This window comes from Engystomops pustulosus, chromosome 9 (genome assembly GCF_040894005.1).
Source record: "Engystomops pustulosus chromosome 9, aEngPut4.maternal, whole genome shotgun sequence".
NCBI classification, from domain to species: domain Eukaryota; kingdom Metazoa; phylum Chordata; class Amphibia; order Anura; family Leptodactylidae; genus Engystomops; species Engystomops pustulosus.
Genome location: NC_092419.1, coordinates 44,747,867 through 44,819,955, shown reverse-complemented (window position 1 = coordinate 44,819,955; position 72,089 = coordinate 44,747,867). Strand labels below are relative to the sequence as shown.

Below are 72,089 nucleotides of genomic sequence, written 5' to 3'. Positions count from 1 at the left end.
AGCAATAGAAATGTAGCACAGTGACCAGATCTGTAATTTTGTGTTCTCTCCGCTGTGTAAAATAATGAATGTCTAAAATGTAATTGGAACAGATGGAGAGAAATGCCACAATATAAACCTATGCTCGAAAGAAAAATTCTTCGGAAAATAAGAAATGGTATTTGTAGATATGTTTTATTTTGACCTCCCCTTCATATTTCTGAAAATATTTGTTTTGTATGTGGAAATTTTTACCTGTTGGATGCTGAATTCCTTGAATCCTGAATTGGAGTTTCAAGGTTGCTTCATAATCAGCCTGAGAGTAACCTATAGACAGCCGAAGGGCACCAACAAAACCCATTGAATACAATGGGGCACATTTACTCCACAAGATACTTACATTTACTTACCCGGTCCCACAGAGTACACGAAAGTGCATTGTGCGCCTGATATTCTGCATGTGTCGCCCCCCGATTTCTGTCACATGAAAGCCAGCACAGCTGCGCCAAAATCCGACACTCCGACACCACATTTTTCACTAATACAGCTTGTGGCAAGATCCTATAGCTAAATTACACTAATTGTTCTCCTCAGATTCCCATATATTCAACTTCAGAATTTTACTTGGTGTCCAAGCATGTCTACAGCAAGTCGAGTTGGGCGTGGCCTTCTCAGGCTGAATCCAGCAGCATCCTCCCTTTGGTGTCTCTGCATGCAGCAGGGGGACATCATTGCAGGTCCTTTAGCCTCCTAACACTTGCAAACTGTACACCAAGCATATATCTCATGAAATCACAGCATATCATATTATATGAAATCACAGCAACCTGCATGGAGAGGAGTAGAAGTCCATGCAAGCATGCTGTGATTTTTTGTGGTCAAATATGTGCATGGAGCACAGTTTGCTAAGATTAACATGACATAAGGTCACGCCCTTGATTCACTCAAAAGATGAATAGATAACAGGCAAGTTTATAATTCTGATTTTATGGGGATCTGAGGAAACTATTTTTAGCTAAAAGCAGGGGTCAGATAGTTACTAGGGCTCTATAGGAACCTGCCTCTAGCTGTATTTGTGAAAAATTTGGACATTTACTCATAGATCCAGACACTTTGACTGTGATAGTCTTCTAATATTTATTATCCATTGCCTCCTTCATTCTAAAATTACCTTTTAAAATTATGCTAATGATCCAGAAAGGCTCTGGAGAAAGGCCCTCCATGCTGCAGCTTCACAGGCTGTTACACTGTCTCCCTCTATAAGCACTTCCCCCCTCCCTCTGGCTCACAGCAGCAGAGGAAGTTTCAGCACACAGTTGTAGAGAGGAAGAGCTGAATGAGCAGGGGGGAGGGTGAGACGGTGTAATAGCCTGTTAAGTATGGAAGGCCTATGGCAACGCTCCCTAGAGCCTTATTGCCTCATTAGCATAATATTAATGGTTGATTATGGAAGGAAGGAAGCAATGCATAACAAATATAAGAAGATTAACACAGTCCTAGTGCCTGGATCTATGAGTGGCCCTGGTTTATCATGATGGATTTTGATTGTAGATTTCCTTTAAAAATTGCAAACTTAAAATCATTTTATTCTTTTAATACAGGTGCTATAATTGTTAGATGTCTTACTTTAAAACCCCAGGTTGTTTTTGTCTACCTTTTAAATCTTTTCATTTTAAAGAATTTTAATTACACAATTTTAATCTATATGCAGTTAGATCCCCCCCCCCCCATATTGTCTGTTACATTTCTTCCCTACTTTTAATATATATTCTCTTGTGTAGTTTTCTTCATTCTAGAGGCTTTTCTCCTTACATGTTATATACAGTATGTCAAGGCACAGGGATAAGATTCTTGTTTCAGCCACAAGTTTCTTAAGGCTATAAATCCCTTTGTGATGCAAAGTACTGTAATACAGTATTTTCTGAATTTGGGCATAGTAATTCATCAATCTCCCAATACAGAAACAGAATTTTTTTTTAGATCTTAGGTACATGTGTATCTGACAGTTCTTTCCATGGATGGATGTATTGCCCTGAAGCAAGTGTTTTACTGTGGTCTTAATCATATTTTTGTGTATCCTTTGGCAATTATTTTAGCTTTGTAACAATTGTCTTCTCGTTTTGCATTGTATTTGATTTAAATCATCAATTTCTACGCAATCGCTTTTTACCTGGGGTAATTGAGTCAAGGTCCTTGTTTCATTTGTACGGCCATAATCAATTTCCTCCTGTGCTGCCATTTCCCATTTCATGTCTTTTTCATCTTATAACTGATACATCTCAATGAAGAAGATTAAATATTTTCATAGGGTTATAGATTGTTAGCCAGTAATTTTTATTGTTTGCCTTGGATATACCTTAAATTTATTTGAGGTTTGATATTGGAATATTGCTCTATAGAAGTGATGGCGAATTTTTTAGAGACCGGGTGCCCAAGCTACAACCAAATCCCACTTATTTACCATAAATTGCCAACATGACGATTTAAAGAGTAACTTATTGCTCCCTGTTCTTCAACAACATTCGATCGTATCGGCCCCCTGAGTACACCAATATAGTTGAAAGTCCTGCTCATGGCTGATACCGCTCATCCTTCTCACTAGGTAACAAGATGGGATTGGGAGAAGGTTATACAGAGCAAAGTATAAGAAACATATAGTGTATGCACTGGGTGGATTCATGAATGTGGGCACTAATTGGTAGGGCGCAGATTTCATGTGGGCAGACTGGACCTTTTAATATCAAGAACTGACCACCCACTTTAGGACCCAGGTAATATAACAAGGCCAGGGTAAAATGTTAAAATAATTTGTAATAGATTCTATCAGTTCCTAATGGTTTTGGTTACGTATAAGTCAATGGAGTTATTAAGTTGACTTAGTTGATACTATATTATACTAGTGAAAGGATTGTTATACAATGATCAGCATTGAAGTTGAACACTAAAGTTTCAAGACCATATTACTAAAGTGGTCACAGAGAACTTCCATTGGTACAAAAATGAAACTTACTGTGGATTGTGCATCAATACTACACCTGCTAATGGCCAAACCTAAGACCTCAAACGTTGTAAAGTTATAGGTTAGTAGCCTTTATGCATTCTGTTTATAATCGGTGGGAATCTGTACTATGGGACCTTATCCATAACCTGCTAATTCACAGAATACCTGAGTGGCAAAGAGTGCCTTTGCATAGAGAAACACTGTAGAGCCATATATTTGTAGCCCCTGAGTCACCTGAGCCCAGGTGCAATTGCAACCTCTGCTCCCACTTCAAGTAACCCTACAAAGTAGATTGTTGTACGCCCGTGAGCCTGCGTGCACCACAAAGAAAACAGTAATATTTACATACAAGACAGGAAAAGAAATTCAGTTTGTATCTTTGCCGTCAGCATCTCCGGCCCAAGGAGCACATGATCTGCAGGCTGAATATGCATGACTTATTTAATTAGATTACGCAGCTTTCAGCCTTGATTGCCTGTGTTCTCCTCCTTGTAATTGTCAACATGTCTTCTGCTTTGAAGGAACATTAGCTTCTTAAACAAGTAGGTGCCAGTGAAATGTAGCTCGATAAATAGGTAATAAGTGGATCTGCCCAGTGCAATCAATACTGTGATGCTTCATTGTACTTTGAATGATGGGTCACTTGGGATGAAAGGCTTCAAAACATCTCCATGCTGGCTCATATGGTTATAACTGCAGCACATATAGTGTATATAAGTGGATATTACTGATGATTCATAGTGTTCACAATTTATTTTATTCCATGTACTTTTAAAAAGCTTTATATACTTTGTCTAAGATATGGGACCTGATTCAGGAATATTTTTGTATTGTAAATAGCTGTGATATTTAATATCTGCTTACTGCGTTTCCGTATTATTTTACCAAAACTAAAAAAGTGATTTATGTCACATAGAACTAGCACAATTTACTGCCGTAGACCACCAAGGATCACAAAGTACTTTTCCTTCTTTGTTACTCTAGATTGGCGGTACCAAACCACTGGGCCATGCAAAACCAGGTCGCAGGCCATGGCCAAAAATAAAAAACTGTATACTCTCCTCCAATGCTCCTCTCCTCCCTTGTGCTCCAGGTTCTTCTTCGCCCTGCCAGTGCCCACACACTATGACGTGCCGATTACATCATAGTGTGTGCGCACTGGCAGCGCACATAGGAGTGCCTCTGCCAGGAAGCCACGCGGAGGAAGCAGGAGCCATAAGGAGAAGAGTCTGAGGTGAGTTTTATTTTTAAGGAGCCAAGGCAGGGTGCATTACCATGGGGGCTGTGATGGGGACACTACTATAGGGGCTGTGATGGGGACATTACTATGAGGGCTATGATGGGGACATTACTATGGGGGCTGCAATGGGGACATTAATATGGGGGCTGGGCAGGTGACTTTACTATGGGGACTGGTCAGGGGACATTCCTATGTGGGCTGGGCAGGGGACATTACTATAAAGGTTGGGCAGGGGACATTACTATGGGGGTTGAGCAGGGGATATTACTAAGGGGGATGTGCATTTTTGAGGCGGCCTTGCTTTGGATTTCTTGTTAATTAGGGGAGGCTGCTGGAAATTTCGTTAATGAGTAGTGGCTGCATTTCCCACACTAAATTTATACTCAAGTCAATAAGTTTCCCAGTTTATTTTGTGGTAAAATTAGGTGTATCGGCTTACATAAAAGGGAGAACTATGAAAGGGGGGGGGGCTACAAAAAGGGGCACTATAAAGGGAGCTACAGTAACTAGAGAGGGTTGCATAAAAGAGAGTACTTTAAAGCGGGCTACAGAAAAGGGGGGCTCTATAAAGGAGTCTACAGAAAAGGGGGCATTTTAGATCGGGGGCTGCAGGAAATGACATATTGGGGCACATTTACTTACCCGGCCCATTCGCGTTCCAGCGGCGGCTTCTCTGACGAGCGTTCGGGTCTTCCGGCGATTCATGAAGGTCCTGCGCCCGATGTCCACCAGGTGTCGCTGCTGCGCCGAAGTCCGCCGAGGTGCCCCGGAGTTCATCGTCTTCATCGTGGTGCATGTGAGTATGGCCCGTGCGACCATTTTTTTTTAAAAAATGCAGTGGTTTTTCCGAATCCGTCGGGTTACCGTTTGGCCACGCCCCCCGATTTCCGTCGCGTGCATGCCAGCGCCGATGCGCCACAAACCCATCGCGTGCGCCAAAATCCCGCGGCAATTCAGAGAAAATCGGCGCAAATCGGAAATATTCGGGTAGCACGTCGGGAAAACGCGAATCGGGCCCTTAGTAAATGACCCCCATTATATGGATTGGGGTTAGACATGGGGTATTTGCTGGGCACAAAATTTTTTGAGTGCAGCCGGTCCCCGAATACAGAAAGTTTAGGGACCGCTGCTCCAGACCACCAAGAATGATAAAGTAGCTCATACATTGCTCTAAACCACCAAGCATGATAAGTTAACCCCTCCATTGACCTGGACCAATAGTAATATAAACATACACTTATAAGCTATTCTAAATCACTAGGGTTGAAACAGCTTTCATATCCTAGAATACTAATATCCCCTCCTAAACCATAGACCACAAGAGATAGTAATTTCACATCATCATATCAGTAGGGGCAACATTTTGTTTTATCAAGGGGCCTGGAAATCCTAATGCCAGTTCAGATCTGTTAGATCTTCAGTGCCGGGGTCCAGAGCTGCTGGGGGGACCACATAAGACTGTACCTAAGGAATCCATGGGGCTGAGGGTGGCTTAGATAAAATAACAATAAAGGGGGTGTTTTTAATGCCGCCATCTGAATTTACTGCAAAGGGGCCTGCTGAGGCTCTGTCGCCCAGGACCTACTGAAACCTGGAGCCGACCTTGATCCTACTTTACAATGCACTTTTTCTGTGGTAAACTGCTCATAACATTTGCTTATTTTACATTATTAAACAGCTACAGCAGAACAGTTCTTGTTGTTGGATAAAGTCTTCATATCCTGATCCTGGAGAGTACAAGTCCCCACGTCTCACTGCACCTTTCACAAGTTCCAGGGCTTAAATAAAACAATGAAACTGACTGTCACGGGTGCTCCCGCGATCTCTGTCTCCGATCGCGGGCGCACCCGTGCCCCTCAGCGTCCCTCCGGAGCTCAACTCTGCTTACCTCCCCCTACTCCAGCGATGTCCTCTCCTGCGGCTCATGCTTCCTACGGCCCTGTGATTCCTGCGTCCCTGTGGTTCCTGTGTGCCAGTCCGTTCCTGTGTCCTGCGTTCCTGTGTGCCAGTCCGTCCCTGTGGTCCTGCGTTCCTGTGTGCCAGCTCCTGCAATTCCTGACGTGAGTGGTGTCTCATGTATTGCTACCTTGGCAGCCACCACGGGCTAGTCGCACCTGTGGAACGACCTGCTGGTATCCCGCCGCAAAGCGGGATGGACTTGCTGCGTCAAGCTCTGGTGAACACCGGGTTTCCACTTAGACTCCGGTCCCAGGTCGGCTAGTACCACCTCCCGCAGTGGTCCAGAGGGTCCACATACTCCCTGTCCTGTCACTGACAACACTGCAAACAAAAGGCCCTGAGTTTTGAAAGTTTGCTGTGCATATTTTCTAAGAGTTCGGACTTCATACTTGCAGATTATCTTTAGAGTGCAGCTTGGGTGGAGCCTGTCAGCAATAGCACTGGCTCTCATCACAGGAAGCCAACTAGGTGCCCTTGAAAGATATCTCCTCAAAGACGGTGAGAGGAAGCGGAGGTCCCTGCAGCGGTCTGAAGCCACCACCACAGATGCCGGTTACTCTGGATAGGCCATTAATATTAGATGGATTAATGACCTGCTGCTTATGAATATCCTATAGCTTAAAGACCTTTATGGAATAATAATCAGGACCTGTAGGACCTTACACATAATATATACATGTATACAATTAAAGATCCATAAGTTAATCTATATACACATGCATCTTGTTCTGCAGAGAACATTATTCATGCTACAATCATTATTTGCATTTACCTCTGTTTGATAATGACTTAATTCCCATTTATTATTCCGAGGCAGATCTGTTCTATTTTTTAGCTCTACAATAAATTGTACTTGTAGCAGTAACTAGTAGATCTCCGTGTTCCATCCACCACTGTACCAACATACCATTTATGCTTCTGTTCACGTACTGATTACAGGAACAATCTTCTCTTTGACCTTCAGCAGCTAGAAGGTGAACAAACATATTTCTTGGCTATGTTTGATATTCTTTTTTTATAACGCTTTTTTTTAACAAACCTAAAAAAGATAAATTCAAACAGACTTTAAGAAATGGATGTTTTAATTTAAAGCTTAGGATAACTTATGATCCTAAATCTAAACATGCAAGTTTAATAGAGAAGTGATGGGGTGCCAGTTTGGGCACCATACTTTTCATACCGTATGTACTAGACCAGGCAAAACTAGGGTAACTAGGGTAACTAGGTGGGTAAGTATTCCTTACTTTGGGATACTGTGTGGGGATTTAGGGGGTTATATTTTTATGTATGATTGATAATGGGGAGATTCAAAATTTTATTGGCAGTGGACATAATACAAGGACCATAATTACTCAGGGTTCACAGTATTTGGGGAGCATATCTTAATCAGATGATACAGCATGGGACGTTTTTAAATTGCATTTTAGATGTAGAGTAAATTCTCTACATTTAGGTTACAGACACCTCTGGGTTTCCTGAAAGGTGTAAACTTTCTTTTTAAAGAAATGCATATGTTTTGTTTTATGCATGTGTAGTTATACACTATTATAGCAGTACTGGCAGTGCTTCTCTGCAGGGTGCTATGTCATGGGTGAATAAAGGCGTACAAACACTATGTTAAGTAAGGAAGGGTCAGCTTATATAAGCCAGTGGAGCAGATTAAAACGCTTTTTGCACCAAATGAGTTTGCAGCTGTGTATCGGTGGTTGACCACCATGGCACAATGGAGAACCTGCAGATTGGAGATGGGGACAAAGTTGGACAGCCAGATGATATTGAGTGTTTCTAGCTCAGGAGCTGAAGAAGAAGATTAACTTCAAGCATACCTTAGGGTACTCCTGCCAAATACCAGACCACAATATACCCATGTTCCTGGTTGTCCTCGCAGCACTTTAAATTATTTATATAAGGTGCTCATTTGTGAATTCCCATGGAAAGTTTTCCTGGAGCTTCCCTAAGGGCTGCTTATAAACTGCTCATAGACTTATGTGCCTACATATAGGATTGCAATGATCTACTTGACATTTTGAGCATCGAAAAAAATAGTTGCAGAGTCTAGAAATTGCATTATGATTTACGATCAGTACATTGAGTTTTTTTTTCCAGGCTATGCTACATGAAGAAATTCATTCAACTTTCTTATGCAGTTTTCCTGCATCAAGAAGTTGCAAATTTCAGCCCACCTGATTCTTGAAGTTTTTGCTACTCTCTTGCCACTTTTCTATCGAGGAGTTTAAACATGTCCAGATATGTGTCAGAGCGTGATTTACTTTTAGAGACAATGAGGCACATTTATTAAGATGCTTGCGCCAGTTTTCTGCCGGACTTTGCACGTTCTTTCTAGTGCACTCTGCTTGCACAGGTATTTAAGAAGTGTCTGCGCCGCAGTGCAACACAAATTTCTGCACTGAAGGAGGCGTTTAGGTGCTCAGTCGGATGGTGCTCAAGATTTAACATATAGGGGCAGATTTACTTACCAGGTCCTGTCGCGATCCAGCAGCGCGTTCTCTGTGGAGGTTTCGGGTCCACTAAGGTAGTGCACCCGATGTCCACCAGGTGTCGCTGCTGCGCTGAAGTCCGTCGTAGTTCACGATACATTGCTAGGTGCAGGTAAGCGCATGTCAAGCAACACTTTTTTTTTTTAATACAGCAGTTTTTCCAAATCCATCGGGTTTTCTGACGGCCACGCTCCCCCCCCCCAATTCCCCCCCCCCCCATTTCCGTTGTGTGCATGCCAGCACAGATGCGCCACAATCCGATGGCAACCCGTGGCAATTCAGGGAAAATCATCGCAAAGCGGTAATATTCGGGTAATCTGACGGATAAACGCGATTCGGACCCTTAGTAAATGACCCCCATAAAGTCCATCAGAATTGTGTTGCAAGCCCTATGTTAAAGGTGCACCAAAAAAGGTTGGTGAAATCTATCGGGGCAGTGCAGGGGGTGCCAGAAATCCTGAATAATAATAATAAGAATTCCTTTATATATAGTGCACACAGATTACGCAGCGCTGCACAGAGCTTGACAAATCGGCCCTGTCTCCAATGGGGCTCACAATTTAATCAACCAGTATGTTTTTTGGAGTGTGGAAGGAAACTGGAGGACCCAGAGGAAACCCACACAAACACGGAGAGAACATACAAATTCTTTGCAGATGTTGACCCTGGGACATGAACGAAGATCCCCATCACTGCAAGGCTGTAGTACTAACCACTAAGCCACTGTGTCGCCCCATCTGCTGCCCTCTGCACACAGACAAACTGCACACACTTTCTTAGTAAATGTGCCTCAATATAATCCCTATATTGTTTTGTGAGTTTGTGTACTGTATTATAGGATATGATATCCTATATGTGTCTACATGTCACCTACAATGTAAAAAAAACATGTTTTATGAGTTATAATATAATAAAAAGTAAGGAAGGTGAACAGCAAAGTGTATACTTTTGGTTTAAAACATGATCTAAAAACTTTGTTTAAAGGACCAGGATGAAAGATTGTATGCAAATTAGCCTGATGGGCTCCAGGCTTCATTAACACCTATGGATCCTGGAGCCCCTCAGGCTCATTTGCATACCACCATTCATCCTAATTGAAGATGCCCTGTAAACATGCAAATAAATTCAAAATTCAAAATAAAATATTCCGGCCTATTCACTTTTTTATCTTGTTTTTAACTTTTATAATATCTCCATAGCTTTTCCTTTTATGAAACTCTGTTATTCCTTCTTGGATGTCTTGCTACTGTATAACATTACTTTGCAATAACCTTGTCTAAAATGATTTTGACAATAAGGATTTCCAAGGGCACAGATTGTTTGTCAAAACATATGACCTGCACAAATGATCTGCATGTAAATGAAGTATAATACGGTATAGGTCATACAATGATCATGTTTATTGTAATCATTATATGACTTTGTTATATTAACACACTTGCTATTTAGTTACAGAAAATGTACAACCTTAGTAATACTAGATATCATATTTGCCAACATTTTGCAATAACAATGAATTGAAGGCCAACACAAACATTGCACCATGAAATTTGGAGGGTGGGGCGGCATGAACAGGCTTGTAACATGGGCACTGTACATATCAGCCCCTCTTTTTTAGTATGTGATGAATTAAAATGTCAAACATATAACAGATGCAGGAGCTTAGGATATTTGTTCACTCTTGCAGGACACATTTACTAGTTTTCTATTGGACTTTGCACATTCTTTTTAGTACAGACTGCTTGCACAGGTACTTGTCAGGCTCCAGGGGCAGTGGACCCACTGGACCACCGCGGACAATGATGTAAGCCAACACCTGGGACCAGAATCTAAGTGGCACCGGGTTCGGGTTTTCACCAGCGCCTGCCGCAAAGCGGGTTGGACTTGCTGTGGCGTAGTACCACCAAGTCGTTCCACAGGTGACAGGCAGGAGGTTGAGACAGGCAGCACAGGATCAACGTCAGAAAAAAAGCAGGAGGTCAGGACAGGCAGCACGGAGTCAAGGTCAGGAGCAAAACCGGGGTCACAATGGGAAATCATCAAACAGGCACTAGGCAACGACACAGGCTTTCTCCCAGGCATATTGCACAAAGATCCGGCAGGGTGTGCAGGGATAGGCTGGTTTATATAGCATTCTGGGAAAATGGTCAGCGCCAATTAACAGCGCGTTGGCCTTTTGAATCCTCTGAAGCCAGCGCACGGCCAATGGAGCGGAGACAGGAGCAGGGAAAAGTAATATGCACAGGCACCATGCTAGCGAGGGGAAAGTGGTACGGGGAGCACCCATGACAGTATTTAAGAAGGGTCCGCGCCACATTTGTGTCGCCCACAACCCTTTTGTGCTGAAGCTGCACTATACCTGATGAAACACAAATTTCTACACTGAAGGAGGCTTTTTGGTGCTCAGTCAGACCGTGTGCCAGATTTAACATGCAAAGTCTCTCAGAGATGTGTCGCACGGCCCACACTCCATATGCCCCTATGTGTTCAGCTTTGCATAATTTTCCCTATGGCCCTAGGATTTATTTCTGGAATGTTGTTATAGCAGGTGTTTTGCATAGAGAAGGTTTTTAATGTCTGTGATCTAGAAAAACACAATTCTGAAGAATATGACCCATGTAGAAGGAGTTGTATCATCAGACAATTCTTCTTTATGTAGGGGCAACAGTAATGGGAAAAGCCAATTAGCACATAAATACTTTGGCTAATTGGAGCAAGTAATCTAAGAAAATAAGGAGCAAAAACTGGGGCATTTATTATGGTCTTTTCGACAGGATTTTGCGGTCTTGGGTCCATAGTTAGAGTTTGGTAAAATCCCGATACTTTTTCTGCACTTCTAGTTTCCCAAAACATGGTCTACCAAGTTCTATTTCACTATTACGCATGTGGAATTAGTTCAGACAATCTAACATCCCAGTTTAATTTCTGCAAAAAAGCAGTGACTCCACAATACTATTTCTAAATGCCCCCACCACAGTCTTACAATTTTTTTTGTTGTTGATGTGCCTTGTGCGCCATATTTGTGATGTGTTGGTGTCATCATTTAGCCTCTTTTCTGACACTCACTCCTTTTTTTTGGTTGCTCACTTTCAGTGCAGCTTTTGAATCCCAATACTTTTTACTGTGCATTTTTTGGCGTATTATTAGACCCACAAAAAGAAGGCCTACCAAGTTTTATTTGCCCTTCATGAATATGGATTCTTGCAGCACAATCTAAAATCACATTCTAATAAACCACACAAAGAAAACAGATCTTCCCACAAAAATAATAAATGACCCTCATAAACTCTAGGATTATTAACTAAGTAGCACTGTATTTTAGTACAATTTGAGGAAAAATTTACCTGTAGTTTTAACACATTCATGGACGGACAAACAGATTATAAAAGTTTTCTGACTTCTGAATGAATCATAAAAAAAAACAATGGCAAATGATTATTCAAATGAAGATGAAAATTACCATTAACTTTAGAACAGTTATTCAAGGAACCATAACAACAAAATTGTTTTGTTCAGTTTTCAATATTAACCCTCAGTTATCTGTAAGCTGACAATATTAACATCACACTGGAAGCCACATGCGTTTTATGCTGTATTTTATGGGAGGATTACCAGCCATGTCCTTATCAATTCAAGGTTATACTATTGAGACATACTGTATAATGTGCTGGTAATAAATTAACAAACACAATACATGAGCATCTAGTGAAAGATATCAGCTGAACAATGCTTTGCCCTTGTAAGTGGCTTAGAAGTCTGTTTCATCAGACGTGCAGGACAGCTGGGCAGGAATACAATAAGCTATTAGGACATCTGTGGTTTGTAACGCAGAGACTGAACTAGAATATACTTCTAGAAGGAGATGAATTCTAATTGGGATTTAAATGGATAGAAGTTGCTTTGGGAGATGAGAACCTCAATGCTGAACAACCAGCACGAAAGATTATGCCAAATGTGAATAAAAGTGATCACATAAAATGAAACGGCACAAAACTAAGACCTAGAAACCCTCGTGGGAACTGCTAATAGTCAGTACATACTGATTAGTAATGGATGTTTCTAGATATTTCTCAGCTTCAGTACAAATGTATGAGTAGTTTGTTAGATCATGATGTAATTGATTCTATCCATTCAATTCTGTGACGTCCCAACATAAATAAGATTTTAAGCAGATTACAAACAATTGTCCAGTAAGAACGGGGAGAGCTTTGTAAATGATAGCTTTTGCAATATAAACACTTTTCTAATATAAAGGGAGACATCATATATATGTTGACATCTAACCAGCAAAGAAGGAAATACTCTCCTCGCTTCAGTGTTGGGGAAAGCCATCTCCTGGCACTCCTACCCTGCTCCTGAGATGCCTGTAAATATTAAAGTCAATTTTTATAGTATGCTTCAGATTGGATTTAGGCTCAGGACCCTTAGTGTCAAGGACAACAGCATAAAAGGGTTAACCGAAAGCTTCAACAGCAATTGTCTTGTTTAAATCAAATCAATATATCTTCATATTTTTCTATGAATGTGTCTATGCAGATAAATTGTGGTCAACCAGGATTTGCACCTGTAATATAGAAGATTGTTATTGAGACCACTGATGCAATGTTTCATAGTGATGTGGCTAAAATAACATAAAGGGAACTCGTCACCAGGGACCTCATTTTCAGATTGGATTTGTTTTGGATTGGATGTAGAGCGAGCACTAAAATGCTTGGTGCTAGTTACTCGAGTCGAACTTTTCCGATGCTCGAGTGCTCGTATCGAATAACGAGCCCCATTGAAGTCAATGGGAGACTCGAGCATTTTTCAAGGGGACCAAGGCTCTGCAATAAAATGTGTCATTTTATTGAGAAATAAGGAAGTCTGTCCTGTTTCTTCGTTTTTTTTTATTCAATGGAATATTTGTGGAACAAAAAGGAGAATGACCCGTGTTAAACATCTGCAATTTGTTCTTCACACATATTGATCTTCACATACTATTGTGAATAACTCAGTTTGGCACGCGTGTCTTCCGATAAGTTAGCAGATGTCGGAAACATCTGCAATGTGTTCTTCACACATATTGATCTTTACATACTATTGTGAAGAACACTGTTCGGCACGAGTGTCTTTGGATAAGTTAGCAGATGTATGGAAACATCTGCAATGTGTTCTTCACTTAAATGATCCTGTGTTCACTGTGTTCACTGTTTTCATTGTATTCTTGACTGTTCTTCACTGTGTTTCCTTAAGTAAATGCTCGATCTCGAGCAGGCGAAATACTCATCCGAGCAAAGAGCCGTTTTGAGTACGCTAATACTCGAACGAGCATCAAGCTCAGACGAGTATACTCGCTCATCTCTAGTTGGATGCATTTAAATTTTAAAAAGTGATTTGTCGGTGCTGCTCAATCACTCCTCATTCCTCACCTTTCTGCTCCTGTACAAATCTTCCCTCCTGCTCCTTTACTCGCACAGGAACAGAGCCCACAGCCTGGTGAGCTACCATTAGTGGTGGAGGGAGGAGATGTACAGGAGCAGAAAGGAGGCAGCTGAGGGCTAAGGAGTGAGCAGCACAAATCAGTTTTCTTTTTTATTAAAATGCATCCAAACCAAAATATACCCTGGTACTCACCAGAGGATTTTTTCAGGAACCCAGGTAGGTAAAAACACACAATTACATTGTAATGCAAATGCTCCGAAAAGGCATCTTTGCCAAGCAGGTGTAATGGGCTTCTGAAACCTTTTCTTTAGTGAAAATAAGGTCCCTGGTGACAGGTTCCCTTTAAAACTATGGGGCACATTAACTTACCCATCCGACGGAGTTTGCCGAAAGTGCATTTTCCGACAATAATGCACTAAGATTGTGCGCCCGATATCCTGCATGTGCCGTTCATGTCCGACGCATGCAGTAGTGCATGTAAGTGCATTGGATTGCGACATAATTTGAAATTTAAATCCCACACTCAGTCCAAATCAGTCGGATCGTCCGACGGCACGCCCCCCAATTCGTGTTGCATGAAAGCCAGCGCAGCTGCACAAAAAAATGATTGTGTGCAAAGCAATCTCGTGCGATCTGACTGATTCGGACTGAGCGCTGGATTTAATATTCAAATTGTGTCGAATGATCAAGCACTTACTACACCATAAAGAAGAAGGTGAACAATCTTAATGAACTCCTCCGGACAGGTAAGTAAATGTGCCCCATAACATCTAGTCTATTTACATATGCTTTTGTAATAACTATTAATGGCCACATGAGGGCAGTGTTTTTTGTTTTGTGTTATTCCATCATTACAGACTGTACTGTTCCTGAAAAAGATGACTTATTCTTACTTACTGTACATATCCATACTTTTAACCATCTGTTATCATCTCTACTTCAAAGTGTGAATGAATAGAGTTAGCTGTGAGAATGAAAAGCATTTACTGAAGCAGAGTAAATACACAAGTATAAATGATTTTTAAATTATTTTTAACCTTCTATTTGTTAGAAAGTGTCAGGGTACAATTCCAAGTGAGAGGTCAGTTTTAGAGTTTTATATTGGAACTTGGTGGAGTTTGGAGAAGTACTCACCAGGGCGCCCATGGCTGTGTAATCTGTGTGCGCTATATTATCAATTATTATCAATTATTATTATGTGCCACCAACAGTATTTTCTTAGTCTCAGACTCTGAGAACTGTGTCTGAAGGTCTGATTCCCATTGGTTAAGAAACACTGGCAGACTCTCTTCTTGCAGGGACAAAAGTTTGTTATACTGTAGATACTGGAGTGTAGGCTCTCTGCTGCCTTAGGTGTCCTAACCAGGAGTCGCCTGGAGACTGGGTAAACTTTTTTATACAAACTCACCGCACAATGTGGGGCATTTATCAATTGTGTCTGTGTTTTTTTTTTATTGCAGAGATGTGTGTATCAATTATTTTATTTTTTTTATGCATTATTCCTAAACTTGGACTTCATAGTGGATTATGATAGAGGTGGTTTGGGTAGTAGCTCAGGGCCGTAGCCTTCTAGGCCACCCAAGCCACCCCCAAATATAATACTCAGAAGGACCATCACCCATGAAATCCTTGTATGTCTGTAACTGCTCTCAATACACATATACAAAACAGCCATTCACATCCTTCACTCCCCAAGAAGCTTACTTCTACTACAAGATGTAGGAAGGGAATTCCAAGCTTGTAGGGGCTATAATATTCACAAAGCCCAGTTTTGCCAGTTTTAATCAGACCCTGGGGTACGGTGGTATGGCTGTTATAACTGCAACCTTAGTGAGAAGATTATCATTGCACTGTGACATTTTTTTTTAACATCTTTGAACTGCAAAATAACTGTGTGCATTAATCTTGTAAGTGTAATATCATTATATATTTTATCCCTATAAGGTAGCATCACTGTATATATTAAAGGGGTTATCCGGGTTTAAAAATTTTTCATGGCCGGGCTGGGGAGGGCTAGTTAAACATAATAAACATGGACTTACCTCCTCCGGCGCCGCCGATGTCCCGCGCCGCGGTCACTTCGATCCGTGCCCCTGTGAACAAACAGGGGCACGGAAGCCGCGCACAGGGAGCTTCCAGTCCGCGTTGTGGACGGCTCCTCCCATCCGTCCCTATCACTCAGCGTTGTAAGCGCTGGGAGATGGTGCGCATGGGAGCTTCCGGCCGGCCGGAAGCTCCCTGTGTGCCCTTGTACTGAAACCGACGCACGGAGAAGACGGGCCGCAGCACGGGACATCGGCAGCACCGGAGGAGGTAAGTACATGTTTATTATGTTTAAATAGCCCTCCCCAGCCCGGCCATAAAAAAATGTTTAAACCCGGATAACCCCTTTAACCCAGTACCATGACATCATTATCCGCATTATGTGACACTAATGGTAAATCTCCCCCACTCTGTCTATAATACCAGTGATGTACAGTATAATGACATCACTGTGTGTATTATTCCTGTAGTATGACATGATTGTTTATCAATATCAACACTTTCTAAATGTTATAAGTGTCATTTGTAGCTGAGACCCCATTACAGGTTTTGTTATGGCACCTATGGTGACTAGTTAGAGTCCTCTGACAGAATACGGCCTGTATGATCTACCATTGCTGAAGCTTTGGATGTTTTACTTCTTTCAACATTATGATTTTCAGGCTCCAGGGGTAGTGGACCCACTGGACCAATGCGGACGATGACAAGAGCCAACACCTGGGACCAGAATCTAAGAGCCCATCACGAAGCAGGCTGGACTTGCTGTGGCGTGGTACCACCAGGTCCTTCCACAGGTGTGACTTTGTCTGCGGTGGAAGACAAGTCGAGGTACAGAGACGTTGAGCAGGATCATGGTCGGGGACAGGCAGGAGATCAGGACAGGCAGCACAGGATCAGGGACGTAGTGGAAGGTAGCAGACGATTGAAGTCAATAGTGGAACCGGGGTCACAACAGGAAATCACAATAACTGTGCAGGGCATAGGAACAAAGCTTTCTCTAAGTCACAAAGCACGAAGATCAGGGAGTGCAAGGAGAGGCTGGTTTATATGGAATTCTGGGAAATGGCCAGTGCCAATTAACCATGTGCTGGCCCTTTTAATCTTCTGAAGCCAGCCCGCACAAGCCCTAGGAGACAAGCCCTAGGGACAGGAACGGGGATAGGTAAGAGGCACAGGCACCGCACTTGCTGACAAGGAGGGGCATGGGGGAGCCCACGACCCAAGAGATGGACAAGTGTCTTTTTTCAGCCATATAAACTATGATACTGTGATATGGGTCACGGGAGCACTTGTGCCAATGATCTGTCACATTCAACCTTCTTTGCAGCAGCAAATGGTAGGAAATTATTGTATAAAGATTAGTTTGAAAACTGCTTAATTTTTGCTCTTAGGCAGTTTATCATTGTTAGTCAAGGATTTTAAAAGGTGCAAAATAATTTTTTATTTCCAGGAAATATGAACATGTGTAAAAAATGTGAGCTCACATTTCATCCATTGGTCTAACCAATAACTGGAAATATAGTTTTCTATCATACAGAAATGCGCCTATGACTGCAAAGGAAGATTTGTCTGTGTTCGTCTCACATATTTAGTAATGGTGCTCTGCATTGTCCACTCTAAGATGAATCAGTAAAACAGATGGTTTTAGAATGAGCAAGGATATTATATCAGAATATGCCATAATTGTAGAATATAAACCATGGCCAAAAGAATTAAACTTTATGTAAGAAGAAAGATGTTTTACCTACTAAAACAGCATTCCCTGCTGTACTGGATGGATGGATTCAGATGCATTTAGTTCCCCCTTGTGGTTGTGACTTGCAACAAGAATTATTCATTATATAAACACATCTCCACTATATAGTAATACATTTAATGGAGAGTTGTGTACAAAAGTCATTACAGCAGAGTCCTATGTCCTCCACTATAACAACTGTTTTTAGATTTCAAGGTGAAAGGTAGAATGTCTATGATGACATGTTGTGGCCAATCTTTCTCCGGAATACTGTGCCGCGCGCAATGTTCCTCTATGGAGAGGGGCGAAGGTGAGTAGAGCCCCTCCTCCTCTCCCGAGCGCTGACGTGTGCCCACTGTGCTACGGTATGGCGGGCACACGTCAATGTGAATGTAGCCTAGGACTGTATTGTCAGTGTGTGTCTAAGACTGTATTCTGTGAGAGGGAAGGGAGTGCACCTCCATGGGAGCATATAATACAGTCTTATATCTTACTTGGAAGAACTATCTATTCTGGAAGCACAGATATAGAAACCAAAAAAGGGAGTTTAAAAAGAGCCACATGTAGGTTACCACAATTTTTTCAACATCTAACACTTTATTAAAGAGGGATTGGGGAAAAGTCATCCATCCTGATTATATACCATTACTTGGCTTCCTTCTTGCATAGCACTGAGATCATCGCTTTCATTTATCCTCTTGTCAGTCTTCAGCAATGCACATTTTATATAGATCCTTTATGTATAATTTATTCACAGCTTCTCCCTGTTAGTGAGGTTGTAGTGTCCTCTGCTATCTGTATTTACTATCCATTTTAGTTATGAGAAGTCATAGCCCAGTGTCAATAAGGAGTTGGCTTACTCTTCTTTCCAGCAAAACATGACAGCCACGTGCAGATGAGCATAGCCACTGCTGCTCCTCCACCAGTGCAGTAATAAGCCCAGCCGATCCTGCAGGTTCCTAGCACAAGAGGAGAAGAAATATTAATTCCTTGGCAGTATTATCAGTAAGCAGGACCACCACTAGGAAGTTTGGGGGCCCTCCACAGAATGATCATCCACCTCTGTGTACACCGTGAGTACCCTGCACCCCCCCCCCCCCCCTGATGGCTGCCCTGTCAATAAGTATGGCTATGAAATGTCTAGTGTATGTAGTTCAAACTGCTAGTAGACTATAATCCCAGGATATACCGCCTCCAACCTGGTACGTGGCAGACCCTCAAATCTGAAACATCAGGGTCAGACCTGGACAGTTTTTTGCCAGAATTCTTAGCCCCTTCAAACATAACAATAGCCCCTTTAACAGCCAAAGGATACATTTACAGATTACTTTAACCAAATAAAGCAACAGAAGAGGTCTGTACTTTTGCCAAAATGAACTTGCCATGTTGGGTATTTAGTATACTTAATTTATTTTTATTTTTACGCGTTCTCACATCAGACAGAATATAATCTTTATTTAGTATACTTCCTAGGTAGGTATTACGACTTCAGTGTTTAGCAGCTTGATTATAAGAGCCGACCTCACGACAATCTGATTTAACCATGATGTACTTGATGAGTACAGTAACCTAGGGAAACTAGAAGACCAGGAGCGTGGAATTACATTAGTACATCATCCCTGCGGGGTCCAGAGTGTTCCAGGCTCCTCAGTCATTATGCAGATGAGGTTTAATGTGTTCCAGGGGATGGGAATAATGTACCTGCTTGGTAACAGAACAATTAATTTTTAATGTTTTCCAATTGTCTTCTGCTTCACCTGTGATTCTGTGTTGGGCCTGCATATATTACAGCATTTAACACTTATTCTGCATGTAAGAACTGTCTGGATACATAGAAATCCCTGAGAACAGATTTTTTTTTATTCATCCTTATACTTCTCTGTAGAAGAAGAACTGCTAAAGTATTGGTAAAATCACATTTTATTTTAAAGAAAGTAATGCACCAGATTATCCAATCAGAGTATATCTGATGGGTCCAGGTTCTGACACAGTAGTGGACCCCAAAGTTGCTGTAGATCGCTTGCCACCGGCATTAAAAGGGTTAACACCGGAGATTGGTGCTTGCACAAATCATGGGTGTTCGCGTCCAACTACACAAAACCAGTGGGGAGCTCTGAAGCAAGAAGACTGGCACTGCTTTGGGGAACAAAGAAAAGTGAGTAAACTGCAGGGAAAGGCAAGGACTGCTGGGAGCGCTGTGACTGCTGGGGGTGGCGTTATGGCTACTGGGGGGGCACTGTGACTGCTGGAGGGTAGTGTAGCTACTGGGGGGCATTGTGGCTACCAGGGGGTACTGTGACTGCCGGGAGGCGATGTGGCTACTGAGGGTATTGTGACTGCTGGGGGGCAGTGTGATTGCTGGGGGTAGTGTAACTGCTGGGGGGTAGTGTAACTGCTGGATGACCAGTATGACTGCTGGGAGCACTGTGACTGCTAGTTGATACTGTGACTGCTGGGGTGGCAAATTGGCTGCTTGGGGTGCAATGCGGCTTCTGGGGGGGGGCATTGTGACTGCGGGTGGCAGTGTGGCTACTGGGGGGGGACTGTGACTGCTGTTGGTGCAGTGTAGCTTCTGGAGGCACTGTAACTGCTGGGGACAGTGTGGTCGTGACTGGACTATGGCGGTGGCGGGGCATTGTGGCTACTGGGGGGACTGTGGATGCTGGGGGAGGCATTGGGGAACTGGGGTGGGTCAGTGATAATGGGTCAGTATCCATATATGGAAGGTCATTGTACAGGGAATGGGAAGCTGTGACATCATCCATAGTGATGATGCTTTCTACAGCATAAAGGATGAGATTTTACCTAATTCTTCAGTAATAACCTGAAGCACACATTCACCTGGGTTTTAAACATGCATTTGGTAAATTTATGCAGCAGTTTTCTCTGCAACTTTTGCAATGAAAATTGTCATTATTCACTGAATGAGTTAACAGTCAGTTTCCAATACCAATGCTATACTATATCCAGCCTTGTGTACATGGAAAGACCGCTGTATTGATTTCAATCCTTTCTGACCATAATGAGTTTTATGCAGATAAACAGCTTGTGCCTCTCATCCACTTTCTACCAGGCCACGATCCGCGATTGTGAGTCACTTGTTACCTAATTGGAACTGACTGGACGCATTGCCACATGCTTGCTGGATTTCAGGGCTGTTCCACCCCAGTGGATACAGGGCACATCCGGAGCTAATGAGGAGTCCTGCAGAGATGCACATAGAGACAAAAAGGACATGTTTGTTTACTAAGCGTGATCCACACAGCAGTCTGCACCATTCATTACAACCAATTACACAGTTACACTGGATGGTTGCTAAGAAATATGAATTCACAAGCAATGAGAAAAAGAAAAATACTCATATTACATGGGGATTCTAAACCAGGTGTAGGTCTTGAGTTGGTATTGATCTGTACAATACCAACTCAAGATCTACACCTGCAGCTTGAACCAATTTTTAAAGAAAAAAATGTTAGGTAAGTTGCTTCCTGGATAAAAAGAAGTACACACATCTGCAACACCCTCGCCGATGCAAGGCAGAGGAGTGGTTGCGAATATGTCCCACCATGTAGCTTGCAGCCTGTGTAGGGTCTGATTAGCCTCACAGCATGTCACTACATAACACAGATGAACATTGCAGTGGTAGATCCTGCCTGGTAAGGCAGGAGTTAATTGTTTTATGTGATGTCATATGTGTCAGCCAATCACAGGTGTTATACTCTCTGTGAGCTGAGATGTGAGCTGAGATGTAATTGAAGGAGTAGCCACCACCTGACCAGGGGGAGTAACAAGACCCTGTCAGGAAACTTCCAGAAGAAGTGAGTTCTCTCAAGAAGAGAGTAGAGAGCAGTCAGACCTAGGAGTCTGCAGAAGCAGACTGGAGTTACTCCAGTACAGACTCTGTACAGCTAGCACACCAGACCAGAGCAGGAAGAGCCTAGCCCCTGCCTGAAGAGTGGAACTAATAGCTAGTATAGTGAGGAAAGGGATATCATCCTACCTTCAAGGGTGATACCTGAAGCAACCCAGGACAAGCTGAAGCATCCTTCCAGGACACAGCTACCTCCCAGCCTGCCCTCTGCATCCAGGCTGGCGCTCTACATCCTGTGGCTCCCTCCAACTGCATCTCAGCAATCCACTACTCTGCTGCGGTTCCTGTCGGTTCCAATAAAGAACTGTAAGTTGTTTCTGTTCAACCTCTGCCTCCGTCTGGTCCCTGCTGCTACGGCTGTCACCATCACAGGCACCCTGTCCACTACACAGAGACTTATACTCTAGACACCAAAGGGTTGCCCCAGGGAGATCCGCTATAGCAGCCTCTCCCTCATCATTTCTTGCCAACACCACCCTGCTGGAGACCTGCCAGGCTGTAGGACAGCCCTCCGGTTCCCCATACCAAGCACCGTGACACTAGCGTGCCTAGGCCGCAACCGCCAGCCACTCAGGTACTGCGGGCCCCGGCTGACTCCAGGCCCCGAGAAAAGGCTAGGCCCCGGTGGGGGATGTTGCACATCCATAATGGGTTTGCCACCACAGCAACTTCTCTTATTGGGGTATTCCCACAAAGACAAGTTTCTTAAATGTACTCAGGATAACAAAATAACAAACATTTTGCTGATATAATTTCAACCTGTCTCTATCAGTCCTGGAGTTTACAATTTTGGTTGACCCGGGATTTGAACAAAATTCTAATGATTATGGTCGGACATGGCAGATTCTTCTCATGAATAGCTTCTCCTGTCTGCTTCTCCTCTCTGCCTCCTGCCCCTCCCTCTTTCATTACAAGAACAGCTCAAACAAAGACACTTCTTGCCTGCAAGCAGCCTGCAAAGACTTGCTCTGCAAGCTACAGATAAGATAAACAACCAAAAAGAGAGCCGGAAAAAACATCAAAGGATGAATAAAATGAGCAATATTTTATTAAAGTGACAATGCACACGTAACAAAGAAACACTTAATAGGGACAGAAATGGAGGGAGACAATTAGCCCCTGATGGAAATTGGGGCAACCATCGGAAACATAAGCGCCCTAAAGGACCCCCAGAACCTAATGTATGAACAAAATAATACTGCAGACTACACAGTCTGATGGATAATAATAAGTGATGCAAACGGGAGTATAATAAAGAGGATATATCCTCAATGTGATCCTATGTAGAGTGGGGACTGGAGGTACCTTCCGGCTCCCACCGTATACACAATCGTTTATTTCTTACCCGTAAGCATGATGGTAGGTTCAGTAGGGGATCCTAGGAGGCCAATAACCATACACCCTAATTGTTTCCCTCCATTTCTGTCCCTATTAAGTGTTTCTTTGTTACGTGTGTATTGTCACTTATTGCACTTATATTGCTCATTTTATTCATCCTTTGATGTTTTTTCCGGCTCTCTTTTTGGTTGTGTATTGCGTAGTGGTTGGGAGTTGCGGTGATATACTGCTGTACCAAATTGGGCTTTTTTCTTCTCTTTTGGTTTGTACAGATAAGATAAAGTCTGTATCCTTGAAGGGAAGGCACTCTGTGTGTGTTATAGATCAGATGTTGCAGGGCTGACAGGGTCACTGTGTGTAACATGCATCTCATGTGTGGGCCTAACAATAAAGAATTCTATTCATTCCTATCTTTGAGAAAGGGTCGTCTGACCTGAAACGCGTTAGAAGGAATTTGAAATACCTTGAGTTAACTTTTTTAGTGTATTTTTTATATTTTGCCAATAAATGGAATATTCATTTTTTGAAAATCATTTTATGTTGGAGTTGAGTCAGTGATTCAATGCCGTTGATACTCCCGCTATCGGTGGTCAGCGCCCATTAGTTCTAGCCAACCCATCCTCTATCTATACTAGTTCTTACCGATTCCTTCTTTCGGAACCGTTTTCCTTTTGGGCTAGAGGAGCAGCTGACCGTGGCCGGATGTGGAATCATCTGAAGAGCCGCACCTCATATATGACTACATGCATACTAGCCAAGGAGGCTTTTGGTGAGCACCAATTTAGGAACCACTCTATTCCATTCCTTCCGTGTACCTGACAATATTACCCGAGGCCCTCCGTTGTTGTTTTTTGTTTTTCTCTATATATGATGAACTAGTTTGTCTGTTGAAACAATAGTGGACAGAGACAAAGGTTTGCTGGCCAGCAGGAGGAGAAAAAGAAGAAAATGTACAAACACACAGACAGACAAACAGTTCACTATTCACCCCTCAACACCCCTCTTTTGACTTTATGGCTGCTGTGGTGCCCCTGTGACTATATTGGCTACAGCAGGACCCTTGTGACTTTTGGCTAAGTGAAGATTTGTGCTACAGTAAGAGGCTTGTGATTTTGTGGATGCTGTTGAGGTACTATAACTATATTTGCTACCATGGGGTTTTCTGTGACTATCATGGCTACAGTGGAGACTTTGACACTATCTTAGCCACAGTGAGGCTGCCTTTGACTATATGAAAAGAATGGGACCTCTGTGACTACCTTGTGGTGGCACTTTGACTATTTTGTGGTCATTTTACTATAATGGCTACTGTGGGGGCACTGTGACTGTATTGACTACTCTGGCGGCACTGTTACTATATTGGCTACTGTGGGGGAAGCATTACTATTAGAGATGAGCGAGCACTAAAATGCTCGGGTACTCGTTATTCGAGACAAACTTTTCCCGATGCTCGAGTGCTCGTTTCGAGTAACGAGCCCCATTGAAGTCAATGGGAGACTCGAGCATTTTTCAAGGGGACCAAGGCTCTGCACAGGGAAGCTTGGCCAAACACCTGGGAACCTCAGAAAAGGATGGAAACACCACGGAAATGGACAGGAAACAGCAGGGGCAGCATGCATGGATGCCTCTGAGGCTGCTTAATCGCACCATTATGCCAAAATTATGGGCAACAGCATGGCCATGACAGAGTGACAGAATGAAGCTAGATAGCATCTAAAACATCCAATAATTGATCCTGACACTATAGGGGACGGCATGCAGAGGCAGCGGCAGCAGCGGAAGGCTAGAGAGTGGCATGGCGACATACCCTAAATGGACTCAGGCTTCAAACCAATGGGTAGCAGAGAGGAACCAAAGAAGGTGAGCAAGAAGCGCTCAAATAATATTGGTACATGATAAAAGTTTGCCAGTATATTTTGTGGATTACACAGCAGGGTGGCGACAAAGTTAACATGGAAGCCATGAAAACAATCCAAAATTCTGCCTGACACAGCTCGTTTGATAAGGGGACGATGTATGGAGGCAGTGAACTAGTAGTAGATTAAAGGTACTGCAGTTAAAACTATGTTAGTTGGTTCTTGGCATGGAGCTGGCGCTCCGCTGCCAGGCGAGCTTTCGCCAATCCAAGCCCCTGTCTCTAGGCTACTCCCCAAACAGCACTTCTAAGAACCTTTCGGATAAGATCAAGTGTAGTAGCGTTCTTATAAGTTTGGGATATGGCGGGTGAGGGGAATGTAAACATCTGCGCAAGAAGCGCTGAAATAATATCCGTAAATGAAAAAAGTTTTCCAGTATATTTTGTGGCTTACACAGCAGGGTGGCGACAAAGTTAACAAGTTTGATGTGGAATGCCCTGCAATAGCTCTTGGGCGGTGTGCCTTTTATCACCTAGGCTCAGCAGTTTGAGCACCGCCTGCTGTCGCTTAGCAACGGCACTGCTGCTGTGCCTAGAGCTACCGACTGATGGCGCCATGCCCACGGATGGTCGTTCGGAGGAGGAGGTGGAGGAGGGGTGGGAGGAGGAGGAGGCATAGTAGGCCTCAAACACCTGGACCGAGGTAGGCCCCGCAATCCTCGGCGTCGGCAGTATATGACCAGCCGCAGGGTCACACTCGGTCCCAGCCTCCACCAAGTTAACCCAATGTGCCGTCAGAGATATATAGTGGCCCTGCCCGGCAGCACTCGTCCACGTGTCCGTGGTCAGGTGGACCTTGTCAGAAACGGCGTTGGTCAGGGCACGGATTATGTTGTCTGACACGTGCTGGTGCAGGGCTGGGACGGCACATCGGGAAAAGTAGTGGCGGCTGGGGACCGAATACCGAGGGGCGGCCGCCGCCATGAGGCTGCGAAAGGCCTCGGTCTCTACTAGCCTATAGGGCAGCATCTCCAGGCTTAGCAATCTGGAAATGTGCACATTAAGGGCTTGGGCGTGCGGGTGGGTTGCACTATATTTGCGTTTCCGCTCCAGCGTCTGGGGTATGGAGAGCTGAACGCTGGTGGATGCTGTGGAGGATCGTGGAGGTGACGATGGGGTTTTTGTGGCAGGGTCCTGGGCAGGGGGCTGACTATCAGCTGACACAGGGGAAGGAGCAGTGGTGTGCACGGCCGGAGGTGAACGCGCTTGTTGCCACTGAGTGGGGTGTTTAGCATTCATATGCCTGCGCATACTGGTGGTAGTTAAGCTAGTAGTGGTGGAACCCCTGCTGATCCTGGTTTGGCAAATGTGGCACACCACAGTCCGTCGGTCATCCGGTGTTTCCTTAAAGAACCTCCAGACTTCTGAAAATCTAGCCCTCGCCGCAGGAGCCCTCGCCACGGGAGCTTCACTAGTTGACACATTTGGCGCTGATGCACCAGCTCTGGCCCTGCCTCTCCGTCTGGCCCCACCACTGCCTCTTCCAACCTGTTCTGCTATAGGACTCTCCTCCGTCTCAGAAGCACTGTGTTCACCCGGCCTCTCAACCCAGCTTGGGTCTGTCACCTCATCATCCTCCGATCCCTCAGTCTGCTCCCCCCTCGGACTTCCTGCCCTGACAACAACTTCCCCACTGTCTGACAACCGTGTCTCCTCATCGTCGGACACCTCTTTACACACTTCTTCCACTACGTCAACAAGGTCATCATCACCCACAGACTGCGACTGGTGGAAAACCTGGGCATCAGAAAATTGCTCATCAGCAACCGGACAAGTGGTTTGTGACTGTGGGAAGGGTCCAGAAAACAGTTACTCAGAGTATGCCGGTTCAAATGGCAAATTTTGCTGGGAGGGGGCAGACTGGGGGGGAGGAGGCTGAGGTGCAGGAGCTGGAGGAGTGCCGATTTCGGTGACATGGGTGGACTGCGTGGAAGACTGACTGGTGGACAAATTGCTCGAAGCATTGTCGGCAATCCACGACATCACCTGTTCGCACTGTTCTGGCCTCAACAGTGCTCTACCACGAGTCCCAGTAACTTCAGACATGAACCTAGGGAGTGTAGCTCTGCGGCGTTCCCCTGCTCCCTCATAAGCAGGTGGTGTCTCACCCCGCCCAGGACCACGGCCTCTGACCCCTGCAGTAGTTGGACGCCCACGTCCCCGCCCTCGTCCTCTACCCCTAGCCCTCGGGTTAAACATTTTGAAAATGAGAGTTATAACTTGTATTTTTTTTTTAACTTTTTTTTTTTTTTTTTTTTTTTTTTTTGTGTTTTTTAGTTTTTAAAACCAAACGATGCTATCCTATTGCTATGGCTATTTTCTAGCCAAGTATTACAGCACACTACTATGCCAGATGAGATGACGCTGAGTTATGAAAAAAATAAACGTAAAATAAAAAAGGAAATGGCAGACTGTGCCTAGTTGAAATACAACCCCAGGCCCTAATAAATTTTCCCACTTCGGTCTTTGCGATGGATATGTGCGTCACTAAAACACAGTGGTCGCAAGTCTGACTCCAAATTGCTCCCAATTTGATAGTAGATGCACTGCAGCAAGTACAGCCACCAGCAGATCAACCAGAAATCAAATATATATAACGCTACTGTAGGCGTAATTAAGACGTTTGTATTCTCCTATGGCTATTTTCTAGCCAAGTATTACAGCACACTACTATGCCAGATGAGATGACGCTGAGTTATGAAAAAAATAAACGTAAAATAAAAAAGGAAATGGCAGACTGTGCCTAGTTGAAATACAACCCCGGGCCCTAATAAATTTTCCCACTTCGGTCTTTGCGATGGATATGTGCGTCACTAAAACACAGTGGTCGCAAGTCTGACTCCAAATTGCTCCCAATTTGATAGTAGATGCACTGCAGCAAGTACAGCCACCAGCAGATCAACCAGAAATCAAATATATATAACGCTACTGCAGGCGTAATTAAGACGTTTGTATTCTCCTATGGCTATTTTCTAGCCAAGTATTACAGCACACTACTATGCCAGATGAGATGACGCTGAGTTATGAAAAAAATAAACGTAAAATAAAAAGAAACTGGCAGACTGTGCCTAATTCTACTCAAACCCCTAATAAATTTTCCCACTTTGGTGTTTGAGGTGGATATGTGTGTCACTAAGAGCTAAACACAACGGTAGCAAGTCCCCCTGCTAATTCCTCACAATATGGTACTAGCTGCAAATAAAAAAAAAAAAAAATTATAACGTTATTGTAGCCCTAAGAAGGGCTGTTGGGTTCTTTAAGAATCACTCCTGCCTAACAGTAAGCTAATAGAACACCCTAACGCTTTCCCTGAGCAGCAGCAGCTCTCTCCCTAGCAGCATCCAGACAGAGAATGATCCGAGCAGCGCGGGCAGCGGCTAGTCTATCCCAGGGTCACCTGATCTGGCCAGCCAACCACTGCTATCTACGTGTAAGGGTACCACGTCATGCTGGGTGGAGTGCAGAGTCTCCTGGCTTGTGATTGGCTCTGTTTCTGGCCGCCAAAAAGCAAAACGGCGGGAGCTGCCATTTTCTCGAGCGGGCGAAATACTCGTCCGAGCAACGAGCAGTTACGAGTACGCTAATGCTCGATCGAGCATCAAGCTCGGACGAGTATGTTCGCTCATCTCTAATTACTATACTTACTACTGTGGTGGCACTGTGACAATATTGGCTACTGTGGGGGCACGGTGACCACATTTGCTACTATGGGGGTACTTTGACTATATTGGCTACTGAGAATGCCCTGTGAAGTTAAAGTAGTTTATGATTAAGTGAGTAACCTAAAATTTTGTGTTGCTAAATGAGTCTGACTGAAAGAAGCTGACATGGCGGTCTTAGAAGAAGATTAAACAAAATTACTCCCATCAAACACATCATCTGTAAGTCCCCAGATTCAAAGTAAGTGCTTGTATTACCTTTGAGCAAACTAAAATAGAGCTACAGCTGTAGTACACAGCAATACCTGGAGTTCTGTGGACAGCAGCTGTCACTCAATGATGATTCTGTTCATACATATCCAGATGAATAACAGAAGCACAACATAGCTTTTGCAGAAAAGAGTTATTAGAATTATTACTTCATAGAGCATACAAGAATTTACTGTGACACGAGTGGTATGTACTTGTCTGTTGTACTGTACTACTCCTCCTCCTACTCCTCCCCTGCTCCTGGCACAAACAACCAGTGCAGGACACACAGCAGAGAGGCACATGGAAGAGAGAAGACACTGCAGTGTGGGGCAGGGCGGAGAGGAAGAGCCAGGAAAGGAGAATATTTCATTTATTTTATCTGGGGGGTTCCAGTATAATGAGTCTGACATGGGGTCTTCAGTATTATTATTGTCTACTCTGAGGTATTTCTATTATTATCATTGCCTGCTCTGGTGTCTACAGTATTATTATTCTGCTCTGAATGCAGTATTTATTAATACTATTTATAATTTTGACCTGCTGTTGGTGAATCTAGGGTACTGGTTACAAGTGCCCATTAATGTTGAACTGTATGACAATGCCCCTCCATATATCTCTGAACTAATCAGGCAATACCATCCCACACATAACCTCTGTTCCTCACAGGACTTTGTGCTTCACTCTATTACCACCATCTTCACGCAATCATCTCCAGCACTTCTTTGCAACCCCCATACTCTGAAACTCTCTACCCAAATGTGTTAGACTGTCTCCCACCTTCTAGATGTTCAAACCCAACCTGAAAACCCACCTATTTATGATCGCCTACAACACACAATAACTGCACTACTACGCTCCTTCACCTTGTGTCTCCATCTACCCTCTAATATACATTGTGAGCAGTGGCGTAGCTAGGGGTTCAGCTAAGGAGGGGCAAACACATTCATGTGGGCCCCACAATATAGGTATGCTAATTTTCCCTGCTTTACCATGTAATTTAGCTATATCTTGTACAACACATCGGGGGAGAATTATTACTGCTTCTACACCAGTATTCTACATTTTTACAGTGACTATGCCACCGCCACACCATGTGGATGTAGAGGGGGAGTAGAGGAGTGCAACGGCCAGTGGAGTGGGCATGTGGTCACCTGTGGGAGCTTTTCTTCGCAGGTTTTTACACAAAACTATGCCAGATCGGACTTAGCGTAGTTTTGCATGGCCATTATGGTACGGTCACTCCTAAACATCCAGTTACGTTACCTTTGTGTGTATGAGGAGGCCTTATGAGTGCTGTGCCAGGTGCTGTATAATGCAGTAAACACCTGTCACCATCTGTGTAGGTGCAGAACGGTGGTTAGTGTTATAGCCTTGCAGTGCTGGGGACCTGGGTTCGAGTCCAAGGAGCTCCATTGGGGACAGGGACTGATTTGGCAAGCTCTGTGCAGCACTGTGTAATCTGTGTAATCTTATTTATCCGTATAATACAATGTATACCGTCTCTGCCATCTTAGTTCTCAACTTCACGCCCATGAAATCATCGGGGCGTGATGATTGGTGAACATGACAGTTGCGAGTTTGTATTCAACTACCAGGCCTGTCTTTAGACATTATCTGTAACACTCTGTGAGTAACAAACCGGTACAGATGTAGTGCAAAATCCCAATCAACTACAATATACAGTATTGGAGTATATGGGGGAAATTTAAAAAAAAAATTTAAATTATAAAATAACTAAAAGTTCCAGTAAAGAAACAAGTAAAATAATAAAAATGTTAGGTATCACCAGGTCCCAAAATGCAAAAAAAAAAAGTTATTCCCAGTGGTGAAGTCTGTAACAGAAATTAGCAGCAAAATGTCTGAATCATCTCTTATTTGTTATTTTGCAACATATAATTTGGAATATTAAATACGTTCACTAGAAAGGACAATTTGTTGCATAGAAAACAAGCTCTCAAATCTCTGTACGTGGACAAATAAAAAAAGTTATAGATTTTTGAGGGTGGAAAGTAAATAATGCAAATACAAAAAAGGGTAGAAGCATTAAGGGGTTAATGCTGCACTAATCTGTAAAATTACTGGTAAGCCACATGGTCATTGTCTGTGCAGAATGAAGCTATGTGCCATTTGGATTCCACAGAGCTAGCACGATGCAGTGGACAGGATTCCTTACATCATAGAGAATTATGATGCAAGGACTCAGGAAATAAGAACTTCAGGCCACACAGCAGCGCTATGCATCAATATTACAGTTCGCCACTGCTGATCGGCCCGGCAGGAACTTCTTGTATCATAATTATGTGTGATGCAAGGACTCCTGTTCTCTGAACTGTGTCCAGTCTATGGACTCCAACCAGCACGCGTTTTTCCATGGGCCAAGCAAAGGTGTGTATGGCGGGCCACTTGCAAACCAGTGGAAATGCTCTTGAATATCATACTATACACACACTCCCACACACAAGAATGGCTGGGTACACATCACGTTTTTTTGTGTAAAAAAAACAGCGTATAGGTCTGGAAAGCTCCCAATGTATACACTAAGCATATGTATTGACATAAAGTGGTAGACGGAGGCATAGTCGCCACCTTTGTCTAATCAGTTTTTGTCTTTTCATCCTGTTGCCTACTGCTGAGCAACATATGCACTCAGCGAAGGCAATGGTAGCCCATATGGAGCGGATGCAAATATTGCATCCATCCTCCAGGCTCGCTGAATGCCTATGTAGCTAAACAGGAGGGGGTGTACCCGGTGATGTACACACCTCCCCTGCATATGTAATCCAGAATGCTACTAGTATAAAGTACAACATGTCCAACTTAAAACAAGTCTTCAACTAGCTTTGTAGTCAAAAAATAAACGTGCTACATCTTTTGGTAGACGACAAATTTTCTCCACATTAGGTTTTATTCTGTAACGTAAGAAAAAAAAACCAAATATGGTTTTGCCATAATCGTACTGACACATAGAATAAAGATAACATATTAGTATATTAGCTACACGGTGAAGACCAAAAAAATATCAAAAATAAATTACAGAATTGACTTTTTTTGTACTCCATCCCACAAGAAAGTTGATAAATTTTCATCCATACGGCAGAGCCACCCCAAAATCGTATCACTGGAAAATGCAGCTCATGCTGCAAAAAAATAAGCCTTCATGTGTGCACATTAATGGTAAAACAAATATTTTAAAGCTCTCAAAAATGCACCATTGAAAAACCTAAAAACCACAAAATCCTGCAGGGCAAAGTTTGAGGGCGCATTCACATGATGCGTTGCGTCGCGTTGTGCATTGCGTTTTTGACGCATTCCACAGGCTTCAGCCTTGATCACATGCTGGGGTTACATTGGGGCAAATTTACTTACCCGGCCCATTCGCGATCCAGCGGCGCGTTCTCTCCTCTGGATTCGTGTCCGGCCGGGATTTAAGAAGGTAGTTCCTCCGCCATCCACCAGGTGGCGCTGCTGCCCTGAAAGTCATCTCATCGCGCCGGAATGCACCACCTCGGACCAGGTGAAGGTAAGCGCTCCCCAAGCGACACTTTTTCGGTTTTTAAATGCGGTGGTTTTTCCGAATACGTCGGGTTTTCGTTCGGCCACGCCCCCCGATTTCCGTCGCGCGCATGCCGGCGCCGATGCCCCACAATCCGATCGCGTGCGCCACAATCCCGGGACAATTCAGGTACAATCGGCGCAAATCGGAAATATTCGGGTAACACGACGGGAAACCGCGAATCGGGCCCTTAGTAAATGACCCCCATTGTGTTTTAGCAGATGCAGCGGAAACGCAATGTAACCTTAGCATGTGATCGAGGCTGTAGCCAGTGGAATGTGTCAAAAAAGCAACGCGACTAGAGATGAGCGAGCACTAAAATGCTCGGGTGCTCGTTATTCGAGACGAACTTTTCCTGATGCTCGAGTGCTCGTCTTGAATAACGAGCCCCATTGAAGTCAATGGGAGACTCGAGCATTTTTCAAAGGGACCATGGTTCGGGAATAAAATGTGTTAATTAATTGAAAAAGAATGTCTTCTGATAAGTTAGCAGATGTATGCAAACATCTGCAATCTATTCTTCACTGTTCCGCGCGTATATTATCTCCCGACAAGTTAGCAGATGTGAAGAACAGTGAAGAATAGAATAAAAACAGTGAACACAAGATCATTTAAGTGAAAAACACAGTGAAGAATAGATTGCAGATGTTCAGCACATCTGCTTACTTGTCGGGAGATACGCTGTCCCGGGATCCGCTGCTCTTCTTCCACTGAAGTCTCCCCGATGTCTCCGTGCCGCTGCCCGATGTCTCCGTGCCCCTATGTCTCCGTGCCCCTATGTCTCCGTGCCCCGATGTCTCCGTGCCCCTATGTCTCCGTGCCCCGATGTCTCCGTGCCCCGATGTCTCCGTGCCCCGATGTCTCCGTGCCCCTATGTCTCCGTGCCCCGATGTCTCCGTGCCCCGATGTCTCCGTGCCCCTATGTCTCCGTGCCCCTATGTCTCCGTGCCCCGATGTCTCCGTGCCCCGATGTCTCCGTGCCCCGATGTCTCCGTGCCCCTATGTCTCCGTGCCCCTATGTCTCCGTGCCCCTATGTCTCCGTGCCCCTATGTCTCCGTGCCCCTATGTCTCCGTGCCCCTATGTCTCCGTGCCCCTATGTCTCCGTGCCCCTATGTCTCCGTGCCGCTCCGTGTCGCTGCCCGATGTCTCTGTGCTGCTCCCCGGTGTCTCTGTGCTGCTCCCCGGTGTCTCTGTCCTGCTCACCGTGTTCTTCAATGTGTTATTCACACATATATATTGTTCTTCACATGCTATTTTGTTCGCACCGTTCCGCGCGCGTATCTTCCGACAAGTAAGCAGATGTGCCGAACATCTGTAATCTATTCTTCACTGTGTTCTTTACTGTGTTTTTCACTTAAATGATCCTGTGTTCACTGTGTTCACTGTTTTTATTCTATTCTTCATTGTTCTTCACTGTGTTTTTTTAATTAAATGCTCGATCTCGAGCAGGGGAAATACTCGTCCGAGCAACGAGCCGTTTCGAGTACCTTAATACTCGAACGAGCATCAAGCTCGGACGAGTATACTCGCTCATCTCTAAACGCGACACAACGTGTGAATGTGGTATCAAAATGGTCACAGCTTTATTTAAATCACAGGACTAAAACACTTAGAGGAGGAATCAAGTGAAGGGGAAATATCCACCCATACTGTGAGATCCCCAGCTGCCTGATAGCAAGAAAGGGGCAGCACGCTCTGCCAATCTAGCAGAGCCAGTCCACTTTAAGGGCACCTATGGCCCTAGTGAAGATCCTCACTCTTGTGCTTTACCACCGTGCCGGCCCCTGGATGACAGTACCATTAAGACATCGTTCAGACTGGCCACTTCCAAAGCTCAGCATGTTCACCACCATGAGGTATAACATCCCCTATTAGTTAAAATGAGTCCACCAGCAACTTTCATCTGACTGTTCCAACGCCATACGGAAGCTGCAACAGATAGCAAAACCTGCTATACATTAATACCTAAATTTGACTATTTTATTTTTTACTACCTGTAGCTCCCGCCATTGCCTGGGATAGTAAATAACTGCTCTTAGCTATAACATTATAGAAGGGGTTAACAAAAATATTTTATATGTGTCTATAGCCTGTCTCAGACAGTCACTGACGGTCTCTGTCACTAACCGCCCCTATTTTATAAACTTTTTTGACCATCTCTCACCTTATCTGTCTCTGACTAGCTTTAAGTGACTGTCAACTTCTGCCAGTCTCTTTGAGTGACTGCCTGTCTCTGGCAGTCTCTTTTATTGACTGGTAGTCTCTTTCAGTGACTGTTTGTCTCTGACACCCTCATTCCAGTGACTGTCTCTAATGCTCTCATTCCAGTGTGACTGTCTCTGATCCTCTCATTCCAGTGCGACTGTCTCTGATCCTCTCATTCCAGTGTGACTGTCTCTAATGCTCTCATTCCAGTGCGACTGTCTCTGACCCTCTCATTCCAGTGCGACTGTCTCTGACGCTCTCATTCCAGTGACTGTCTCTGACGCTCTCATTCCAGTGACTGTCTCTGACGCTCTCATTCCAGTGACTGTCTCTGACGCTCTCATTCCAGTGACTGTCTCTGACGCTCTCATTCCAGTGACTGTCTCTGACTGTCATTTTGTCTATGGGAAGAAATATCAGATGTGTCTGAGAGCAGAACTTCTCTTGTTGCCCATGGCAACAAATCAGAGCTCAAGTTTCATTTTTGCCAGCTGCTTATAAAATTACAGCTGATCTCTGGTTTCCATGGGCAAATGGAACAGTTTTACATCAGATATTTTTGATAAATCTCCCCTATGTCCCTATCCATCTTACCTCACATATAAGCTGCTTATACTCATTGCCTGTAGTAACCAATCACAGCTCAGAACTCATATTAATGACCTGTGGCAGAACAGCAACCAATCACGGCTCAGCTTCCAACTGTAACAGCAGCAGAAAATGGCTTCTGTATATGGTGGTTAATAAGTGGATTTTGGAAAGCGCAGGGTGAAAATTTTGGCTCAAAACCGATGTTCCCACAGAAAGTGGCTGTGCAAAATTTGGTGATTGTAAAAGTGGCGGTACAGATTCCTTTATCGGACACACATACACACCCATACACATACACTTAGCATTATACACTCACCGGCCACTTTATTAGGTACACCTGTCCAACTGCTCGTTAACACTTAATTTCTAATCAGCCAATCACATGGCGGCAACTCAGTGCATTTAGGCATGTAGACATGGTCAAGACAATCTCCTGCCGTTCAAACCAAGCATCAGTATGAGGAAGAAAGGTGATTCGAGTGCCTTTGAATGTGGCATGGTTGTTGGTGCCAGAAGGGCTGGTCTGAGTATTTCAGAAACTGCTGATCTACTGGGATTTTCACACACCCATCTCTAGGGTTTACAGAGAATGGTCCGAAAAAGAAAAAACATCCAGTGAGCGGCAGTTCTGTGGTCGGAAATGTCTTGTTGATGCCAGAGGTCAGAGGAGAATGGGCAGACTGGTTTGAGCTGATAGAAAGGCAACAGTGACTCAAATCGCCACCCGTTACAACCAAAGTAGGCAGAAGAGCATCTCTGAACACCCAGCATGTCGAACTTTGAGGCAGATGGGCTACAGCAGCAGAAGACCACACTGGGTGCCACTCCTTTCAGCTAAGAACAGGAAACTGAGGCTACAATTTGCACAAGCTCATCGAAATTGGACAGTAGAAGATTGGAAAAACGTTGCCTGGTCTGATGAGTCTCGATTTCTGCTGCGACATTCGGATGGTAGGGTCAGAATTTGGCATCAACAACATGAAAGCATGGGTCCATCCTCCCTTGTATCAACGGTTCAGGCTGGTGGTGGTGGTGTCATGGTGTGGGGAATATTTTCTTGGCACTCTTTGGGCCCCTTGGTACCAATTGAGCATCGTTGCAACGCCATAGCCTACCTGAGTATTGTTGCTGACCATGTCCATCCCTTTATGACCACAATGTACCCAACATCTGATGGCTACTTTCAGCAGGATAATGCGCCATGTCATAAAGCTGGAATCATCTCAGACTGGTTTCTTGAACATGAACATGAGTTCACTGTACTCAAATGGCCTCCACAGTCACCAGATCTCAATCCAATAGAGCATCTTTGGGATGTGGTGGAACGGGAGATTCGCATCATGGATGTGCAGCCGACAAATCTGTGGCAACTGTGTGATGCCATCATGTCAATATGGACCAAAATCTCTGAGGAATGCTTCCAGCACCTTGTTGAATCTATGCCACGAAGAATTGAGGCAGTTCTGAAGGCAAAAGGAGGTCCAACCCGTTACTAGCTTGGTGTACCTAATAAAGTGGCCGGTGAGTGTATATTAGATAAATATATGTCACTGTTCATATATTTATTTTTTAAATTAAAGCCATGAATGTATGCCTTATAAAATAATGTCCAGGCAACCATACCATGCGGCAGTCCTCCGACTTACAAAAAGACATGCTACAGCACTCCAGTGAGAAAACAAACCCAGTGGAGGAAACCATGGCTAGATTTTTAGGGCTAATTGAACGTAGACAAAATAAGAGAATTAAAAAATTCACCTTCATTTTGTTTTAGTTACTATGTAGCTCTCAAAGGGTTAACAAGCTTTGTAAAATCTGTTTTTTAATAGTTAAAGGGATGCAGATTTTAAAATGAGATAATTCATAGGGAATTTCTAATATATTTATATATGTTTATATATTCAAAACAAAAACGATCATCGAAAAATTCAATACTGAAATTTCTGTGAAAATCGGGAAGTCTCTATTTAATTTGTACGCAGTGATATTGTAATAAAACGTGAGAACAGTTTAAAAATGGCTAAAACATATAGTGGCCATGTGGGAAATATTCGTTATTATTAATATTAATTAATTTGGCAGGTAAAACCGAATTTTGAAAATGGTGAATTTTCACCATATATACATTTTTTTAATTGAAAAAAAAACAAACATATTAACCGACTATTTTGTTTTTGGCGCATGAGATTGGATTTTGGTGACTTTCATGCGACACAAATCAAGGGGCAGGCCATCGGACAACCCGACTGATTTGGACTAAGTGCGGGATTTAAAATTCAAATTGTGTCGCAAGGCATGCACTCACATACACCGGGAAGAAGAATGTGAACTCCGGCAGACCTCAGCGGGGAAGCGACACATTGGAAAATTGGGCGCACGATCTTAGTGAATTGCGCCGGACTTCATCCTCATAGGACAACGCACCTCGGGGATCGCGACAGGACCGGGTAAGTAAATGTGCCCCAGTGTGTCACCAAAAGAACTGTCTCAAAAACAATTTGGTAAGTTAAAGTGTTCAAAAGTTATAACCAAATACGGCAACAAAACTGGTAACAAAATACGGTAAAAACTGGCTTCATCTTGAAGGGGCTAAGCAAGTGTACTATTCTTTGTAGTCACATGAAGGGTGAGCCCAAAAAATTATTTCCGCTGGTGGGCCGAAGGTACTCCAGTCTGACACTCCTTAACTCCATTTTCAATGTGATGGGTTCTTTTCGTCAAAACATTCGACTATAATTTGCTTCCCTATTTATAACAGTACAAACGAGGGTTAAATAACCAGACTGACCCACTAAAACAGACTGACCTCAGACTGAGTCTAAAAATAGATGGAGCCATGAACCCAGCAAGAAAAAAAACATATCTGCCCTGAAATATATTTTTCTTTGGAATTACTTGCACACAAAGTCATGAAAGCTTGTATAATGAAGCTTCTGCCGGTTCTGTATGACTGTTTTATTTTAATGAGTGACATTCAGAGAGATTAAAACTGTTAGGTCTAAAGTGCGGGGTTATTAGCCTGTAACGTCGTGTTATTATCCACTGCACCTGCAACATCTAAGAAGATAAAAACCAATCATCAATGTGAACGTCTCTGTAGTTAATGTCACCAGGGACATCTAAGTGCTAGATCTGTAACACCATCTAAATGGCAAGGTAATGCTTTGGAAATGCATTCACAAGCAGGAAATTTAAGCAAGTTAACTTAAAGTGTACCAAACCTTTGGTACATGATAAAAATATTAGTATTTTCTAGCAGTTTTTTCCCCTGCAGACTCTGGGCCACATTTACTAAAGCCCCTGCTTCAGTTTTCTGGCGGGCTTTGCACGTTCTTTTATGTGCAAACTGCTTGCACAGGCATTTTAAAAGTTTCAGACATATGTGTCTCATGCACTAATTTCTGCACATAAATGGCCGTTCCGGTGCTCAGTCGGACCATGCGCCACATTTTAACGTGCAGTGTCCGACAGAAGTGAGTCGCACTACCTCTGTTAAAAGTGCACCAAAAAAAAGTTGGTGCACTCTGTCGGAGCAGTGCAGGGAGCGCCAGAATCATGAACATGCGCCACAATTTCTGAATCTGGCGCCCTCTGCCAACTACACAGGAAAACTGCACATAGTTCAGTTTGTACTGTTTTTGATAAATGTGCCCCTCTAAATTTGATTTTAGTTTTCCCTAAGCTGCTGGGTGTGAACCTAGCTACTTTGACCCACCTGTACCCACTTTATTCTCCATGGAGCTGCAATATAAACTGACTCCTTAGCAACTTTTGTCTTGTTAGCAAGAAGGAATTCAGCTTAAATCTCAGAGTGACATTAAGTTCATCAGGATATGCGAAGAGCTTAGTAAGTGAATTACGAAACACTTTCCTCTGATAAAATATAAATTACCAAGTTGCTTATATACACTTGTAACATTCATCAATGCAAGTTTGTGGAAAGGTTAGTTAATTTCAGCACTGGGCAATTTAATACAGAAAATAGAGAAAGAAGTGAGATAAAAAGTAAAGGTTAAAGGTTTGTACATGTTGGTTTTTATGTATAAGATATAGTAAAATCTCATGCCCATAGCTGGTGCTGTAATGCACTGCATGTATATTAACATTTTAGTAGCCAAAGTGGAATGGTTTCACATCAATAAAAAATGAATCTGCTGTTTATGCTGGTCATTTGTGGGGGCCAAAACCAAAAAAAATGTTTGTTTAAAAAAGAAAACTGGCCTTCATGGTATGGATTTAGAGATGGTTTACTGCTTTGTGTCATAAACAAATGTTTAAATTGTATCAAGACAAAAAAATAATACACATGTCATGTCAAAAAGAGGGTTCAAGAATACCAATCTCAGGGTATGAGTTCAGGAGTACCAATACCAAAACCAGAGTTCAGAAGTACCAATACTAATACCAGAGTTCAGAAGTACCAATACCAAGGTAAGAGCCAGGAGTATTAATACCAAGGTAAGAGTTCAGGAGTACCAATACAAAGGTAAGAGTTCAGGAGTACCAATACAAAGGTAAGAGTTCAGGAGTACCAATACCAAGGTAAGAGTTCAGGAGTACCAATACCAGAGTTCAGGAGTGCCAATACCAAGGTAAGAGTTCAGGAGTACCAATACCAATGTATGATTTTAGGAATACCAGTACCAAGGTAAGAGTTCAGGAGTACCAATACCAGAGTTCAGTAGTACCAATACCAAGGTAAGAGTCAGGAGTACCAATACCAAGGTAAGAGTTCAGGAATACCAGTACCAAGGTAAGAGTTCAGGCGTACCAATACCAATGTATGATTTTAGGAATACCAGTACCAAACTTACTTGATTAAACAAAATGTTCCCATAAATGCTAGAGATTAGTGTCCACAGAGGTTATCATTCCCTATCCCCCGCAAACCAAATTCAAATATTAAAATAGCATTAGGTGTCATTTAGTATTTTCCATTGGTATTTCACTGTAAAATTACATTAAACTGAATGTTTTTAATTGCAAGAATATTTTCTCTGTCGTCCTTTGAAACTCTACAATGCGCCCAAAAAAAGAAAAGGGATACTCCAGGTTAACAGAGGTGTTAGCTCATGCCAGGGCACTTGACAGATAATATTGCTCGCAGACCTGTTTCTTAAGTGACCCAGTTTAGTAAGATTTGTTGAATTTGTCATTTATTTTGCAGACTTTCAGTTCCATAGTTCGGCCATTAGGGAAGGGAACAATTTTGGTAAATATCGGGTAGCAGTAAATGTCCCTGTATTTCAGTGGTTCTGCTGGTCTTTGTTAGTGGTCTGGTCATGCAGTGATAATGTCCTGACTCCACATTTATGACTGCTGTGAAGGCAGCAGCAGTAGTTACCCTGTTAGTTATTTTATAGAATATTTTTTTTTAAAAATCCCAGGGAAAATGCTTTAATATTATGATATGTAATAGAGAAAGCACTAAGGGGCCATTTTCGTAAAATCAAATCTAAGAAATTCCATTAATCAATATTCTAAGAATTCTACCATTTATAAAGACATTTTCTTACCTCCAATGAACTGTATAGCTCCTTGGAATCTACCTGTCATTCTCGAAATGAGGTCACCGATACAACAGCCAAGAACCGCAACTAAAGATACTAAAAGGAGCAAAGCACAACCGATGCCTGTTACAAGAGTACAGATCTGCCAGGACAGACTAGGGATGGCGCCAAAGCTGGCATATCTTCCACATTCTTCAACCATCACCAAGTTCTTCTCATCCCCCTGAGCAGGGTAAGTACATCGGCGGAAAGTGCTGAATGAAACTGGTTTTCCCATTTGAAATCCATACAACCAATAAGGCATGAAGAAACTGGTACAGCTGGCAGCGGCTGCTAGGAATGACAGAAGAGCCCAGAGGGCACCAAGTAATGTCAGACTGCCTGCCATCATTCACAGCTGGATAGTTCTGTTTTTTCTTTTTCGTTTAACTCTCCAGTTCACAGAACAAGGGTTGTCATTGTTCGGGAACTTGATCTGGAATCATTTGTCTTTGCTTGTTCCTTGTGTTACACAATAATCCTCTGATCTGATGTCTGTTCCTCTTTTTTCCTTCTTTGTCTTAATATCAGGTCTTGAAGAATTTGCATGGAGAAGATAACTCATCCTGAGGCATAACAGTCTTCACCCTCTGATGGTGGCTGCTTCAGCCTCGTCTAGGACTCTGGAAGTACTATATGTCTTCTCTTCTATAAACTCTTTATTGTAACCACTAAAAGGCTCTTCCTGTGGAGGGGAAATATAAGGACAATGGCTTCAATTACTGCTTAGTCACCCAAGGGAGCACTAGGTGCAGGTGCAGTCTGTAGCTGATATACTGGATGCTCTTTCACCAAGGATAAATATAACCATGTAATGAAGCAAAGGATCTTACTTTTTAATTCAATCATTAAGCTGAAAAAAATAAAAAAAAAAAAATGATTAGCAAAGTTATCATAGAAAGCAATTATCGTAAAACATGTTGTTTTCCAGTTTCCCCTTAATTACAACGCCTAGCATGCACTTATTGGCCATGACACATATGGCCATATTTCCTTCAGGAGCCAGCAGTGAATCTAAGCTATCTGCTGTCTGAGGTGAGCTATAGAATGGCGCCCCCTCTGCCCAACCTAAAAGTAATATATTGATTTATTTCATGTAGAAAGTGGGTTCATCATGCAGAGTCTCAAACCTATGCTGAAATCAGGTGTGAAGAGACACTATTTTTAAGAGTCAGGTCCCGCTTTGTAGGGGCAGATTAAGACTGCCATCGGCCCTGGGTTGTATGAATATCATTGCCCCTACAAGTCCAGCATTCAGTTCCTACATATGGTACTGCAGTCAAGCTTCTTGGGGAATGAAGGATGCACCCCTTCTGCCTGCTTTTAATCTGCAGTTTCAGGACCTGTGGAGGACCTTAAATGTCTCATGTGTACATGTGTGTTTGGAGCAGCAACATATGTACAAGAATTTTATGGGTGAAGGACCTTCTAAGTCAGTGATGTCGAACCTTTTAGAAACCGAGTGCCCAAGCAACATCCAAAATCCACTTATTTACTGTGAAGTGCCAACAGGGCATTTTAAGCAGTAACTTACTGCTACCTGTTCTTCCACACCTTTTAATTGTATCGGCCGCCTGAGGCCACCAATACAGTTGAAAGAAGGAGGGCAAATTCAGACCATCATTGTAGCTTCTCTCCAGGGTCTCTCTGTACAGGAAGAATGGTGGGTCCAACAGGATGACCTCCAAAGATCTTCTGTCAAAACCTTTTCATTTTTCGTGCAGTTCCAAACAGTCAATGAAGTTGCCTGGGACTGCAGGAAGATTTGGTGGATTTGGTCCTGTTTGGTGAACTCTGTCCGGGGGTGATGGCCTGAGTGCCCACAGAAAGGGCTCTGAGTGCCACCTCTGGCACCCATGCCTTAGGTTCGCCACCACTGTTCTAAGTATTAAATTTGGCTGTTCGCCTCTAGAAACCAACTATGTTATAATCCACTGATGGTCATCAGTGCATTAGAGTCGCTTACTCACCAATGACACACAGTATACAAACAACAAACTGCATGAGGATAATATTTTTTTGTAGAAAAGCTAAAAAAGATATATGTTACCTGTGTGATGTCAGGTTGCCATTAAATAAAGGCTCCATCAGGTTTCAAGATCACATGCATATGCATTGTGATGCCTTTGCTCGTACCTGTGTGCATCAACAGCATACTACACATGCATGGGATTTAAGTGCAAGAAAGCAGACCAGAGCCTTTAGCCATGAGCAAAGGTTGGGTGAATAGAGCCTGGGCACTGGCACGACTCAACGAGCCTTTGAGACTTTGTTTGCATATTGTATATCTGCAGGTAAGTATACACACCTGTACACTATACACTAAGCAAAAAACATCTACTCACACATGAATGATAGGAGAAAAGACTGCCTGGGCAATTGACTCCTACATTGGTTTGTGAAAACCAAGACTGTGCGGTGGATTTATCACAGTTTGTACGGCTGAATACTGGTGTAATTTAGTCAGAATTCCAGATGCAGAAACAAGAATTGAAACTATTCCACCCTTTACGCCACTTGGACAGGGAGTGTGCAATGCCGGGCAGTGGAGTAGAATGAGGTTCGGGCGCACGCTATTCAATGGGGGGGAATCTATCAATTTGTGGCGCTAGGTAAGAAAATAAGAAGAAAAATTGGATGTCAGAAATGCCACTCCACATGCAGGAAGGGGTTTAGAAGTTGTTAGACTTGCTTTTTGTCCGCAAATAGTGTGTGACCAAAATTTCCCCAAATATATCTGCTGTGATGCTAGAAGAGCAGTAATGTAATGGGAAAAAAAATCATGTGATTGCCCGGCAAAATACAGACGCAGAAGCATTAATAAATTACAAAAACAACGGGGGAGCAGGGATCTAAATAAAGTTCCAATTCTGTGACTTGGGCATGTCTTGGACCAAGTCAGCTTAGCAGCAGTTTTTGTACTTCTCGCTGACTTTACACATATTTCATTCTCACCCTCAATTGATAACTAAGATTTCTGGGACAGCCTCTCTAAGTATTACAGATAGTAGTGTAATTGTAAATGCAAATAACAAACAAAAAAATAGTGACCCATCCAGTAATTCTTTCAGTAATATTGCAAGATTTACAATGAAAGTTTTGTCTACCACATGGCAAATCAGAGCAGGCACCATTATTCTGTTCTCATTTACTTCATCAACAAAGGAGGTATGGGAAACTTCTAACCGCACCTAGGTCAGGCTTTTGTTGTCCTCATCAACTTAGGTGTGGTAATAGCATAATATATTAGCACACACCCCTCACCTACAACTCTTCCTTTATGCTCAGTAACATTCGGATGCCCCTGTAAGACTAGAAAAATATGTATTTCTTTATTGCTATTAGACAACATACATGACAGCTGCCTATTCACTTCCATTGGTAAATGTCATACATTATAGTTTTTTTGTGATTTTTTTCCTAGATAATTGCTTACAAGAATTGTCATAGCAGTGATGCAGCCATAGGTCACCACACTGTGCACATTTATCAAAGCAGTTGAGTGCTGTGGAGTGTGTAGAGTGTGCCAGATTCACCAAAACTTCTTCATTACTCTTGCACCCCCTGCTCGGGAAGTGTGCACCATCTTTTTTTGGTGAACTTTGTTCATGCTGCAGAATAGTGGCACATGTCAGTAATAAATGTGGCACAAATTCTGCCATGCCCCTTTAGGTGTCTTGTCAAACACGATGTACTCGGGACACAAAACTTCAGACACTTCATAAATACATGTGCAAGCAGTTTACATGTTCTTTACAGTGCAAATTCAGACAGAAAACTGGTGCAAACGCTTTAATAAATGTGGGCTCACTGCACCATGATCCTGTAACATAGACTTCTATGGGGGCTGTGATCTGTCCACAAATTGTGCAGCCGGATCACAGGCCCCCATACAGTCATCTCCACAAAGCCTAATATTGTAAATCTTTCTTGGGAAGATATACCAGTGGGTCTCTATCCTTCTATAGCAAAGGCTATGGGGCAGATTTACTTAACTGGTTCTGTCACGATCCCGCGGTGCGTTGTCCTACGAGGATTCGGGTCCGGCGCGATTCACTAAGCTCGTGCACCCGAATTCCTGCATCCGTTGCTTCCCCACCAAGTTCCGCCGGGTTCACCTTCTTCTTCCTGGTGCTTGTAAGTGCATGTCTTGCGACACATTTCTAATTGTTAAATACTGTGCGTTGTTCGAATCCGTTGGGTTGTCCAAGGACCATGCCCCCCATTTCTGTCGCTTGCAAGCTGGCGCCGATGCGCCAAAATCCAATCGCATGAGCTAAAATCTCAGGGCAATTCCGCGCAAAACGGAAATCGTCGGGTAACCCGACGAAAATGCGTCCGACTGACCCTTAGTAAATGAGCCCCTATGTGTACATCAGACTAAAATTCCACAGTTCTGCACATTTTCACTTGGTATCTTTGCTTTGGGATCTCTGTATTAGGAATGGAGCAATTATTATTAAAAACCCCTCCCTTCTGAAACTCCCCACAGCATAACAAGATTGCATCTACTTGTAAATGGTACCATTAAAAATAATCTACTTTAATAGGAGGTTGTTAATGTTGTTAAATCTTTCCCTAATATCGGTAAATGGGCTCCACACTTGAGTCTTGCTTAAATCCTCTGCACTTACACCTTTAAGATGCAAATAAAACCTACAATAATGTCCTTATTTTTTTAAGATGTATAAACACATAACCCTCTGTAAGGAATATGTATCCTAAAAAAGCAGAACACAAGTGACTACACTGCACTCACATTTTTATGGTATAATGTGATGCTAATAAAATAACAATTATGACACTGGAGGACTTCTTTATTTCTTACTCTAAGGACACAACCAAGACTACTAATGATTTTAAACTATTAAAATTAGATTTCGCTCATTGGGCAAACATTAGAGGAACATTTAAGCCACTTGTAAAACTTTCCGAATCCATTAGTTAATTTCTATTTTAACCCAATACTCCCTACGGGTTCCCTTTCTAGGGACATTGCACATTAATGCAGTATAGTGTGTACTGAATATGAAAATATTATGCATTAGAAATAGTAGCTTTTTAATTGCATTTTAAATCGTTCAGAATTATTTCTGTAAATGAAAGTACATAGCAGATTGATGGTCCGTGAATCGTATTCCAAACTATGATTCCAACAGCAAGGAGTTAATTTTATATCTACGATAAGAATATGCTAATCCGAGACAAGACTTAATGAATGTGACGGAATGTTCTTACCACACAGACGGAGGCTCTGTGGCATCCTGTACACTTCAGAATCGTATGCTAAGCTTTCCGGAGCAGTCGATTCACCTTACACAAAGAGGTGGAGTCTGATGACAAAGACCAATAACCTACAACTCTGATTTCAGAAGGTGCATCTCACAGGACTGAATATTGCTGTAAGAAAGATGGATGATCCCCAATCTGTCTTCCTTACAGCAATAGTGCTCCAAATAAAGAATTCTTTACGGCTGCAAGCACTCGAACATTGTGCAACAACAGGCCTGTGATCTATTGTCTGCACCCCATGTGCACCCCAAAGGCTAGCACATGTCCCAAAAACACTTCCAAAGCTTAAATGGGCTGTTCCAGAGGTTTCAAACATGGCTTATTTTTTCCAAAAACAACACGACACGTGGTTTGAGCTTAACCGTATAGAAATGAATCAAATTTTAGTTGCAATACCATGCACAACCTTTGGTGAGGAGAGGAGATGTTTATGAAAGAAAGCAAATGTTTTTTCAACTTCTGAACTAATCCGTGAAGTCTGAAATTCTAATTCCCTAGTGATGTTAACACAATAACTCAGTGATGGTCGGTGTAAAATTCCAGAGTGTGGGTGGGGACTCTCTAAGCAGACACTTCATGATTCCTCTGTGCTATGAGATCTGGCACAGAGAAAAAGAGAGATGAGATCCATGAGATGGATATAAAACATAATGCGGCTTATTTAATAAGGGCCCCGCGGACCGCACTTTCGTCAGACAGGCAGATGATGTCCATTTTGCGCCGCTGGGACAGGGATTTAAAAGGGGGTTTTGGCACAATTTTGCAGGCTTTCATGCGACAAAAATCGGGGGGCGAGCTGATGGACGATACCACGGATTCAGACAAACTGCAAGCACTTACATGTACCAGGTAGAAGAAGGTGAAGTCCGGTGGCGCATGCAGGATATCGGGCACACGATCTTCATGAATCGCAGCAGACTTCATCCTCGTCGGACAGTCCGGACAGTGCCCCAATGACACTCTTAGCTCTGCTATCTCACCTATAATACACACACAGTCATCTCTGCTATATGCCTCATGGATAGATACCTTATCGGTCTGTAGCTTGTAGAGTAAGTCTCTGCACACTGCTGACCATCAGGAATTGAGGGGCAGGAGTTAGAGAGTAATGCAGTCATGCAGACAAGAGAAGCTATTCATGAAAAGAATCCGACCACAGTAGGAGAAGATTCACATTTAGATTCCGGGTTAACCAAATTGTAAACAGCCGGATTGATAGAGACATGTTGGAATTATATTTGTGAAATGCTGTAATTTATTATTAACAGTGAATTACAGAATGTGTCATTTTGTTATCCTAAATATATTTAAGAATCTTGTCTTTATGGGAATAACCATTTAAGATGTCAGAAGGTGGTACATAAACCATGCTCTGTATAATGGCACATTTATTATGATCAGTATTTTATTTGCTAATTTTAATCAACAGTCCAGATGCTAACAGGTCAGATAGATAAGTAGCCTATATTTTAGATATTTGATAACAAGGTAGCAGCTTACCAGCAAAAAGATCTTCACTTTCATCAAGCTGAGTAGATTCAGTGATTTTACTGCAGTTTGCTGGAGTTTTATAAATGTGCTCCCTAATACCTTGGAATGCAACCACCCTAAAGGGAATGATGCCTCCATAGTATAATATGGTCTATATATTTTCTCATGTTTCAATTAAAAAGAAATCAGAGTTAGAGTGTGAACTCATCTGGATTTTAAGTGTTATGATATGGATCCATAAAACAAATGTGTAATATGACCATTTGTTGAATAGATTGATATTGGGGGTGTTGTACCTGGGCAAGTTTGGATTTACCAGCCTAAAGCTGGTAGAACTGAACTGTTACATGGGTTCAAAGATGACACCATGATCTACCATGTGGTAAAGGGAAACTATTTAAACTTCTTACATTGCTACACCATACATAAGTTAGAAAGTGCAGAGTAAACATATCTAAGGTGATGCTCAAGGATGTTGCATGGCGATGGTCCTCGGCTTTCTATGCTAAACAAACCCCCAGTTCTCCCCCACTCTGCCCTGATCAACCTTTTCTAAAATATTCCTGCAGAAAATTATTCTACTCCACTTGTCACTAGCACATATATTCCCTTGTGTGTATTGTATTGTCTAGTGCTCCCTTAAGATAATTAAAAATATAAATTTAACCTGCATTGTGCTTTTATCGCAACACATGATTTTCAGTTATATATAGACACTACCTGGGCTGGCTTCTGGCCCTATATAATCCCGTTATGGACTGGGCTTATATCTAACTAGAGCTGGTAGCAGAACTACCTGGCTGACAGTGCTCTATTTCACTGATTTGATTGTAAGGAGACCTTGGTCATTCGCGGGTTGTGGGCAAGTGTTGTGAAATACCAGTGTTTGTGTGGACAAATCACTCACTATGCCCCCCACAACCGGTATGTTCAGAGGGTTATAGATTTGCAATCTACAGTTCCAATCGCTAGGTTAGGTAGGTTATTGCTTGCCGTTCATTCCTTTGATCAAAGGAGCTTGCAATTGACAGAACCACTACGTTTCCTGCCCTTTAAAGAACGGTTAGATTTATTCCCTGTCTGAGAGCACTAAATACTCTGCACTCTATGTTCTGGGTATTGATTGTGCAGCTAATGGCTGGGGATGATGATCTATTCTAGCTCTGTGCAAACAACTATTGTCATAAAGGCTGATAAGTATAAAGAGCTCCTTAATATTTCATAAGACATAAGAGGGAGAGCAGAAGATTTATACACGTCTCAGTGACGGCCAGATTTCAATGGCTCTCACAGTTGGTTTTGCTGAAAGATTTGCAATTGTAAGAAGGCGTCTTGTTACACTTGGACATGTTCTACGTGGATAGTGTAATCCTCTTGACTTTGGTAAGATGCCAGATTAGCAGATTTTCCAGACCATTTACATTTCCAAAATGGGAGGGAGGATCACACTTGGCCGCATATATAGAAATGCTGTTAACATATTCCTACTGGGCTGTTTACAAAGGGAATTTGTTATTAATAGTGAAATCAATAAGAACAGGATTGCAGTTCTTTCTTCTAAAAATGTAGAGGATAAATTCCATTTAAAGGTATTGTCTACTTAAGCAAAACCTATAGCACATGAAAAAACTGTTCAGCTCCCCCTACTGACTACATCAGCTGACACAGAGGGTGTTGTAGTATAACATGTTGACCGGTTAAATGATTATCTGTGTATGTAAAACATGGACTATGATGGGCTGTGGGTTTTGGACCCAATGTACCGCCCAAGTGGATTGGCTTTGGGCTACAGACATTTACTTACCTGTCTGAGGAGTTCACCCAAAGTGCATTGTTCCAACGATAATGCATTGTGCCACGATTCACTAAGATTATGCACCCGATATCCTGCATGTGTCGCTTCCCCGCTCAGGTCCACTGGAGTTCACCATCTTCTTCCTGGTGCTTGATCTTGCAACACAATTTGAAAGTTAAATCCTGTGCTCAGTCCGAATCAGTCGGATAGTCCGATGGCCGCCCCCCCCCCGATATCTGTTGCATGAAAGCCAGCGCAGCCGCGCCACAATCCAATGGCATGTTACACAATCCACAGTTTAATATCAGTCATAGCGGCCTAAATCCTGAAAACCTCTAAAACCCAACGAAAGTGCGTCCACAGACCGTTAGTGAATAAGCCCCATTGTCTTAGTGACAACTTAGTGACCCATAACACCATGTGGCAAAGTACTTTTTACCACCAATGTGCGTGGGTATTGGCTGGGCAGACATCTATCCTAGAAGCCCTTTGGGGAACCTGTCCGGACGAACCAACGGGCACTAAACCAACAACAGGTCCTTATTGAACTTTTGTTTTATTGTCACAAATTGCCCTACAACACAGTCTGTAGTCTCTCTGGTGCTCCAGTGACTGCGCCATGCTTCAATGAAACACCTTTGCTTTATTACACATGCGCTGTACCTATGACACATACTCATTGAAGATGACGATGTACTACTTTCCAGCTGCCCAGAATAACTTCATAAGTGCCGAAAGCTCCAGTCCAAGATAAGTAAAAGGGTTTGTTTTTATATTGGAAGCCCAAACAGAAATTTTATAGGGTGAATTGTGAAACTAAACTACCGGTCCTTAAAGAACTGTGGGTGCTTTAGTATCCCAAATTACCATTGCAGGTTCCCTTTAGAGCTAACAAATGCTGCATATGCCTTATAGGAATGCCGGAAGCACACTGGGAAAGATAAGTGGCACCAGGAGAAGCAGAATGATAGCATTCACATGCTGCCAGTGTCAAATGCTCCGACCGGGACCACATGAGTTACAGATACCCCATTTTAGTGACTATCCATGCTGCCTTAGAAAGATGTGCCAAAAGCGGTATCTCCTCTTATCATCAGACTGGTCCATCAGAGTAACAGGGGATGCTCCTGTGGGTCCAGGTTCTAACCTAATACTGGACACCAGTCTCAACAGAAGACAATCCTGTATGGAGGCTACAAGGGTCTACGTCATAGGGGTTCATAAAGGGTGGGCCCCAGGACCCTCAGTCTCACACTACAGATAGCCTTCGAAGGCACAAAGGCACAATTGACTTCAGTGACAACACAACTTTAACATTTCTTGAAATATCTGGAAATTGACAGTTGTTGCCAAATTTTAAATTGAGTGGAAATTCTTTGACATTGGTTTTGTATAAGGAGGCTTTAGGCTGCTCTTTATCCATGAATAGTATCAGGATTCCAGAAATTATACTGTATTATCTGACAATACTTAGCAAGGAAGGTAAAGGAAATGTAAACAGGTATGACCAATGAAACTAGTGCTGTAAATGTGGATATAGCCCTCCCAGTGTGCCTGGCCATTGCCAGACCATGCAGTCTATGGGACAAAATGTATAAAATGTCATCACAGATACTTATCATTACATCTGTATGCACATGGCTGCAGGTTACAGAAAGCAGTAGGAGACTCTTTATTTATGATCAGTTCATTTTCATATTACATATATCCCAATCCATAGTTTAAGATTTCCTCACTTTCTAACCCCTTTTAAGGTTCACTTCTCTCCTGAGACGTTTCACTTTATAGTAGTTATGAACACAAATTCCTACAGTTTCTTAACATTTGGCTAATGCTCATGGGAAATATCTGTATTGTACCTTAATGGGCTTGAAGCCTCAAGTCTTCTGAATGTCTTGTCATGATGCGAATCTCCCGTTCCACCACATCCCAAAGATGCTCTATTGGATTGAGATCTGGTGACTGTGGAGGCCATTTGAGTACAGTGAACTCATTGTCATGTTCAAGAAACCAGTCTGAGATGATTCCAGCTTCATGACATGACGCATTATCCTGCTGAAAGTAGCCATCAGATGTTGGGTACATTGTGGTCATAAAGGGATGGACATGGTCAGCAACAATACTCAGGTAGGCTGTGGCGTTGCAACGATGCTCAATTGGTACCAAGGGGCCCAAAGAGTGCCAAGAAAATATTCCCCACCACCACCAGCCTGAACCGTTGATACAAGGCAGGATGGATCCATGCTTTCATGTTGTTGACGCCAAATTCTGACCCTACCATCCGAATGTCGCAGCAGAAATCGAGACTCATCAGACCAGGCAACATTTTTCAAATCTTCTACTGTCCAATTTCGATGAGCTTGTGCAAATTGTAGCCTCAGTTTCCTGTTCTTAGCTGAAAGGAGTGGCACCCAGTGTGGTCTTCTGCTGCTGTAGCCCATCTGCCTCAAAGTTCGACGTACTGTGCATTCAGAGATGCTCTTCTGCCTACTTTGGTTGTAACGGGTGGCAATTTGAGTCACTGTTGCCTTTCTATCAGCTCAAACCAGTCTGCCCATTCTCCTCTGACCTCAACAAGGCATTTCCGCCCACAGACTGCCGCTCACTGGATGTTTTTTCTTTTTCGGACCATTCTCTGTAAACCCTAGAGATGGCTGTGCGTGAAAATCCCAGTAGATCAGCAGTTTCTGAAATACTCAGACCAGCCCTTCTGGCACCAACAACCATGCCACGTTCAAAGGCACTAAAATCACTTTTCTTCCCCATACTGATGCTCGGTTTGAACTGCAGGAGATTGTCTTGACCATGTCTACATGCCTAAATGTACGGAGTTGCCGCCATGTGATTGGCTGATTGCATATGGCACTGAATGTATGTGTATATGCACATGAGTGTATTTATATGTGCGAGTATACTAATATGTACCATATTTTTCAGACTATAAGGTGCACCGGATCGGAGTATAAGGCGCACCATCAATAAATGAAACATCTAGGTTCATATATAAGGCGCCCTGGATTATAAGGCGCACCTGATTATAAGGAAGAATGACCAGCTGGTGGCAGACCTGTGCACAGTTCAAGGCAGCTGTTGTCTGTAAGTATGGTTCATTTATAAGGCGCACTGGACTATAAGGTGCACTTTTGATTTTTGTGTGCCTAATAGTCCAAAAAATACGGTGTATTTTTTAAGTGGGAAGGGGAGGCCCATGCAGTAGCCTGCTAGGGGGCCCTGTCTCTCCGAGTTACGTTACTGCCACTTTGTCAAGTTTATACCTAACGTCTACTGTGGGATTGGGAGTTGGTGTTTTTTCCATACAGCAGGCAGATTATAGATGTCCCTTTTTTCATTAGGGTCAACCATAGGGACAACACTTCAAACATCCCCCACCCCCCTTACAGGGGCAGTACCAGTTACTAGCCCTGCCTATAATCTCCCCACTACCATGCTTGCTAGTTATAGAGCACATGTCCCTTTTTTCAGATGAGTCAGAAAACTGCCTAAAAATTATCTAAAACCTTCAATAAATGTGGTGCACAGCATTTCAAGTGTAAATTATTCCAGTTTTTTGTCATAGACAGATTATTACATCTCCACCTATGTTCAATGCTGGGACTTCGTTGTGAAAAAACGTGAGTCTAGACTATTACAGGCAGGGTCCCCTACTTAAGAACACCCGATTTACAGACAACCCCTAGTTACAAATGGACCTCTGGTAATTGGTAATTTACTGTACTTGAGCCCTAGGCTACACTAATCAGCTATAATAGTTATTAAAGGCGTCTGCAGTGAAACTTTATTGTTAATCCTGGTTCTTATGACAACCTAACATTATTATTGTCACAGAAACCACAAAAAATTTGTCTGGGGTTACAATTATAAAATATACAGTTCCGACTTACATACAAATTCAACTTAAGAACAAACCTGGGGACTGCCTGTACTGTGTCTTCCTTAATTGTTTGTTGCTGACTTTCTGTACAGTATGTCTTACATTCAGAGGGCCATAACAGGTCTGAAAAACTAAATCATGTACAGCTCTGATACTCCAAGAAAGCGGAAGTGTAAAAGAGTTGGGTCATCACATAGCAATAACCTGCACAATGCGCCGCAAAGTAATTGTCATTTGAACCTCTATGTTACCAGATGCAGGCTGTGAAAGCCATCAAGGAAAATGGCCAAAAAGGTTACCTAAACATTTGTAGCTGATTTCTAACATCCAGGAACCACAAGACTTAACAACATTTTCCATTTTAGCTGTTTGTGACCCGGAGAACAGATGTTAGCAATACAGCACCATGTGGATCCAGGCTTGGAGTGAGATAAAGATTACGGTATACAGTATAGTATAGAAAAATGGGGAAAACCTAAGGGGGGATTTATAGCCACATTGTCTGCTTTTCTGTACTACTTTTTGAGACGTACTATTATTGATTATCAATCAGCTTTAAGACGAGATGGCAGCATTGGGATTAGTGCTCTAGCTTCTCTACAGTTTACCGAGCACAGCACCATACAATGCATAGTGGCTATGCATGGTATTGCATCTCACCTTATTCAATTGCATGGGACTGAACTACAAACAGGCCATGTGATTGATGGACATTTCCATATCATGATCTATATGTAAGGTAAGAAGCCCTCTGCATACAGTCATCACTACTGTACTACTGTATAACACTAGGTAAATTACAAACTCACTCAGGCCCGATCCTGATCAATGTTTAAAGGGATTTTTGTAGATTTGTATATTAATGACCTATTCTTTTTATGTTAATTTAAACCACCAAATTAATGTAATGTATACCATAAATGAAAAGTGAGGTTTTTGTTTGAAAAGATGTGCACGTCTATAAACCTGCCACTAGAGGGAGACAGATAGCTAGAAACCAGATTAAAAGTTCGGTAATTGAGAAAAAGCTTTAATGCAGTTAAGATATGAATTAGTTATGAAATGTAATTACACCTATAAATTGCAATCTGCTAAGTGTAATAATACGTTATAGTCTATCGCTCCAGATTAACCGATCTCATGCAGTTTTATGTGGAATGTATGGGAAAACTGGGAGAGATTCCATGTACTGGCCTATAAAGTGTAGTCCCCACTGGCGGTGCACCGTGCCAGGTACTGCAAGACACTTCGAGTTTATGTCTCCGGCTCCTGTTTACATTCCATGTAGCCGGTATTCCTCTATAAACATCCTGTGGTGATTTCCAGTGAATTACTTGAGCAGATGAAATCCACATCAGGCCTTCCTCTGCTCCTACCTCACATAACCCCCATCATCTCCGCATTAGCATTGTCCCTTTAACCAAGCGCTGTTTTACTTGGACAACAAATGGTTGTAAAGGGAAATTACGCCTCTGATCGTGTATTAGGCAATGCGAAAAACAATCCCTTCCCCTGTCACTCAGAGGTTCAGTTTACACTGCATATTACTCACTTAGTGATGTGATGACATTCTTCTAAACATTGCAAATGGTTACAGATGGTCAAAACCTCGCAGGCAGCCTCACATATCTACATGCTGAGACCACAGCTTTAACTATGGGACCTGTCCAGGGGGCTACACAGCAGCAGGAGGGTAGATGGGGAAACGGAGTCCCCCACATCTCTAAATTCAGTATAAGTTTCCCCTAAGGCTCCTTCCACACTTGTGTTTTTCACGCACAAGTTCTGCGCATGCTTTTCACGTTCCAAACTCACATTGCACTCTGTCCCACTGTTTTCAATGGGCTTGTCATGCCCCATTCAAGTCTATGGAGACACAATCAAGGCACTTGCGAACATTGCAATTGCAATACAAGTGCAATGTGTTTAAATGGATGGGTTGCTAATCGATGAGAAAAAAAGGCAGGAAGTGGCATGTGGATACCAATTAATGAATTATGTGATTTGAACGATGAAAAATGTATCAAAAAACGCAGTAAAAATGCAAACAACACGCACAGGAAAAACGCTTCCCAAAAAAATCGGGCCTAAAAACGGACCTAAAAAGCAAGCAAAAATGTCAGTTATTCACATATTGTGAATAATAGTCACTTACGTAGATATGGTATCTGAACCATATGGGCATGTTATGGTGGCAGGGTCAGACTGGGACAGGTATTTTAGAAGTGTCAGTGCCACATATGTGGCACACACAGCCGTTGTTTGACGCAGCTGCACTAGTCACCATGGGACACAATTTCGGGGGTGTTCCGGTGCTCAGTAGGTCCATGCACACGATTTAACATGCAAAATCTGTTGCACGCCCTATGTCAAAGATACACCACAAAAAGTTGGTGAACTCTGTCGGTTGGTGAACATTTTAGGTGCATCCGGAGAATCTCCTCCGAAACCATGATGTGTTTAGACGTAAATGCTTGTGTTCGGTTAGTAGTAACATGCTTTCTTGCTACTTACCCAGCGCAAGCATTTATGTCTAAACACGTTGACGTTTCGGCAGCAGTCTGCATTCATGCAACTAAAATGTAATTCAATCTTGTGAAAATGGATGTAAGGTCCAGCATTAGATAGGACTAATTGAAAGCAATCAGTACCTCTACCAGCTCCTATTGTGGCCCCTCATATCATCTGCCCCTCATATTGTGGCCTCTCATCTCCCACTGATAGAGTGGATACTCTCATTTACCCCTCATATTGTGGCCCTTCACCTTCCGCTCACTGGCCGGTCATCTTCCCCTCATATTGTGGCCCCACATCTCCTCATAGTGTGGCCCCTCTCATCTCCTCCTCGTATTGTGGCCCCGCTCATGTCCCCTTTATATTGTGGTCCCTCATCTTCTCCTTATATTGTGGCCCCTCATCTACCCTTCATACTGTGGCCCCTCATCTTCTCTTATTGTGGCTTCCCTTATCTCCCCCTAATATTGTAGCCTCTTATCTCCCCCTCATAGTGTGGCCCCTCTGATCTCCTCCTCGTATTGTGGACCCGCTCATCGTCTCCTCATATTGTGGCCTTTCTCATCTCCTTTTCATATTCTGGCCCCTCTCATCTCCTCCTCATATAGTGGCCCCTTCTCTACTCCTCATATTATGGACTCTCATCTCCTTATATTGTGGCCCCTCTCATCTATACCTTATATTGTAGTCTCTATATTGTGGGCAGCCTCTCATATCCCCCATACTGTCGGGATCTCTCATATCCCCCCTTATTGTGGGCCCCTTCTCATAACGCCTTTATATTGTGGGCCCACTCTTATAAGCCCCATATTGTGAGTGCCCTCTCATATTCCCCTATAGTGTGCCCCCCCCCCCACTTGGGGGCCCACCGAATTCAGGGGCCCACCACTGGATCCATATGTTCACCTGTGTGTCAGTTCAAGCCTGTATGGTGGCATTATTAGTTATGAGACAAGGCATACTTGCTTACTCTCCTGGTATGTCCAGAATATTCCAGGTAAAGAAGGAGTATATCCAAATTTGGCAAATCTTCAATTTTTTCTGGTGCCATAATACTGGCACTGGGGACTTCATAACTGACATCCATATATACCCTAATAGGACATATGGAAAGAAGTTGCCAGTAGTGTGGATCCAAAGGTAAAACCTCCACTACGGTATTGTACAAGTCAAAGATAAAAACAGGAGGCAGATTTATTAAGGCAAACACTCCACAATTGCACTTATATTCTACAAACTAACATGGTGGAAAGTAACATTTTGAAAAGCGTCTAAAAGTGTATTAACATTTTGAAACTATAATGTATGTAGAGTAAGACCACCATGAGACCGTGTATGGTTCAGTACCTAACCCAATGTGAGTCAAGGTTAAACTAAGCCATAGCCAACTATATAACCCAACATTACAATGCATTTATGTAAGAGCAATTCACAAAACATGAGGCACAACAGGTGATTCAGAATTCAATAATTTTACAAATAGGTTAATAGGTTCCTTTTACCTTTTACTTTATACAAGTGACAGCAGTGGCATAACAAGAGTCCTCTGGGCCCCAGGGCAAAATTCCCAAAGGGGCCCCCCTTTGACTATGCACAAAAACACTGAAGGGTTTTTTGCGGCCTGTCTGTCAGCAGCAAGTGAGGACCTACTCTATCATTTGTGGCTTGGGCAGTTGGAATTCACGGTCTTGTGCAGGAGCCTACAGAAAGTAATGAGGCGGCGTGCTAGCTAGCGAAACGATGGCTAACTCACAGTACCAAAAAGTTTGTGTGCATGAGACCTTAGGATGTGTCATCATTTAAGTTAAGTGCCTATTTTTAGGGTTACTGCCTCCTTCCTTGTTACATCCATCTTGTCTCATTTTTAATTCCCCCATTCTGAGTAGGTGTCCCCTTTTTGTGCCCCAAATCATACTGTCTACACCAATTGACAAAACTTGCAGAATGAGGACAGTATCACAACCAATTGTGATGCTGGATGATAAATCTGGTTCAGTATAACATACAACGGTGTAGGTCACCCTTATAGGAGAAGGATAACAGAGTCACAGCACAGGGAAGATGCTGCAAAATTGTGGGGTCATGTGTAATATCAGCACTTACTGTAAATCTGGTGACAGATGACGCTGCTGATTAGAAAATTTTTCTTTTTCTTCTTCTTCTCCCTGGTCGCCATGTCTCTGCAGATTTAGCTACACATAAATGTAGGTATCCAATATAGGAACGGTGACCCCACTATAGCCAATATAGTAACATGGGCCTAACAGCAGGCAATATAATTACAATGCTCCCACAGTTGCAAACAGGCACAGTGTCCCAGCAGTAGCCAATATAGTCACAGGGGCCCACAGTAGACAAATAGTCACTTGAGCAATTTCCTTCCCCCTTCCAGTAGCCATAAGTATAACTCACTCCCCCCAGTAGCAATTAGTAATATTGTCCCCCCACCTACCAGTAGCCATTAGTTATATTCCCCAGACCCACCAGTAGCAATTAGTAATGCCCCTACCCCATCAATTGCCATTAGTAATGTAACCCCACACCCACCAGTAGTCATAAGTAATGTAAACACCCAACCCACCGGTAGCCATAGCTTCATAACACAAACACAAAACTGTTCACAGTAGCCAATATAGGAACGGTGTCCCCACAATAGCCTATATAGTAACATGGGCCTAACAGCAGGCAATATAATTACAGTGTTCCAGCAGTAGCCAATATAGTCACAGTGTCCCCACAGTAACAAACAGTCAGAGTGTTCCCCACAGTAGCCAAGTCATAGTGCCCCCCATAGTAGCCAAATGACAAGCCCCCCACACAGTAGTCAGGTGACAGCCATTATTCATATTGCCCCAAATGTAACCATTATTAATATCCCCTCCACAGTAGCCATTACTAAGACCCCCAGTAGCTATAAGTAAGACCCCCACTTACAGACTCCCACCCCCTACAGTAGCCATTAGTAGGAACCCCCCAACAGAAGACTTTAATAAGGTTGCCCCAGTAGTCATTGAAATCCCCCCGCCAGTAGCCATTTGTAATATCCTCCCCCCACCAGTAGCCATTAGTAAAAAAACCCCAGAAGCCATTAGTAAAATTTCCCTCCCCCCAGTAGCAATTAGTAATTTCCTGCCCCCTACCAGTAGCCATAAGTAATATTCCCCCCACCCACCAGTAGCCATTAGTATAATTCACTCCCCCCAGTAGCAATTAGTAATATCCTCCCCCCACCTACCAGTAGCCATTAGTAATATTCCCCAGACCCACTAGTAGCAATTAGTAATGTTTCCCCCACTCACCAGAAGCCATTAGTAAAATTTCCCTCCCCCAGTAGCCATTAGTAATATCCTTCTCCCCACCAGTAGCCATTAGTAATGTTCCCCCCCACCCAACAGTAGCCATTAGTAATGTAACCCCACCCCCACCCACCAGTAGCCATAAGTAATATCCCCCCACCAGTAGCAATTAGTTATGTACCCCCACACCCACCGGTAGCCATAAGTAATGCCCGCCCCCTGATTTCCCAACTTGCACCTATGCCATTTATCTTACATTGACCCCCAGACTAACGCCCCCAATAGTAGTAATAGGCCCCATATATTTAAGAAAAATACAAAATAATATACTTACTTTATAACCCTCATCTTCGCACTCTCTCTTCGGTGCAAGCAGCGTTTGATGACGCCTCTGCTTGGTCAAGTGTCGGGTTATAGACTTCAGCGCACGGGTCGGGTGTGGGCCTCTGTGTGACAACAGGCCCGGTCATGGTTGCATCCCCTGCAACCGCGATCGTGTGTGTCACCTTGGTAGAACATTAGGGAACATTTTAATCTGTGTAAAGCATTCTGGAATCATAGATATCACTATGGGGGTATAGAGACAGAAAACAGCTAAATACTAATATTATAAATTAACCTTACAAACGGGGACAAAGGGGACTTTTTTAGTTTAAACATGAGATAATTATTATATTATCGTTCAATAGTATGCTAAATGTTTCTATTATGTTTCATATAAACGGAAAGTTTAGTAGCATAAGTACAGTATATTTATTTCAGTATATGAGAATGGATTATGAATAGAGATGAGCGAGCACTAAAATGCTCGGGTACTCGTTATTCGAGACGAACTTTTCCCGATGCTCGAGTGCTCGTCTCGAATAACGAGCCCCATTGAAGTCAATGGGAGACTCGAGCATTTTTCAAGGGGACCAAGGCTCTGCACAGGGAAGCTTGGCCAAACACCTGGGAACCTCAGAAAAGGATGGAAACACCACGGAAATGGACAGGAAACAGCAGGGGCAGCATGCATGGATGCCTCTGAGGCTGCTTAATCGCACCATTATGCCAAAATTATGGGCAACAGCATGGCCATGACAGAGTGACAGAATGAAGCTAGATAGCATCTAAAACATCCAATAATTGACCCTGACACTATAGGGGACGGCATGCAGAGGCAGCGGCAGCAGGCTAGAGAGTGTCATGGCGACATACCCTAAATGGACTCAGGCTTCAAACCAATGGGTGGCAGAGAGGAACCAAAGGAGGTGAGCAAGAAGCGCTCAAATAATATCGGTACATGATAAAAGTTTGCCAGTATATTTTGTGGATTACACAGCAGGGTGGCGACAAAGTTAACATGGAAGCCATGAAAACAACCCAAAATTCTGCCTGACACAGCTCGTTTGATAAGGGGAACATGTATGGAGACAGTGAACTAGTAGTAGATTAAAGGTGCTGCAGTTAAAACTATGTTAGTTGGATCTTGGCATGGAGCTGGCGCTCCGCTGCCAGGCGAGCTTTCGCCAATCCAAGCCCCTGTCTCTAGGCTACTCCCCAAACAGCACTTCTAAGAACCTTTTGTATAAGATCAAGTGTAGTAGCGTTCTTATAAGTTTGGGATATGGCGGGTGAGGTGAATGTAAACAGATGCGCAAGAAGCGCTGAAATAATATCGGTTAATCATAAAAGTTTGCCAGTATATTTTGTGGATAACACAGCAGGGTGGCGACAAAGTTAACAACTTTGATGTGGAATCCATGAAAACAACCCAAATTTCTGCCTGACACACCTTGTTTGATAAGGGGACGATGTATGGAGGCAGCTATATGGACGACTTTTGGAGGTAGCAATGGAGACAACGTGTGGAGGCTGCTATGGAGACAATTTAATTTGGATAGTGCCTGTATGTGGCACTCCAAAAAAGTTTTCAAACCAGAGGAGCAGGTAGGTGGCCCTCCAGAAAAATGGAATAGATTGAGTGCCTGTATGTGGCACTCCAAAAAAGTTTTCAAACCAGAGGAGCAGGTAGGTGGCCCTCCAGAAAAATGAAATATATTGAGTGCCTGTTTGTGGCAGTCCAAAAAAGTTTTCAAACCAGAGGAGCAGGTAGGTGGCCCTCCAGAAAAATGAAATAGATTGAGTGCCTGTATGTGGCAGTCCAAAAAAGTTTTCAAACCAGAGGAGCAGGTAGGTGGCCCTCCAGAAAAATTGAATAGATTGAGTGCCTGTATGTGGCACTCCCAAAAATTGTTTAAAACAGAGGACCGGGTAGGTGGCCCTCCAGAAAAATTAAATGCATAAAGTACTATAGCTAGAGCTAGTGGGCCCTGTCAAAAAATAGCCAGTTTCCTCTGCTTTAGTGTACAAAGAGGAGGAGAAGGAGGAAAATGAGGAGGAGGAGGAGTGCATAAATTATTCAGGTTGAGCTTCCTTCACCTGGTGGAGATTGGAAATTATGAGAAATCCAGGCTTTATTCATCTTAATAAGCGTCAGCCTGTCAGCGCTGTCAGTCGATAGGCGTGTACGCTTATCGGTGATGATGCCACCAGCTGCACTGAAAACCCGCTCGGACAAGACGCTAGCGGCAGGGCAGGCAAGAACCTCCAAGGCGTACAGCGCCAGTTCGTGCCACATGTCCAGCTTTGAAACCCAGTAGTTGTAGGGAGCTGTGTGATCATTTAGGACGATGGTATGGTCAGCTACGTACTCCCTCACCATCTTTCTGTAAAGATCAGCCCTACTCTGCCGAGACTGGGGACAGGTGACAGTGTCTTGCTGGGGTGACATAAAGCTGGCAAAAGCCTTGTAAAGCGTACCCTTGCCAGTGCTGGACAAGCTGCCTGCTCGCCTACTCTCCCTCGCTACTTGTCCCGCAGAACTACGCACTCTGCCGCTAGCGCTGTCAGAAGGGAAATACTGTTTCAGCTTGTGCACCAGGGCCTGCTGGTATTCATGCATTCTCACACTCCTTTCCTCTCCAGGGATGAGAGTGGAAAGATTTTGCTTGTACCGTGGGTCCAGGAGAGTGAATACCCAGTAATCGGAGCTGGAATAAATTCTTTGAACGCGAGGGTCACGGGATAGGCAGCCTAGCATGAAATCTGCCATATGCGCCAGAGTCCCAACGCGCAAGAATTCACTCCCCTCACTGGCCTGACTGCCCATTTCCTCCTCCTCCAACTCCTCTTCTTCTGCCCATACACGCTGAACAGTGAAGGTCTGAGCAATGCTCCCCTCTTGTGTCTCGCCAACATTCTCCTCCTCTTCCTCCTCATCCTCCTCCACCTCCTCCGATATGCGCTGAGAAACAGACCTGAGGGTGCTTTGGCTATCAACAAGGGAATCTTCTTCCCCCATCTCTTGTGACGAGCGCAAAGCTTCCGACTTCATGCTGATCAGAGAGTTTTTCAACAGGCCAAGCAGCGGGATGGTGAGGCTGATGATGGCGGCATCGCCACTGACCATCTGTGTTGACTCCTCAAAGTTACTCAGCACCTGACAGATATCAGACATCCACGTCCACTCCTCATTGTAGACTTGAGGAAGCTGACTGACCTGACTACCAGTTCTGGTGGAAGTTGACATCTGGCAGTCTACAATCGCTCTGCGCTGCTGGTAAACTCTGGATAACATGGTTAATGTTGAATTCCACCTCGTGGGCACGTCGCACAACAGTCGGTGAGCGGGCAGTTGGAGGCGGCGCTGCACTGCCCTGAGAGTGGCAGCATCTGTGCTGGACTTCCTGAAATGCGCACAGATGCGGCGCACCTTCGTGAGCAAATCTGACAGATTGGGGTATGTCTTGAGGAAACGCTGAACTATCAGATTTAACACATCAGCCAGGCATGGCACATGTGTCAGTCTGCCGAGTTGCAGAGCCGCCACCAGGTTACGGCCGTTGTCACACACAACCATGCCTGGCTTCAGGTTCAGCGGTGCCAGCCACAGATCAGTCTGCGCCGTGATGCCCTGTAATAGTTCTTGGGCGGTGTGCCTTTTATCGCCTAGGCTCAGCAGTTTGAGCACCGCCTGCTGTCGCTTAGCGACGGCACTGCTGCTGTGCCTAGAGCTAGCGACTGATGGCGCCATGCCCACGGATGGTAGTTCGGAGGAGGAGGTGGAGGAGGGGTGGGAGGAGGAGGAGGTATAGTAGGCCTTTGAGACCTGGACCGAGGTAGGCCCCGCAATCCTCGGCGTCGGCAGTATATGACCAGCCCCAGGGTCAGACTCGGTCCCAGCCTCCACCAAGTTAACCCAATGTGCCGTCAGCGATATATAGTGGCCCTGCCCGGCAGCACTCGTCCACGTGTCCGTGGTCAGGTGGACCTTGTCAGAAACGGCGTTGGTCAGGGCACGGATGATGTTGTCTGACACGTGCTGGTGCAGGGCTGGGACGGCACATCGGGAAAAGTAGTGGCGGCTGGGGACCGAATACCGAGGGGCGGCCGCCGCCATGAGGTTGCGAAAGGCCTCGGTCTCTACTAGCCTATAGGGCAGCATCTCCAGGCTAAGCAATCTGGAGATGTGGACATTAAGGGCTTGGGCGTGCGGGTGGGTTGCACTATATTTTCTTTTCCTCTCCAGCGTCTGGGGTATGGAGAGCTGAACGCTGGTGGATGCTGTGGAGGATCGTGGAGGCGACGATGGGGTTTTTGTGCCAGGGTCCTGGGCAGGGGGCTGACTATCAGCTGACACAGGGGAAGGAGCAGTGGTGTGCACGGCCGGAGGTGAACGGGCTTGGTGCCACTGATTCGGGTGTTTAGCATTCATATGCCTGCGCATACTGGTGGTAGTTAAGCTAGTAGTGGTGGAACCCCTGCTGATCCTGGTTTGGCAAAGGTTGCACACCACAGTCCGTCGGTCATCCGGTGTTTCTTTAAAGAACCTCCAGACTTCTGAAAATCTAGCCCTCGCCGCGGGAGCCCTCGCCACGGGAGCTTCACTACGTGACACATTTGGCGCTGATGCACCTGCTCTGGCCCTGCCTCTCCGTCTGGCCCCACCACTGCCTCTTCCAACCTGTTCTGCTATAGGACTCTCCTCCGTCTCAGAAGCACTGTGTTCACCCGGCCTCTCAACCCAGCTTGGGTCTGTCACCTCATCATCCTCCGATCCCTCAGTCTGCTCCCCCCTCGGACTTCCTGCCCTGACAACAACTTCACCACTGTCTGACAACCGTGTCTCCTCATCGTCGGACACCTCTTTACACACTTCTTCCACTACGTCAAGAAGGTCATCATCACCCACAGACTGCGACTGGTGGAAAACCTGGGCATCTGAAAATTGCTCAGCAGCAACCGGACAAGTGGTTTGTGACTGTGGGAAAACAGAAAACAGTTCCTCAGAGTATGCCGGTTCAAATGCCAAATTTTCCTGGGAGGGGGCAGACTGGGGGGGAGGAGGCTGAGGTGCAGGAGCTGGAGGAGTGCCGATTTCGGTGACATGGGTGGACTGCGTGGAAGACTGACTGGTGGACAAATTGCTCGAAGCATTGTCGGCAATCCACGACATCACCTGTTCGCACTGTTCTGGCCTCAACAGTGCTCTACCACGAGTCCCAGTAACTTCAGACATGATGAACCTAGGGAGTGTAGCTCTGCGGCGTTCCCCTGCTCCCTCATCAGCAGGTGGTGTCTCACTCCACCCAGGACCACGGCCTCTTACCCCTGCAGTAGATGGACGCCCACGTCCCCGCCCTCGCCCTCGTCCTCTACCCCTAGCCCTCGGGTTAAACATTTTGAAAATGAAAGTTATATAACTTAAATTTTTTTTTTTAACTTTTTTTTGTGTTTTTTTGTGTTTTTTAGTTTTTTTTGTGTTTTTTAGTTTTTAAAACCAAACAATGCTATCCTATTGCTATGGCTATTTTCTAGCCAAGTATGAAAGCACACTGATGAGATGACGCTGAGTTATGAAAAAATAAATAAATTTACATAAATAAATGTAAAATAAATAAATTTACATAAATAAATGTAAAATAAAAAGGAAATGGCAGACTGTGCCTAATTGAAATCCAACCCCTAATAAATTTTGCAACTTCTGGCTTTGCGATGGATATGTGCGTCACTAAGCGCTAAACACAGCGGTCGCAAGTCTCACTCCAAATTCCTCACAATTGGCTAGTATATGCACTGCAGCAAGGACAGCCACCAGCAGATCAACCAGAAATAAAATATATATAACGCTATTGTAGGCGTAAGTAAGCCGTTTGGATTCTCCTTTGGCTATTTTCTAGCCAAGTATGAAAGCACACTGATGAGATGACGCTGAGTTATGAAAAAATAAACGTAAAATAAAAAGGAAATGGCAGACTGTGCCTAATTGAAATCCAACCCCTAATAAATTTTCCCACTTCGGTCTTTGCGATGGATATGTGCGTCACTAAGCGCTAAACACAGCGGTCGCAAGTCTCACTCCAAATTCCTCACAATATGGTACTAGCTGCACTACTAGTGCCAGCAAGCCCAGCCACAAGCAAACAAAAAAAAAAAAAGTATAACGTTATTGTAGCCCTAAGAAGGGCTGTTGGGTTCTTGTTGAATCACTCCTGCCTAACAGTAATCTACTAGCACCCTAACGCTGTCCCTGACCAGCAGCAGCTCTCTCCCTAGCGGCATCCAGACACAGAATGATCTGAGCAGCGCGGGCAGCGGCTAGTCTATCCCAGGGTCACCTGATCTGGCCAGCCAACCACTGCTATCGACGTGTAAGGGTACCACGTCATGCTGGGTGGAGTGCAGAGTCTCCTGGCTTGTGATTGGCTCTGTTTCTGGCCGCCAAAAAGCAAAACGGCGGGAGCTGCCATTTTCTCGAGCGGGCGAAGTATTCGTCCGAGCAACGAGCAGTTTCGAGTACGCTAATGCTCGAACGAGCATCAAGCTCGGACGAGTATGTTCGCTCATCTCTAATTATGAACCTTTGATTATGATTTTTACAAATAAAAACTATATGTATTAAGGTAAGGCCAGACCTCTTATGGCTGATCAGGACACAAATTTGTAGGTAGAACTAAAAGGTACGTGGATAGAGTTTGAGGCTGGACATTATGGACTGTTTAGTACAGACGGTTCCCTACTTAAGAACACTCGACTTACATACGACCCCTAGTTGCAAACGGACCTCTGGATATTGGTAATTTCCTGTACTTTAGTCCTAGGTTACAATAATCAGCTATAACAGTTATCAGAGGTGTCTGTAATGAAGCTTTAGTGTTAATATTGATTCTTATGACAAACCAACATTTTTAAAAACCAATTGTCACAGAGACCAAAAAAGTTCTGGCTGGGATTACAATGATAAAATATACAGTTCTGACTTACATACAAATTCAACTTAAGAACAAACCTACAGATCCTATCTTGTATGTAACTGCCTGTAATGGCTATTTGGTTATTAAAGAATCAATTAACATGAAAGGAATCAGTTGTTGTGTTAGAACTTATCCCACTGAAGAATCAGCTGTTCCTGAGATCTCCAACACTGATGGTCAAAGTCTAAATTTTCATCTTTGAGCGTTGCACAATTGGAATTGTTGAGAAGGGTCAAGTATCCATTAGAACTGATGAAGTAGCCTTTGGCTATCACTTGGGAGCATTCCGTGATCCCGGACTGGGTGCTAGGTATGCATTTCAAAGGGTGCTCAGAAGATCAACCATCTCAGTTGAGTAAATATTATAGGTTATAAATTTGACAATGTGAACGGATTTGCAGTACAGGAGTATGATCTAAAGATTTGGAGTCATTTTGCTGGAATACTCAGGTGCAGGTGAACTGCCACAAACTGCCTAGAGGTGACGGTCCCATAGAAATCTTGTATAAATCATAACTAACTAATCTCTTTGACCATTATTCTAGTTGTAGCAGATACCATTATCAGTACTGGCAGGTGGGTTCTTGCCATATGATGTTTGTGGGACATGGTGGATATGAGCCAAGCGGCCTTACTCCTGGCAGCAGGAATGCTGGTGGGCTACTTGGCTGCTCCCCCTGTCCTTTTTTTAGTAAATGAGTTGCTGCAGGCAATGCATATCACTCAAAGAATACAGCAATAACAGCTATGTGCTGCACACCTCTCTCATGGAGCTACAAACAGTCAAGGGTTGATCTAGTAAACCCAAATTGTAAAACATAGAAAATAAGTTCTGACCAGAGCTCCCAATTCCATTGCTTCCGTGTGTCTTTCTCTTCCAATATGTCACTCACAAAATAGAGCAGTTCACACTCCTCCAGCACAAATTCCTGAATCCTCCGATAAGAATATACCGCTATTCAGACCAACACTCCTGCGTTTTTCCTGTGACCTCCTCTGTATGCAACATATCTTGCGGTAGATCACTGGAAGGAATTCACCCGCAGATAGCGTAGTACAGTTTAACACTCAGGATTTATTTAGGTTAAAAACATACTCACAAAAGAGCGATAAAAATGCGCATATAAAACTCCAATATGGGACGCCAGCTGCTCGTTCTCACCCGACCCTGGGTTTTGCCCGGTTTGGCTTCTTCTGGGGCGTTGCTAGCGTCCAGTCCCAATTACTCTTTAAACCCAACATATACTCTAATAGTTCAACTTACATTGAGAAACATTTATAAATATATATTTACAACTTGTTCGTTCCTATACATATTTAATCTCACTGTATTTTTTTGTACATTCATTTTTATAAAACCAATTCCTCAACCATACGTTGTTTGTCCACTCTGTTCATTTCATTCATAGACCACAATGCACCATTTTCCATACTAGCCAATCCTAATCTACGGTGGGGAATTCACACCATCCAATCCCCAGCCCCGCAGGCGACACACCTATCATCTTACTTGTCTACGACACCTACAGCGCCTAAATTTCCAAATTATAATTTGGGACTTGATACCTGTGTACCATTCCAACAGGGAGTCCTATTTAGTTTGCATCATATTTTATCATTACAAAAATGTAATTAGAAGGATATATATATCCAAATTTTATTGGATATATTGGAATTTATCTAATCCTGTTGGGCTTTCCTCTCTCCCTAATGTACAGGGGTAGAGAATACAGCTCCACCACACTGCCATAGTTTAATTCTATTGGGCCTTCATCTCTCCCCAATACACAGGGGCAAAGAATACAGCTCCACTGCACTGTTAAAATGCCAACCCTACGTAAACCTCTGAAGAGTACGGAAACATACAGAACATTGACAACCCTATTATCTCCAATCTTGTCAGTGGACAATGTCAACCTTCCTTTAAAAAACATTTAAGTTCGAAATCTATATTCAACCCCCCTGGTGTAAGTGTTCCCAATTTGTGTATCCAGAATCCCTCCCTTCTACTTAGCTTGATATTAATATGTTCCCCTTGCCAATGTGCTTTAATTTTCTCTATTGCCCAAAAACGCATCCCGTTCGGGTTTGAATTGTGTACTTTCTTAAAATGTGCAGACACACTGGGACTACTCACCCCTTTTCTTATATTGCGGCAATGTTCCGCAAATCTTGTTTTTAACTTGTGACCTGTTCTCCCTACATAACCTTTATTGCACGGACAAACCATCAAGTACACTACATTGGATGTATCACAATTCATGTTGCTTTTCAGTGTGATTTCACATCCATTCTCCTTAGGAGTGTCTCCCTGTGTTCTAATGTGCGATCTTGATTCCTTACATGCTTTACACCTACCACAGTGCACAAAGACATTATTTCCCGAATTATTAAATGTATCTTTTTCGTTCCTTATATAACCATTAGTTAACATATCCTTTAATGAAGGAGCTTTACGGAATACCGTCCGTGGTCTTTCTGAAAGATGTACCCCTATCACTGGGTCACTCTTTATTATATGCCAATATTTCTGTAAGATAGACTTAACCCCAGTGCTTCTTTAGAATAGCCGGTGATAAATGGGGGGTTGATTTTATCCTCTTCCAGTAGCCGCTTTACGGGTTCTTTTTCTAAAACTAAAGTCCTCCGGGTAACCCCTTTCTCTAAACCTATCTTTTATAATTCCTGTTTGGATTATCTTATCTTGATCGTTTGTGCAGTTCTTTTCAATCCTTTTCATCTGACCCCTAGGAATATTTTTTATCCAAGGTTTATGTTGACAGCTATCAAATTAAAGAGTAATTGGGACTGGACGCTAGCAACCCTCCGAAAGAAGCCAAACCAGACGAAACCCAGGGTCGGGCGAGAACGAGCAGCTGGCGTCCCATATTGGAGTTTTATATGCGCATTTTTATCGCTCTTTTGTGAGTATGTTTTTAACCTAATTAAATCCTGAGTGTTAAACTGTACTACGCTATCTGCGGGTGAATTTCTTCCAGCGATCTACCGCAACATATGTTACATACGGAGGAGGTCACAGGAAAAACGCAGGAGTGTTGGTCTGAATAGCGGTATATTCTTATCGGAGGATTCAGGAATTTGTGCTGGAGGAGTGTGAACTGCTCTATTTTGTGAGTGACATATTGGAAGAGAAAGACACACGGAAGCAAGGGAATCGGGAGCTCCGGTCAGAACTTATTTTCAATGCATATCACTCATGGAAAATCCAATGTCTTATACAACAGCATTACATAAAGAGGGTTTATATTATCTATAAGTAGTTGAAAATCCTATTGAATTGGCGCAAACGTCGTGAGAAGTATTTGATGCAGATCTTTATGCAGTTTTACATCACTTGCAGCTACCCTTGCAGAGCACTATTTGAGATAAATTCCAAACACCATATCTGATATTGTCTTTTGATGTGCATCTTTTTCTATTTTGCTATACATTCACAATATGTTCCCTATTGTGGGCTTTCCTTTCTTGTCTCTGTAGAGTCTCTGTTCTTGATATGACCAATGCTTAGGTGTTGGTCCGATAAGGTCTTCTTGATCCAAATCCAGTCTCCATGTATCATCAACACCTATTGGGGTTAGAATCAATATGGGTAATTGGAACATGTAGGGTATGGTAAGTCAAGACACAATTGTGAGGGAATGACTTTATTGGAGGCATGCCTGATGATGTTTGGTAGCTATACTAGAATAATCATCTATTCCCATTACACTCTTTATAGAAATTTTGATTAACCACTATAGTCCTAACCTTGGAATGACCTCCCTAGGAGGCTGCCCCCCGACTGAACCTTGCCTAATAATGAAGCCCTATTGTGCCACTACTTTACTATTGGTGGTCCAAGGGCTTCATATGGTAAATGTCCTGACATAGCCTCCCAATTGGGTCTTGACTTACCCTACCCTCCATGTACCTATTCCAACAATCTGGAAGCTTATTGATTCCAACTCCACAAAACATGAGGACCGGATTTGGATGAGGCCAACCTCATTGGAACAACACCTAAGAGCTGGCCACATTAAAAACTGGCAAGACCCCCAAATAGGGCCTTGTAATTCCACATAGTAGTGTGTCCTTTTGAGCTATCATACAATATTAATATTGCCCTTTGTACCCCTTTTGTCAGTGTATTTGGCTCCCTTTTACGTTTCCACATAGGCTGGTAGGGATGAGTGGACTTATTTTGGTTTAGCTGAACTGTGAAAAAAAAAGGTTTGGTTTGGGTACCTAAACCAAACACAGGTGTTACTGGTAGTATGAGCCCATGTCAGGAGTCAGGGGTAGTGGACCCACTAAACCACCGTGGGCGATGACGTAAGCCGACACCTGGGAGCAGAGTCTAAGCGGCACCCAGTTTTCACCAGAGCCTGCCGCAAAGAGGGTTAGACTTGCTGCAGCGTGGTACCACCTGGTTGCTCCACAGGCGCGACTTTGCCCACGGTGGAAGCCAAGGCGAGGTACAGATACGTAAGGCTGAAATGGAGTCTTAGGCAGGCTGGAGTTCAGGACAGGCGGCACTGGATCTGAGTCCAGTACAAGGCAGAAGATCAGGGCTGGCAGCAGAGGCGGGTCAGGGTCACAACAGGAAATCACTATAAACACATAGGCAGTGCGCTGGCCCTTTAAACCTCACAGAGCCGACGCGCTTCCCAGACCACTGGAGACGTGGCTGGGGTCAGTAGAGATGAGTGTAGCTGTGGCCTGGCTGCTGGGACTCAGGGAGGTACACAGTTACACCTGCGACCCGAGACATGGTCTCAGGAGCACCCGTGACAGCCCAAACGCCGAACCTGAAATTCTGGCTTAAGCCTAGGTATGGGACAATGTTTGGCATGGATCTGCTTATCCCTAAAGGCTGGGAATACAGTTAATAGCAGGCCTTGTCTGGGGAATATGCCGCAGGTGGGTTCCAGTCTTCTCTATTCTTGAATATAGGGACCACTGACACAAATAGACCAGGAATAAAGGCTTATAGTGCCAGCTTCCAGCATTGTCACCATAATAATGACCTCCTACAGCGCCAAACTCAGCACTCCCTAGAGTTGTACCGATTTGCTGATCGGACATACTAAGCACTTTATATAAAGCAAAATATAATGAACAGCAGCAACAATGCCAAAACAGAAAGAGATGAATGTGTCCTCTATGCATATTTGGAGCATTGTAAAATCTTTCCTGGAAAGACAAATGTGCAGAATGGTGGAGAGATTCTGCAGAGCACTCACTTAATGCTGAAAGCAGAACAGATCTGGGCCTCCAAAAGGAAGTGAATTCATTGTAAACAGTTGGAAGTCTTTTTTTTAAGCAGATTATAATGAATTCCTCTCAGCAGAGTATAAAAGGCAGAAATCCTGTGTCCTCGCCCCACGTCTCTATGGCAACAAAGGCAATTCACAGCCAGAATGGTGATTACAATTACACTGTGGATGCTCTGCGCCCTCTGCCCTCTCTTCACCGCGCTCCATTATTGGCTGCTGTATGCCAGGGTAAGGCCACCTTATTACTCTTGGGTGAGAATGACGTTTACTGGCACAACCGGTACAGATCATTTTCATAGTATAATATATCATGAGAACAACTTAGCCAAGGTATGATGAAACTCCTTAAAGTGAAGTTCCAGTTTGGAGCAGTTCTTTAAGTGCATAATAGGTCTGAGTGAAAGTAGCAGCTAAATCTATTGCATCT

General features: G+C 43.5%; 1 protein-coding gene and 1 long non-coding RNA gene across 4 annotated transcripts; one reads left to right on the top strand and one right to left on the bottom strand.

Annotated features, from left to right (window-relative positions):
- Positions 1–18,450: 18,450 nt before the first annotated feature.
- LHFPL1 (LHFPL tetraspan subfamily member 1) lies at positions 18,451–46,236 on the bottom strand. 3 transcript variants are annotated; one of them, XM_072123035.1, is made up of 5 exons: positions 46,050–46,236; positions 41,645–41,664; positions 40,779–41,496; positions 20,982–21,080; positions 18,451–18,835 (listed from the first exon to the last, which is right to left on the bottom strand). In XM_072123035.1, exons 3-5 carry the CDS (start codon positions 41,161–41,163, stop codon positions 18,717–18,719), a joined length of 603 nt encoding a protein of 200 aa, XP_071979136.1. In that variant the 5' UTR covers positions 41,164–41,496; positions 41,645–41,664; positions 46,050–46,236; the 3' UTR covers positions 18,451–18,716. The 3 variants fall into 3 exon arrangements, with proteins under 3 accessions (XP_071979136.1, XP_071979135.1, XP_071979138.1); XM_072123034.1 differs by having other exon boundaries at positions 40,779–41,664; XM_072123037.1 differs by lacking the exon at positions 41,645–41,664.
- On the top strand, positions 29,226–41,871 carry LOC140076504 (uncharacterized). Its single transcript, XR_011849603.1, has 3 exons — positions 29,226–29,354; positions 40,797–41,004; positions 41,343–41,871. It is a non-coding gene; the product is annotated as an uncharacterized lncRNA (long non-coding RNA).
- Positions 46,237–72,089: the final 25,853 nt, after the last annotated feature.

Excerpts from the sequence above, each read along its gene's own strand:
- LHFPL1 (XM_072123034.1), bottom strand. The coding sequence starts at position 41,163 with ATGATGGCAGGCAGTCTGACATTACTTGGTGCCCTCTGGGCTCTTCTG. Across the intron at positions 21,081-40,778 it reads AGCTATACAGTTCATTGGAG|GACTCCTCATTAGCTCCGGA; the intron begins GTAAGAAAATGT and ends GCATCTCTGCAG. Across the intron at positions 18,836-20,981 it reads GTCCAGTCAGTTCCAATTAG|GAACCTGCAGGATCGGCTGG; the intron begins GTAACAAGTGAC and ends CTCTTGTGCTAG.